This window comes from Lygodium microphyllum, chromosome 13 (genome assembly GCF_053477565.2).
Source record: "Lygodium microphyllum isolate KBCC chromosome 13, Lygodium_microphyllum_v1.1.10, whole genome shotgun sequence".
Taxonomy (NCBI): Eukaryota; Viridiplantae; Streptophyta; class Polypodiopsida; order Schizaeales; family Lygodiaceae; genus Lygodium; species Lygodium microphyllum.
This window is the reverse complement of record NC_141147.1, coordinates 16,407,771-16,479,859: the sequence shown is the minus strand read 5'-3', so window position 1 is coordinate 16,479,859 and position 72,089 is coordinate 16,407,771. Positions and strand designations below refer to the sequence as shown.

At 41.5% G+C, this 72,089-nt stretch overlaps 1 protein-coding gene across 1 annotated transcript; it reads left to right on the top strand.

Moving 5' to 3' along the window:
• Positions 1-30,593: 30,593 nt before the first annotated feature.
• On the top strand, positions 30,594-56,972 carry LOC148026376 (3-phosphoshikimate 1-carboxyvinyltransferase 2-like). Its single transcript, XM_087690817.1, has 7 exons — positions 30,594-31,230; positions 31,596-31,837; positions 31,923-32,076; positions 54,908-55,122; positions 55,510-55,838; positions 55,951-56,012; positions 56,120-56,972. Exons 1-7 carry the CDS (start codon positions 30,877-30,879, stop codon positions 56,339-56,341), a joined length of 1,578 nt encoding a protein of 525 aa, XP_087546943.1. The 5' UTR covers positions 30,594-30,876; the 3' UTR covers positions 56,342-56,972.
• Positions 56,973-72,089: the final 15,117 nt, after the last annotated feature.

The following is a 72,089-nucleotide window of genomic DNA, read 5'->3' as shown; positions in this document are numbered from 1 at the left end:
TTCCCAACCCCTTGAAAGTTTGAAAGCCTCAACATATTGCAATGGTTGTACTCAGGCAAGTCAAAAAAAAAAAAGGAGCAAAGAGAAGAGAAAGAAAGAAAGAAAGAAAGAAAAAATGCATAAGAAAAAGAAACAAAAAAGCAAACAGAACAGGAAAAAAGAAAAGAAAAGAACGAAAAGATAGGAAGCACCCACGATCACAGCATAGCACCTAGGGGTCCTCAAATTAGGTGCATCCAGTGACCTTGGTCGGCTAGCTCCGTCCCTAGTCCCCTAGCCCCTTAGCATCACCCACAATTGTTCAGGGCACATCAAGGGCAGGACATACCTAGGGAGCTTGTCTCGCCTATGGTTAGACCTGTCACCCTGACCCATTCACATGATTCCCTCTTGCACTCTGCCTTAATACCATTGCAATCAATTGTGGTAAGCACTGCACGAATGGCCATGAAAAGTACACTGTCCTCATCATGCAGGTCCAATAGCTACCAGCTAGTGTAGTGTCCTTGTGTTCAACTATGTTACATCGTGCAGTCACAATGCAAAGGATGTCACATACACCTTCATGTGTACTTCTTCTCAACATGGACAACTTTGCTTCATCCACACATTGCTGTGAAACCAACCCGCAGTCTCCTAACTACGTAATATCTACGTATGCACGAGCACTCACATAATATTTGCACCAAAATATATATACACAGTTTGGGTCCTCAAGTGCAAGACAATACTCTCAGCTTATTAGAGTTCGACCTGTCTCCCAAACTAATTAAACTATGTATTATGCACGATAGAGAAGACTAGCATTACCCCTAGGGAGAGACCACCTATGAGAGGTTTTCAAATTGCAGGTATTGAAGACTCCAATGAAATGTCATTTGCTCTTTATCGACACCCAACTCTAAATGCTTATCCCTTACCATCCTGCAAGCCCGCAAAGAATCGTCATGTTTAGAATCCCCAACAAACCAACACTTGTATTGGCCATCAATGCAATCCCCAACAAAGAACAACCCTACCACCAACTCCAACAACCCTTCCACTAGCCATCTTGGCCACCAACGTGCCCCCAAGGACCTTCTTTCCCACCACCACCAATACTTCTCCATGGAAACCACAGGTGTCCTTGCCACCCACGTCTTCGGTGCATACTAAAGCCTGCTACCTATGACGGTGAGTTCCATGGGATTGGCACTCGTCTAGGAGGGGGTAATGTTAACCCTCAAATGAACGAAGGTGGAAAATCCAGAAAAGCTAAAGCAGAAGACAAAGGCCAAGGCAAAGTGAAACATAAGACAAAGACGCACAAGGAGAAAAGTCCTAAATAAGGGAGAAAGGTGCACAAGGAAAAGCGCAAGTCAATGCTTTTGTAAAAGAGCGCAAGCGCATCATGGTTTAATTCAAGGAGCACTGGGCTCTCACCCATGCAATTTGTAAATGTAAACGGGCGATGGAAAGGAAGCTAGGAAGATAGAAGTACAATGGGAAAAAGGGCCTAGGCCACGACCGGCCATGTAAAAAAGGGGATAAGGGGATGACCGCCCAAAAGGGATTTAGGGTTTTGTATATAAAGTTGAAAAGTGAATGAGAAGCTCATTCTTGTGTGTGGCCAAAAGTGGGTCTCCTCCTCTTCTTCTTCTTCTTCTTCTTCTTCTTCTTCTTCTTCTTCTTCTTGCTTGCTTGAGCTTGTGCTTGAGAGAGGGAGTGTGAGAGTGTGAGGGAGTGAGTGTGTGAGGGTGAGGGACCGAGGAGGAGAAGCTCTCCCCATCTTCTCCTCTCTTCTTCTCTTCTCTTCTCTTCTCTTCTCTTGTTCGTGGCGATGGAGCTTGGAGCGTGGAGCTTGAGGATGGAGCTTGCTTCAAGCTTCCACTTGGATCGTGGAGCTACTGGAGTGTGCGAGAGAGGAGATAACTCGATCGGCATGGAGGTAAGCTCACTATACCCATAGATATGGATGGCGCGTCAGCTACGTGAGAGGTAGCCATTACTGCTCAGCTTGGAATGCTTGAATTAATAAGCGGTCCGTGGGTCTTGGCGGTTGAGCGAAAGCTCCCATAGCAGTGTAGGGATAGCATCAATACCAAGGTCAGCAACCAAATGACCCAACCAAATGGCCTCCTTGCAAGCCTCAATAGTTGCAACATACTCAGCCTCTGTAGTAGAAAGGGCCATGTATTTCTGCACCCTAGACATCCAAGAAATAGCACCTCCAGCATAGGTAAATACATAGTTGGAAGTGGACTTCCTACTATCTGCATGTCCTGCATAATCAAAGTCTGTGTACCCCATGACTCCTATATCCTGGCTGCCATAGCATATGCACATATCTGCAGTGCCCTTCAGGTATCTCATGATACCCTTCACAACATCCCAATGCTTCTTGCCAGGTGTAGCCATATAGTGTGCCACAACACCAACTGCAAAGGAAATATCTGGACGAGTGGTGATCATGGCATACATAAGACTTCCCACTGCGGATGCATAGGGAATCTTGGCCATCTTGGCCATCTTGGCCCTCTGCTCATCTGTCTGCAGACAATCAGCCTGTGATACCTTCACATAAGAAGGCAATGGACAACTAATAGGCTTTACGTCCTGCATGTGGAAGCGCTCAAGGACTTTATGAATGTACTCCCTCTGTGACAAATAGAGGAGTCCCTGATGCCTGTCGCGTCTAATGCGCATACCAAGTATGTGAGAGGCATGTCCCGGATCTTTCATCTCAAAGCTCTTTTTGAGCTGAGCCTTAAGAGCATCTAGCTCATCATGAGCTTTCCCTACTATCAGCATATCATCCACATAGAGTACCAAAATCAATAAAGAACCATCACGAGCTTTCTTCATGTAAAGACACGGATCCATAGCACTCCTGTTGTAGCCCTGTGACTGCATAAAGGCATCAAACTTATGATACCACTCCCTAGGTGCATGTTTCAAGCCATAAAGACTTTTCTTCAATTTGCACACTAGGTGCTCCCTGCTAGGTTCTGCAAAGCCCTTCCCATGTAAGAAAGCCATCTTGGCATCCATCCAAGTCAAGCTGAGCAACCAAAGCCAAGACTAAGCGCAGGGTGTTCATCTTAACCACAGGAGAAAAGACCTCATCAAAGTCCGCACCATGCTCCTGCTTAAAACCCTTTGCTACCAATCTAGCCTTGTATGCCAGCTTGGGGTGTCCAGGGGTACTTTTCAGCTTGTACACCCACTTGCATGGCAAAGCCTTCTTGCCCTTAGGCAAGGAAACCAAATCCCAAGTCTCATTCTTATGCAAGGAGTCTATCTCAGGCTGCATAGCCCTCTCCCAAGAGTGACTGTCACCCCTGCGCATAGCCTCATCATAAGTGAAAGGCTCTCTTACATCTGTAACCAAGACATAATGCATCGAGGGCTGAAATCTATCAGGTGGACGTCTGTCTCTAGTAGACCGTCTCACGGCAAGCTCTGCTACCTGCCCAGCTGCCTGTCCAATACCCTAACCATGAGCATATGCTGCAGCTGTAAGCTATCCAACTGGCTGTGCGGGAGCTCTCGGCTCCTCCTGAAATATGACCCTGCAGATCTCAATAACTCTCTCAGGCTGCCTATGCATCTTGTCTTTATGGAAGACTATATCATGACTGCGGATGACTTTCCGCCCCTGCGGATCCCAGAGACGGTAACCCATCTCGCCTGCATCCCCATAACCAAGGAAAATGCATTTGACACTCTTAGGATCCAGCTTACTTCTCTTGTTTCTGGGCACGTGGCAAAATGTCTCACATCCAAAGACACAAAGATGCGCATAAGAGGGAGGTTTTCCAGCCCATACCTCCTCGGCAACCTGGAAATCCAAACCACTAGAGGTGATATGTTTATGATATGCACAGCTGTACTAACTGCCTCAACCTAAAAGCTCTGTGGTAGGACTACATGGCTAAGCATACTATGTACACGCTCCTGGATGGTTCTATTCATCCGCTCAGCCAAACCATTCTTGGGGGGGGGGTGTAGGGGGCGGTCAACTGACGCTTAATACCCCTCTCATCACATAACTGCTCAAAAGCACGTGAGACATACTCACCCCCATTATCTATCCTTAGGCATTTTAGCCTATACCCAGACCGGTTCTCAACCAATGCAAGCCATCTCTGAAACACAGCCAAGACATCGGATTTCAGCTTAATGGGATAAGCCCAAACTTTCCGTGAAAAATCATCTATGAAAGTAACAAAATACTTGGCATGGGCCCACAGACATCCGAATGTACCAATGCTAAGGTCTCACTCATGCATGGCCTACCAGACTTCTTATGCGTAGACCTAGTCTGCCTGCCATAAAGACAATGCTCACATGAATCAAAACATGCATAATCAAGGGACGGTAAGTACTGCGAACCAGAAAGCATTTTCATTCCCTTCAAAGACATATGGCCCAAACGAGCATGCCAAAGTTGTACATGTGGGATAGAACCCACAGAAAAAACATGATTAAGGGAAGAAGCGGATACAGTCAAGGGATAGAAGCTGCTAGTCTTGGCACCTCTCGCAATCACCCATGAGTGATCTTCCATGCAGAGTCTCCAAAAGATACATGGTAACCTGCGTCATCAAGCTATCCAGCTGACATGAGACTGCGTGTCAAAGCATGTACATGACGTACATCCTGCATAACAAAACTGCTGCCAGAAGAAAAATGTAGCCTAACATCACCAATGCCCACAATATCAAGAGAGCTGTCATCACCCAGGCGCACAGAACCCGAAACAGTACGATATGAATGAAACCACTCTCGGCAAGGCGTCACATGAAAGGACGCACCTGAGTCCAAGAGCCAACACTATGCATACATAGAGTGTATCTCTGTCATCTGTGAAGCACTAGAAGAATGTGCAAGGATATAATCATCATCATCAACATCCTCAGGCTGCATAACATTGATCTCTTCAATTTTAACACTGGACTTTGCAGGCACCATACTGCAATCAGAAGACTTATCCTGCACTTTGTCTTTCCCCTTATCTTTGCACATTTCATCGCACAATTCATGGCATTGTGGCCTAATATGGCCCTTTTTCCCACAATGGTGACAAGTAACATCTGCGTTCCTGCCACAGGATTTGCTACATGACTTCCCACAAGACGAACCCAGATTTCTGAGAATCCCATCCACGACCACTGCCACTGCCATACTTTCCATATCCATCATTCCTGCCTCTAACTGTCATAGCATGCGACACATGAGAGGCATCCAAATTCTTACGGTTAACCTCTTCCTGTAGAAGAGCACTCTCAACATCACATAATTTCAAGGTAGCAGTAGAGGCACATAATGCAATGCGGAATACATCCCTGACTCATTAAGAGTACCAAGCAAGAAAAGAGGAGTGACATCCTGTGCAAAAGTGATGTCCTGCGAAGTCAAGTTCTTGAGTATAGCATGGAACTAGCTCAAGTGAGCAGACATAGTCACATTCTCCTTCATGCACAGATCCATAAGCTACTTTAGCCAATACATCTGACTCGCTAGACTTTTCTTGTCATAGAGGTTCTTGATTTTATCCCTGCCATGCACTCTATTCTTTCTCAAATACATTGTAATGAACCTGTTCTATGAGAGATAATACAATAGTGGACTTGCATAACTCATCAAGCTCAAGCCATTCCTCATCTGGCATAGTTGCAGGCGGATGCTCGCTCAACGTCAGAGGTTTGATCTGCGATTTGTGCACCAACACCTATCAAATCTAGCTCTTCCAATAAGAGTAATTTGTACGATCAAGCTTAGTGATGTTGAAAATAGCATGATTAGTGGACGAACTCGCCATAATGTAGGCTAGAAGACTACAGACAGTTCAAAACTACTTGCTGTTTACTATAGAAAATGACAAAAAAATCACCAAAATCGAGAGAAAATGGCGAGTAAAGTGTAACCAAAGCTGCTGCCCACCAAGTACTAGTGAAAGTATCTCATTTCAAAATATTTCAGCATGAAAAATCCATGTCAGTTCTGGAGTTATATGCTTGCTGTAATAAATGCCAGTAGGGTACTGTGAGAGTCAATTGCTAACCAAATCATTACACCAAATCAATAAATGATAGCCAAGACATGACCAGCCATAAACGGGCATAAATTAGCACCAAATAGTCATCAAGACCCTGAGTAAACACCCAAACATGTCACCAAAGCATCTGTCAGTGAGAGTAGGCATACCCCTTGGATAATGGGGCAAAGTATACATAACACTGGCAAGACCTGACACCAGTAGGTGTATGGTCACTAGAGTGCAAAGCCCAAGCTCAGGTCAAAAGAAATTCCAAGATATCAGTGCATGGACCATGCAACATGTAAGTGTAAGAGATCCCAAAGTCTCAAGTATCTGCAAAATGCTCAAATAGCATAAACCTCCTGCTCAATGTCGGTCAAGCATACAAGATGCTCCCACTAGCTCAAAAGGTGGATAAACAAGCTCAACAGCTCAAGCAAACCAAGTCAAAGTACCAATGACAAGTAACCAAGACAATGTGTCAATAGCATCCAAGGTCATAATGAAAAAAGCCAAGTCATAACGGAAAAATCCAAGTCAATGTCCAACTGCTCAAGGGAATACTCAAATGAATGTCGAGACAAGCTCAAACAACTGCCATCCACAGCCAAAGCATAAAGCATTCACCAAGACATCATAACCCATACTAGGTAGCCTAGGCATAAACCATGTCATAGATGAAATGCCAGCTGCAAAGAAGTGATAGTCAAACCCAAATCGAGCTCTAATCTCAGCTCAAAAGCATTTCGAAGCATAAACAAGACATGTGGCATAGTCCAAATACATCATGACATCATATCGAGTATCCGAGAGTACCTCGTGACCAATAGGCATAACCCAACTGTAGCATAAATAGCTTCAGCCCTGAAGTTTCCAGTAGCATATAACCTCTATAAACTAAGCAAATCAGTGCTCAATCCAAGCTCAAATCCATAGGCAAACCATTGGCATACATTCCCGTATGTATAGGCACTAATTGGGCATAATCGGGCATAAAATGCCAAGACCTGTAAGCATAAAATTGAAGTAACAGGTGGCTGCCCTATTTTGGACTTTTTTGGACAGATCTAAGATTGTTCAAAATAGTCAATGGCTGAGCTAAATCAGCTCTAAATGCATCTCACATAAGAGGCATAACATCCACAAGTGATCCGATATCAATAGACATCAATAGAAGCATCACATAAGCCATATGCATACAAATACATGTTGTCTCAGAACTGAAATCTGTTGCAGAATATTCTGTCATCAGAATTTGGAAAATCCAACATCACCATTGCATTCGAAGCGTGCCAAAACCCCAACTTTGACTCTTACCTTGCCCGAATCGGGTTTCGAATGCCTGAGATATGACAAAAAGAGTGATTTTTGGGCCAAATTTTGAAGCAAGCGCAAAAAAAAACATGAGCTAGCTAGGGGGGTATGCTGTCCCACGTGTCAACAATGGGGCCCAAAGGGGGCACAAATGGGTGTCAAGATTGTGGGAGAGAAGGAAGGAGTCTCACTTGTAGCTTTCTTGCTTGCACAATGGGGGAAGACACACAAGGGTGGAGGCTGAAAACAGTTTTCCTCTTCTTAGTTGTGTAAGCCAAAAGAACTCAAGTACAAAGAAAATAGAAGAACCCTAGATATGGGTCTCAAACCAAACTCAACTAACTAAGGTGGCATACTAACTGAGCCACGAACTAGAATAGATAAGGATAGCTATCATGTAGCTATTATTCATGGGCGGTGTACCAACCGCATCTGCAACTGACAAGTCGGTGACATAAATACACAACGGTTACCCTGGCGTATCACGAGTGGAGCTCGATATCTCAACACTCCCCCTCGAGCTCAATCCCAATTCCTGCACACCAAGCAGGTCTCTGAACTTGCACAACTTCTCTGCGCCCAATGCCTTCGTAAATATGTCAGCTACCTGATCCTCTGTGCTGACATAAACTAGATCAATAAGACCTAGTAAAACACTCTCCCGCACATAGTGATAATGCATCTCAATGTGCTTTGTTCTAGCATGATAGACTGGGTTATTTGCCAAGTGTATACTACTCATGTTGTCACAATAAATGACAACTGGTCCATCTGTAGACTGATGCATATCATAAAGTAGCTTATGCAACCAAGCTACCTCACATGCAGCCATTGCTGCACCCCTGTACTCAGCCTCTGTGCTCGACAAGGCAACTGTAGGCTGTTTCTTGCTGCTCCAAGTGACTGCAGCACTCCCAAAAGAGAACACATATCCACTGGTAGATCGTCTATCAGAAATACTATGACTTCACATACCTGAGTATGCGTCTAGCCGCATCCAAATGCGATTTCCTTGGAGCCTGCATAAACTGACTTACCAATCCAACAGCATAGCTCAAATCTGGCCTGGTAATAGTCATATAAATCAAGCTTCCTACTATGCGTCTGTACATAGTAGGGTCTTCCAGAAGCTCACCTGCATCTGCGCTCAGCTTCACATTCTGCTCCAAAGGAACTGAAATAGGCTTACAGCCTGTCATCCCATATTTGGACAGCATGTCAAATCCATACTGCCTCTGCAAGAGCTGTATCCCACTTGGTGATCTAATCACCTCAATGCCCAAGAAATATCACAGCTCTCCCAAATCCTTCATCTCAAACTTCTGCTTCAATAGCATTTTCACATGAAGGATATCTTCATCACTGTCACCTGTCATAATCAAATCATCAACATAAATGACAAGTAGCATAATACCTTTCTCTGTCTTTCTCACATAAAGTGAGAAATCTGCCTTGGAAATCTGAAAGCCAATAGTGACAAGATACTGTCCTATCTTGTCAGGCCATGCTCTAGGTGCTTGCTTCAAGCCATACAAGGCTTTCTTCAACCTGCAAACAAACTCAGGATGAACAGCATGCACATAACCTGGTGGCTGCTCCATATAGACCTCTTCTTGCAAATCACCATGCAAGAAGGCATTCTTTACATCCATCTGATGTAAAGACCATCCCTTTGATGCAGCCATAGCAATGACTACTCTTACGGTTGCCATCCTTGCAACCGGACTGAATGTTTCTTCATAGTCAATGCCATATGTTTGTGCATACCCCTTGACTACTAATCTTGCCTTGTATCTGTTCACAGAACCATCTGCATTGTGCTTCACCTTATAAACCCACTTACAGCCAATTGCATTTTTACCTTTAGGCAAAGGTACCAATTCTCATGTAGCATTTGCTTCCAAGGCATCCATTTCTTCATCCATGGCTTTCTCCCATTTTTCTTTTCCCATGGCTTCCTCAAAAGAAGTGGGTTCTGGTTCCTGTATCACTTTAACCATATATGCATAATGAATGGCTGTAAATCCATCATATTTCAGCCTATCCACAGGATACCTAGCTCTCGTAGACCTGCACAAAGTAGGTTCACTCCCAGGTGCTCTCAAAACATCCCTGGTCTTCCTTACTCCAGGTGTAACAATAGAAGGAATACCCAACTCATCATCAATGCTCTGTTCTGAGCCACTGGATTCACCATCCACATAAGAGTGACCTGCATTCACATCAAACATGGGTTGATCAACCTTCTCTTTTCCTTTTCGTGATACCTGCATACCACTATCTGCATTACTTTGAGAAGATTCTCCTGATCTCAATCTGCCTGTCCATGGCGAAGAATGTGAACCACTACTAGAGGACGCTCCAGGTCCACTAATATTTTGTGACTGCTGCTGTGAATTTTGTGCAGCATTACCATTTTGTGCATCTACATCATCAATCACATTTACTGGTTTATACCAGCTACTCATCTCATCAAAAACAACATCTCTGCTCACTGTAAACTTACGAGTAGAAGGGTTATAGCATCTATACCCTTTTTGCTGCAGAGAGTAACCAATAAAGATGCACTTCTCAGCTTTTGGATCCAACTTGGATCTCAGCTCATCTGGCACATGTACATAGGCAATGCAACCAAAAATTTTCAAATGAGAAATATCTGGTTTCCTACCAGTATACCTCTCCTCTGGAGTCATTCCATGTATTGCTGCAGTGGGAGTCCTGTTCATTATGTAGACTGCTGTAGCAACTGCTTCAGCCCAATAAAAATCTGGCAGGTCTTTTTCATTGAGCATGGCACGAGACACCTCTCCAATATGTCTATTTTTTCTTTCTGCAATTCCATTTTGCTGTGGGGTATGACTGCATGAATATTGCTGCTTTATGCCATGCTCCTGCAGGAACCTTGCAAACTCATTTGAGAGGTACTCTCCCCCTCCATCTGACCTTAGGCATTTTACTTGCAGACCTGTTTCTTTTTCAACCATAGCTTTAAGAGTTTTGAAATGCCCGAAAACTTCACTTTTCTTTTTCATAAAATACACCCAAACTTTTCTGCTATAGTCATCAATAAAAGTGACAAAATAATGACAGCCTCCAAGAGATGCAGCTTTAGTAGTCCACACATCAGAGTGGATTAATTCCAATGGCTTCTCACTCTCTTGAACACGTCTAGGAAATGGTTTCCTTGCCTGTTTTCCAAATTGACAGGCTTCACATACCTTATGCATTTCTGCAACCTTGAATTTACGCAATCCTGCAACAATATTTTGGGCCTGCATTGATTTAAATCGCTGTACATTAACATGACCAATGCGTTTATGCCAGATATCAATATCTGCAACTACACCGGTCCCATGTGCAAACATTGCTGCACTCAATTCAGACATGTCTGCATCCAACGTAAACATTCTGCCCTTCTTCTTTCCTTTTGCTATCAAGCGACCTTTATTTTTCATATCCTCAACAAAGCATCCATGAGGATTAAATCTGACCTGCAAGCCCTGTTCAACCATTTGACCAACAGAAACCACATTCTTGGTGATATTCGGGACATGAAATACATCGGACAGGTATTTCTTTTTCCCATCCTGCATAGACAAGGGAATTTTTCCAATCTGCACAATAGGATGTGCAGTATCATCACCAGTCTCCACAAATCCTGGTTTTTCCATTTTCCTTGCATCCTCCATCCATTCTGCATGACCTGTCATGTGGTTTGATGCACCTGAGTCAACATACCATACATCATTGCTTTCTTCTGCACTTGTCACAGAATTGTTCATGTGCTGCACCATGAACAAATGCTTATTTCTGTCATCACCCTGTCTGCTAGAAGATGCATAATTCCCTTGTTGCAGTTTTCCATTCATGATGTCATTCTGCTTTTTATAGCAGTCTTTAGCCATATGACCCATTTTACCACAGTAGTAGCATTCAACATTACTGTTTGCATTTTGACCTCTTTGCCATCCACCACGACCTCTTTGGCTCCCCCTGCCTCTAGAGTTACCACGTCCTCCTCCATAGGACTGGTTTTCTTGAGTTTGCTGCATATTCTGATTTCTACCACGGCCTCCAAATCGGCCTCCTCTACCTCTGCCTCTACCTCTTCCAGCATTTGAGTAGAAGACAGCTTCTTTTGAAGTTCCTCCTGAAGAAGATGCACCACCATTTCTCTGTTCCTCAGAAATTAGAAGAGCAATCAACTCCTCAAAATCAGGAAATCTTTCACGAACTGAAATGGATGTCCGAAACTGTGCATAATCTTTCCTAGACCATTCAAGGTCACAGAAACTAAATCATCATCTTCCACTAGCGACCCAATGGAAGTAAGTGCATCTGCAATCTTCTTCACCTTCATGTGGTAGTCATTGATGCTCATATTTTCTCTTTGCACATTGTGCAACTCTTGCTTGAGCTGCATTTTCCTGGCTTGCGTATTTGTGCTATACATCTTTGACAGAGTATCCCATGCCTCCTTTGGCGTACTTGCATCCTGAATATGCACAATCATAGAGTCTGAAATGCTGATAGACAGCCAGTACATAACTTTCCTGGCTCTCTCATGCCATGCTTTGAATGCCTGCATTTGCTGTTGATTGGGAACATCAGGAAGAACTAGTTCTTCTTCATTTCCTGCAACAAATTCCCAATATCCTTTTCCCATAAGGAAATTCGTCATTCTAAACTTCCATGCCTGGAAGTTGTTCTTGTCAAGCTTTTCAGTGACAATCTGTGAAAGAGAATCAGACGCCATTACAGAATACTGCAAGAAATTCTGTCACTGCAAAAAACACAGCTTCACCCTCACAAGGGCAAATCTACAAAACTGGCGAAAGTGGTATTTGACCACACAGTCACTTCCTAGTGACGATTTTGCATAAACAGAAACCAAGGATGATTCTGAAACTCCCAATGTCTCTGCGCACAAGCATACGATGCAATTTCTACAGTAACTTTTCACCGACCTGTAGAACAGTGGCTGCATAGCATAAAACTGAGCCTTTTCCTGAGTGCGTGCAGAAAACTTCCGCCTCCAAAATAGGCCCCGAAATGGCCTCAAATCAAAAAAACAGGGTCGCCAAGAGCTAAAGCTCTTACCCGCAGCATATAGTGCCCTCTTGCTTCACCGCGAAGGGCGTCTCAACCTGAGACAATGCACTCTTGCAATTTCCGGCTGTGCTACCTGCAGAGATCTGCTCCCAAAACAGAAAATGAAAGCAACACTGCTCCTCTTACCAGAACACCGCGAGCTTGGCTTGCTTTCTTGAGCTCCTTACCACGAACAAGGCTCTGATACCATGTCAAGATTGTGGGAGAGAAGGAAGGAGTCTCACTTGTAGCTTTCTTGCTTGCACAATGGGGGAAGACACACAAGGGTGGAGGCTGAAAACAGTTTTCCTCTTCTTAGTTGTGTAAGCCAAAAGAACTCAAGTACAAAGAAAATAGAAGAACCCTAGATATGGGTCTCAAACCAAACTCAACTAACTAAGGTGGCATACTAACTGAGCCACGAACTAGAATAGATAAGGATAGCTATCATGTAGCTATTATTCATGGGCGGTGTACCAACCGCGTTTGCAACTGACAAGTCGGTGACATAAATACACAACGGTCACCCTAGCGTATCACGAGTGGAGCTCGATATCTCAACAATGGGGGCCAAAGAAGGCCTACACCAAGCCTCAGCAAGCCTTGATAGGCTGAAAGCAAGATCCAGGTAAAGGAAGCTCTAAGAGGTGTGAGCTATGGCTGCCCACAACCTGTGAAAACCCTATTTACCTAGACCTGTGGACTGAGATAAATCTCTAAAATAATGAAGCAATACCTCAATGTCAATGCCCTGATGGTGTCTCAATAGGCCGGGAAGAAGCTCGGGAAGCCGGGGAGTGACAAGAGCTCAAGACAATGAGCTATGGCTGCCGGGAAGGAGGCCCAGTGCGAGTGGGGAGTCGATGGGAAGCTGAGAATGCCACAAGCCAAGCTCAAGAGTCGGAAGCCGTGCTCTGATACCAATTGAAAGGAGAGGAGGATCGAAGCTTGCACTCGAGAGCTATGGCGGGAGAGCAAGAGCAAGAAAGAGAGAGAAACAAGAAATGGGAACTCCAATAGTCACAATGTGTGACCGGGCCTTCCTTTATTCAAACTGTCACTAAAAGAATAAAGAATAAAGTGACGATGACGGGCCCCCACCACCTGCAGTGTGCAGTGGCGGTGACTATCAGTGTAGTAATACATGAGCAGCTAGGCGGAGGCGCCTTTACTCCCAACAGGGTCACGAAGGAGCTCCTCAAATTCTAGGAGTAATGCGGAAATTACAGCTAGAGCCCCCCCCTAGCATCCACATTTCCTACTGCTCGAGATTATCCCTACAGACATACATTTTCCCTACGAAGACGGTCTAAGCCTCTCCAAGTAATAATCATGACCCCCTTGGAGTAGGATCTCGCAGCTAGCTTGGGGGTAGTCTAGCGCAATCTTTCCTTTTATCATGTTTGTCAATGTTTTTAATCAGAGATCTAGATTTTAGCAAACACAAACAATCCTTTTAAACAATGACTCACAGCATTGTGCAATTCATAGCTTTACATAGCTAAGGTAGATCCTTAATCCAAGGTAACCTTACATTCTAAAGAGGATTCTTCTTCCTAGAAAGAAGTGTTGAGTACAAATCTTTCAATGTTGTTAAGCAAGACACGAATTTCCCGTTTAGGGCTAACTTACCCAACATAAGCAAATTTCCTTTAGTTGATACTTAGAAAAATATTGTGACGATAATTTAACGAGATGATTTACAAGATTCTTTAAATAGATTTTCACTTTTTAAGTGTTAATCAACTCCTAACCATTATTACATTTGGCAATAAATATATTGAGTTATTTTACTAATCTCGAGTGTGCATAACATCATTTACTCATTTCGTGCAATAACCTCTTGCAACTATTTCAATCATGATTCTACGACTTATAATCTCGATTAATCTATCTACAAATCATAGGTAGCAGTTAACCATTTGTGCATGTATTAATACGCTCTCTAGATGAAACTGACATCTCGTGTAAGTGTAAATCAAAAGCTAACATTTTATGTACTTAATTTTGGAAAAAAAAACCTTATTGTTTTATGTGGCAATATAAAAATAATAGCCTATTTCTGAGTTGTGAACAATCTGGTTTGACAAGGCATCATTGGAATTTTGTCTTTGCTTGTGCTTGCATTCGCCACACCCGATGTTCCGTTGGTAGTGGCAATTCCGACAACCTCAAGCATTCCCGTATCTCTGGCAATATCCGTTCTTTAAACGGTTACGGTGGATTTCCTAGTCTTTCCACTTTGTTGCTTTGGAGCCATCGTTCGTGAGCGGGCTCGAGAGATAGAGAATGTGGAATGAATTCGGGATGGGAGAGTATAAGAGCAGCTTGCCGAATTGAAGACCAAGATAGAGGGAGGTTGAGTTCATTCATTTTCTCTCTAATTCCCTCTCTCGCAACCTCTTGAGATCTTCTTCCCTCTCTCTCTCTTTCTAGTTATTCCCCTCTCTAGCTCCCTCTCGCAGGCTCTCGGGGGGGAGGAAGGGTATCCTTCTACCTCCCTCTCTTTTCCTCCCTCTTGCTATATACTCTTGAGAAGGGCCTCTCCCCTCTTGCTCAGACCTCTTTTAGCTGCTCCCCATGCCTCTTATTTATAGCTAAGTTAGAGAAGAAGGGTCATGGCTAAGAAGAAGAGTTCTTTATGGAGGGGATCTTAGCAAAATCAACAATTTGAAGCTTCCAAGATGCAATCTGATGCTAAATTGCAAATCTAATGGTTTCGTTGGCTATGAAAGGGGGGTAAAACCCCAAAACACATGATTAGAAATCTTCCAGATCACTCCTTCTTCTTCTCCCCATTCGGAGTGTTTTTTGCTTGTAAACTGCGATCGCGATGCATATGATTTCACCAATCCTTTGTATTAAATCTTCAAAACTGGCTAAAAAAGCCACTTGCTTTTTTTACATGACACTCTGCTCTAGAAGTTTCCATAGCTTTTTAGGATATTTATAATAAAAAATATCCAAAATATCAAAAATATTATAGTTTTGTCCAAAAATCTAATATTTTGGAACCATCCATACTATAGACACTGACACTAATGACTAATATGGCTCATAACTCTCGTTCACATGATAACTTCCGTGATGGGTGGCTACAGTCCTTGTTAATCCAGGAAAAATGTCAAGTTATGATCCTCAAGTTTTTTTTGTCAAGATCTTCTCTATTTAATGAATTTAGAGTTCTTCAATGTCCATTTTGCGAGAAGTCAGGAAGATTTTAAATCAAAGTTAGGATATCACATCTTCTCCCCCTTAGAGGAATCGAGATATCCTCATCTCGAATGAAACTAGGGATATTAGCTACATAGTGACTCATGGTCAATCCAAGTGGCATGCTCTTTTCAGGGTAGTCTTTCCATTGGATGAGAAATTCTCTAAGGGCTCTACTCCTCATTTTCTCTCCCTTACATCAATTACTCTGTCAGGTTGTAACTCAAGGACTCCTTGGTTAGGTATTACAACTCGTTGATCATCAAGGATATGGTTAGGGTTAACTACGTATACTTTCAATAAGCTAACATGAAATACATTATGGATTTTTATATTCTCAAGGAGTTGTATCTTGTAAGCGCTTGATCCTAAGCACTTGAGAACCTTATAGTGTCCACAATATCTTGGACTTAAATTCTCCTAAAGACAAATAACTCTTCTTTGCGGACAAAGACCATGTCTCCTTCTTTAAAGATTCGTTCTTGCCTTTTTAGATAATCATATGCCTTTTGTTGGTCCATGGCAGCTTGAATATCTTGTCTGATAATCTTGATTTGATCATCCATCTTGTCTAACATTTTTCTTGAAGCTTCTACCCTTAGAATAGGATCGGAAAAATTAAGTGGCATACAACAATCTTGACCATATAGTGCCTGAAATGGAGTGATCTGAACACTTCAATGATAGGAGATATTATAAGAAAATTCCACTAAGGGTAGATATTAAATCCACCTTTCAGGTTCCTTGCTGTAATATGCATGCAAAATATCCTCAATCACTTGATTAACTCATTCTATTTGCCCGTCACTTTGTAGATGATAACTGAAACAAAGTTGTGTTCCAATGGCTTCAAATAAACTCTTCTAGAAATGTGATGTAAAAAGAGAATCATGATCACTGATGATCCTTTTTGGTAACCCATGTAACCTTAAAATCTATTTTACAAAAATTATTGCAATATCTGAAGCTTTGTAATTGGTTTTTGTTGGAATAAGATGAGCGATCTTTGTTAGCATATCTACTATTACCATTATTGAGTTATATCCTCCATGCACAGAAGGTAAACCATCTATAAAGTCCATGCTAATAAACTCCCATTTCATCTAGGGAATGCCAAGTGACTAGAGTTTTCCTGGTAACTTGACATGTTCAGATTTTACCCTTTGGCAATTTAGACATTCAATGACGTACTTAAGTATATCACCCTTGAGTCTTTCCTAGTAATAGCTTTTCCTTATAACATTAAGAGTTTTGGCATACCTTGGGTATCCTGAAAAAGGAGAGTCATGTGCTTCCCAAAGTATCCTTCTCTTGAGAGTCTGACTTGAAGGAATGCATAGTATCATTGTGAAATAAACAAGTGTTTTGTCTTCATCTATAGAGAATTCTTAATACTTAGTCTTGAATTTTGGATCTTGTTCATTATTCTAAACTTCCCAAAAAAATTGTTAATAGTCTGGGTCCTTATTTGCTTCATCCTTAGTCAACTCGATGATATAATTAGTTGGCATTGATACCATTGTAGACATAGTTTCTGCCCTAGATGGTTCTTCAGCGAGATAAGAGCATCAAAGAAGGCTTTACAACTAAGGACATTTGCTACTACATTTTCTTTACCAGGTCTAAACTTAATTTCAAAGTCATACTCCTACAGAATTTTGATCCACCATCATTGCCTCATATTAAGATCAGGTTGAGGGAAAACTTATTTCCAAGCAAGTAATGTCTCTATAATTTGAGAGCATAAATCACAGCTAACAACTCCAAGTTGTGAGTAACATATCTATTTTCATGGGCTTTCAATTTTCTCGAAGAGTAAGCTATAGAATGACCTTCCTACATTAGTACACATCCCAATGCAAGAGAGCTAGCATTTATGACAACTTCAAATTCCTTGCTTAAGTCAGGTAGCCTTAAGATAGGAGCAGTTATCGTACTATTCTTTAGTTGCTCAAAGTTAGATTGCTCAATTGGCATCTAGATAATGGCAACTTGCTTTTTGAGTAAGTCTGTAAGAGGTGCTACAATTTGAGCATAGTTTTTAATGAATATCCTATACCATCCTATTAGACCTAGAAAACTTCTCACTTCCTTGATCGTGGTTGGGGATGGCCAATCTTGAACATCTTTGACCTTGGCAGGATCTACTAGCATACCTTCAACAAACACTATGAATTCCAAGTACTCGATCTTCCTTTTAAAGAAGGCACGTTTCTTCTTCTTGGCATACAATTTGTGTGTTCTCATCATCTCTAGGACAATGCAAAGATGTGGTTCATGTTCTTCTTCCTCCTTAGAATAAGTTAGGACGTCATCAAAGAATACAATAACAAAATCATTGAGATGAGGCCTGAAAATGTCATGCATTAACCTGTTGAAGGTAGCTGGGGCATTTGTCAACCCAAATGACATCACGATGAATTCAAAAATACCGTATCTTGTGTTGAAGGCAATTTTAGGAATATCTTCATCCTTGATTTTGATATGATAATATCCAGACCGAAGATCGATCTTAGAAAAGATCCTCACTCCTTGTAGACGATCAAGAAGCTCGTCCATCCTTAAGATCGAATACTTGTTCTTCATTGTTACCTAGCTTAGCCCTAGGTAGTCAAAACAAAGATGGAGAGTTCCATCTTTCTTCTTTTGGAATAATACTGGGCTCCCCATGGTAAACTACTTGGCCGAATATACCCTTGTTCTAGTAGTTATTTGAGTTGCTCTTTTAGTTTGATGGCTTCAGCAATAGACATTTTATAAGGTCTTTTTGCCACTGGAGCAGCTCTTGAAACAAGTTTAATCTCGTGATCGGCTTCTCTTTCCAGAGGTAACTCAATTAGGTCTTCAGGAAATACATCGGCATATTCTTTTAACCATGATGGTTCTTTTTCTATTTGACCATCTTGATTTACCTTATTAAGTTTGATCAAGTAAACTGATAATGCTTTCTTCAAGCCTTTCGCAATTCGAGAAGCTTTTGCTAATTGAACTTTAGGTTTCCTTGTTTCACCTTGTGTAGTTGTTATTTCATTGTTCAAATCCTGGAATGTGACCTGACCTTTTCCACAATGGATATGAGCATAATTAGGAATCAACCAATCCATTCCTAGTAAACATTCATAAGCTCCTAAGTTCATTACTCTCAATCTCATACTTGAAAGGTTTCCTCCTAGGTTAAACTCTACCTTTGTAGTTTGTTGTGTAGAAAGTACCTCCTTTCCATTTGCTAATTCCACAAGCAGTTTTGATGCATTTACTGTATCTATTCCTAACTTCTTAGCACACTTGGGAGAAATGCATGAGTGTGTACTTTCATAGTCAATCAAAACTTTAAATGATTTACCTCGGTGACTAGCTAGTGTCTATATTATCGAATATTGACGATTTGGACCCTTCTTATGGAATGCAGCATGAACAATTGCTTTTTCAATGTGTTCTTCCATAGTAGGGTCTTCCTCCTTATTAATCTCTTTAAGGCTAATATTTGATGTTCTTCCTCTTGCCATAGCTACTTGACCATGGCCGTGTGTAGCTCTTCCTTGACCTCGAAATTGGCCTTGGCGATGGTTTCCACCAAGATTTGGACAATCTCTCTTGAAATGTCCTGGCTCATTATAGTGAAAGCACTCAAGAGCATCCCTGTTTCCCTGGGTAAGAACACAATTTTCAACTACATCGGATTTTGTATTTTTCTTCTGACCTTGGTGAAATTGGCCTTGGGTTCTTTTTGCTTGACCTTTGAATCCTCCTTTTTTCTGGTTATTTAGCTCTAGAACTTATTATTTTTAGGCTTTGATTGTACTTCTCGCACAATAGGAGCAACTCGAATCAAAGCATCTTGGAGGTCTATTGGTCACATTGGTTCCAAATGAGTGTTCATAAGAGAATTTAGCCCTTTATAGAACTTGGACACTTATTGACAGTACCCTGAGGGTGCATATTTAAGAAGCGAAACAAACTTGGAGTAATACACCTCCAGGGTCTTGCCCATTTGCTTCAAATTAAAGAACTCATTCATCTTCTGGGTGTGATAAGCTGGAGGTAAATATCTTCCTCTTAAAACCTCTTTCAACAAATCCCAAGTAATGGTATTTTCAGGGACACCTTGATCTCAACACCACTGGTTCCACCAAAGTTGAGCTTCACCAATTAATTTTAGCTAAGCTATCATGACTCGGTTGGTTGGGACAATTCCTGCAGTAGTAAAATAATATTCCATGGATTCGATCGAAATTTCTACATTAGCTTTCACATTCTCTCCTTTCCCATCAAATTACGGAGATTTGAATTGCTTTAAAAGATTCCTTTTCTCTTCGACTTCGTTGAAAATTATTGTGGGTGTGAAGTTCTGGGAAAATTGTTAAGATATCGAGCTCCACTCGTGATATGCCAGGGTGACCATTGTGCATTTATGTCACCGACTTGTCAGTTGCAGATGCGGTTGGTACACCGCCCATGAATAATAGCTAGATGACAGCTATCCTTATCTACTCTAGTTCGTGGCTCAGTTAGTATGCCACCTTAGTTAGTTGAGTTTGGTTTGAGACCCATATATAGGGTTCTTCTATTTCTATGTACTAGAGTTCTTTTGGCTTACACAACTAAGAAGAGGAAAATTGTTTTCAGCCTCCACCTGCGTGTGTATTCCCCCATTGTGCGAGCAAGAAAGCTACAAGTGAGACTCCTTCCTTCTCTCCCACAATCTTGACATGGTATCAGAGCCTTGTTCGTGGTAAGGAGCTCAAGAAAGCAAACCAAGTTCGCGGTGTTCTGGTAAGAGGACCAGTGAGCAGGTAGCACAGCCGGAAAGTGCAAGAGTACTCTATCTCAAATTGAGATGCCCTTCACGGTGTAGCAAGAGGGCAGTATATACTACGGGAAAAGGGCTTTAGCCCTTGGTTGCTCTGTTTTTTTCATTTGAGCACTCAGGAAAAGGCCTAGTTTTATGCTGTGCGACCACTGTTCTACAGGTCGGTGAAAAGTTACTGTAGAAATTGCATCGTATGCCTGTGCACAGAGACATTGAGAGTTACAGAATCATCCTTGTTGCCTGTTGATGCAAAATCGTTACTAGGAAGTGACTGTGTGGTCAAATACCACTTTCGTCATTTTTGCAGATTTGCCCTTGTGAGGCTGAAGCTGTATTCTTTGCAATGACAGAATTTTTTGCAGTGTTCTCTAATGGCGTCTGATTCTCTTTCACACATTGTCACTGAAAAACTTGACAAGAACAACTTCCAAGCATGGAAGTTTAGAATAACAAATTTCCTTATGGAAAAAGGATATTGGGAATTTGTTGTAGGAAATGAAGAAGAACCAGTTCTTCCTGATGTTCCCAATCAACAGCAAATGCAGGCATTTAAAGCATGGCATGAGAGAGCCAGGAAAGTTATGTATTTTGAGGAGTTGATTGCTCTTCTAATTTCTGAGGAGCAGAGAAATGGTGGTGCATCTTCTTCAGGAGGAACTTCAAAAGAAGCTGTCTTCTACTCAAATACTGGAAGAGGTAGAGGCAGAGGTAGAGGAGGCCGATCTGGAGGCCGTGGTAGAAATCAGAATATGCAGCAAACTCAAGAAAACCAGTCCTGTGGAGGAGGACATGGTAACTCTAGAGGCAGGGGGAGCCAAAGAGGTCGTGGTGGATGGCAAAGAGGCCAAAATGTAAACAATAATGTTGAATGCTACTACTGTGGTAAAATGGGTCATATGGCTAAAGACTGCTATAAAAAGCAGAATGACATCATGAATGGAAAATTGCAACAAGGGAATTATGCATCTTCTAGTAGAGAGGGTGATGACAGAAATGAGCATTTGTTTATGGTGCAGCACATGAACAATTCTGTGACAAGTACAGAAGAAAGCAACGATGTATGGTATGTTGACTCAGGTGCATCAAACCACATGACAGGTCATGCAGAATGGATGGAGGATGCAAGGAAAATGGAAAAACCAGGATTTGTGGAGACTGGTGATGATACTGCACATTCTATTGTGCAGATTGGAAAAGTTCCTTTGTCTATGCAGGATGGGAAAAAGAAATACATGTCCGATATATTTCATGTCCCGAATATCACCAAGAATCTGGTTTTTGTTGGTCAAATGGTTGAGCAGGGCTTGCAGGTCAGATTTAATCCTCATGGATGCTTTATTGAGGATATGAAAAATAAAGGTCACTTGATAGCAAAAGGAAAGAAGAAGGGCAGAATGTTTACATTGGATGCAGACATGCCTGAATTGAGTGCAGCAATGTTTGCACATGGGACCGGTGTTGCAGATATTGATATCTGGCATAAACGCATTGGTCATGTTAATGTACAGCGACTTAAATCAATGCAGACCCAAAATATTATTGCAGGATTGCCTAAATTCAAGGTTGCAGAAATGCATAAGGTATGTGAAGCCTGTCAATTTGGAAAACAGGCAAGGAAACCATTTCCTAGACATGTTCAAGAGAGTAAGAAGCCATTGGAATTAATCCACTCTGATGTGTGGACTACTAAAGCTGCATCTCTTGGAGGCTGTCATTATTTTGTCACTTTTATTGATGACTATAGTAGAAAAGTTTGGATGTATTTCACGAAAAAGAAAAGTGAAGTTTTTGGGTATTTTAAAACTCTTAAAGCTATGGTTGAAAAAGAAACAGGCCTGCAAATAAAATGCCTAAGGTCAGATGGAGGGGGAGAGTACCTCTCAAATGAGTTTGCAAGGTTCCTGCAGGAGCATGGCATAAAGCAGTAATATTCATGCAGTCATACCCCACAACAAAATGGAATTATAGAAAGGAAAAACATTCATATTGGAGAGGTGTCTCGTGCCATGCTCAATGAAAAAGACTTGCCAGATTTTTACTGGGCTGAAGCAGTTGCTACAACAGTCTACATAATGAATAGGACTCCCACTGCAGCAATACATGGGATGACTCCAGAGGAGAGGTATACTGGTAGGAAACCAGATATTTCTCATTTGAAGATTGTTGGTTGCATTGCCTATATTCATGTGCCAGATGAGTTGAGATCCAAGTTGGATCCAAAAGCTGAGAAGTGCATCTTTATTGGTTACTCTCTGCAGCAGAAAGGGTATAGATGTTATAACCCTTCTACTCGTAAGTTTACAGTGAGCAGAGATGTTGTTTTTTATGAGATGAGTAGCTGGTATAAACAGTAAATGTGATTGATGATGTAGATGCACAAAATGAAATGTTGCACAGAATTCACAGCAACAGTCACAAAATATTAGTGGACCTAGAGTGTCCTCTAGCAGTGGTTCACATTCTTCGCCATGGACAGGCAGATTGAGATCAGGAGAATCTCCTCAAAACAATGCAGATAATGGTATGCAGGTTTCACGAAAAGGAAAAGAGAAGGTAGATTAGCCCATGTTTGATGTGAATGCAGGTTACTCTTATGTGGATGGTGAATCCAGTGGCTCAGAACAGAGCATTGATGATGAGTTGGGTATTCCTTCTATTGTTACACCTGGAGTAAGGAAGACCAAGGATGTTTTGAGAGCACCTGGGAGTGAACCTACTTTGTGCAGGTCTACCAGAGCTAGGTATCCTGTGGATAGGCTGAAATATGATGGATTTACAGCCACTCACTATGCCTATATGGTCAAAGTGATACAGAAACCAGAACCCACTTCTTTTGAGGAAGCCATGGGAAAAGAAAAATGGGAGAAAGCCATGGATGAAGAAATGGATGCCTTGGAAGCAAATGCTACATGGGAATTGGTACCTTTGCCTAAAGATAAGAATGCAATTGGTTATAAGTGGGTTTATAAGGTGAAGCACAATGCAGATGGTTCTGTGAATAGATACAAGGCAAGATTAGTAGTCAAGGGGTATGCACAAACATATGGCATTGATTTTGAAGAAACATTCAGTCCGGTTGCAAGGATGGCAACCGTAAGAGCAGTCATTGCTATGGCTGCATCAAAGGAATGGTCTTTACATCAGATGGATGTAAAGAATGCTTTCTTGCATGGTGATTTGCAAGAAAAGGTCTATATGGAGCAGCCACCAGGTTATGATGTGCATGCTGTTCATCCTGAGTTTGTTTGCAGGTTGAAGAAAGCCTTGTATGGCTTGAACCAAGCACCTAGAGCATGGTCTGACAAGATAGGATAGTATCTTGTTACTATTGGCTTTCAGATTTCCAAGGCAGATTTCTCACTTTATGTGAGAAAAACAGAGAAAGGTATTATGCTACTTGTCATTTATGTTGATGATTTGATTATGACAGGTGACAGTGATGAAGATATCCTTCATGTGAGAATGCTATTGAAGTAGAAGTTTGAGATGAAGGATTTGGGAGAGCTGCGTTATTTCTTGGGCATTGAGGTGATTAGATCACCAAGTGGGATACGGCTCTTGTAGAGGCAGTATGGATTGGACATGCTGTCCAAATATGGGATGACAGGCTGTAAGCCTATTTCAGTTCCTTTGGAGCAGAATGTGAAGGTGAGTGCAGATGCAGGTGAGCTTCTGGAAGACCCTACTATGTACAGACACATAGTGGAAAGTTTAATTTATATGACTATTACCAGGCCAGATTTGAGCTATGTTGTTGGATTGGTAAGTTAGTTTATGCAGGCTCCAAGGAAACCGCATTTGAATGCGGCTAGACGCATACTCAGGTATGTGAAGTCCACATTGCAGTATGGACTATTTTATGAGACTAGGGTTTAGATACAGTTGCATGGATACACTAATGCTGATTGGGCTGGTAGTATTTCTGATAGACGATCTACCAGTGGATATGTGTTCTCTTTTGGGAGTGCTGTAGTCACTTGGAGCAGCAAGAAACAACCTACAGTTGCCTTGTCGAGCACAGAGGCTGAGTATAGGGGTGCAGCAATGGCTGCATGTGAGGTAGCTTGGTTGCATAAGCTACTTTATGATATGCATCAGCCTACAGATGGGCCAATTGTCATTTATTGTGACAACATGAGTAGTATGCACTTGGCAAATAACCCAGTCTATCATGCTAGAACAAAGCACATTGAGGTGCATTATCACTATGTACGGGAGAGGGTTTTACTAGGTCTTATTGATCTAGTTTATGTTAGCACAAAGGATCAGGTAGCTGACATATTTACGAAGGCATTGGGCGCAGAGAAGCTGCGCAAGTTGAGAGACCTACTTGGTGTGCAGGAATTGGGATTGAGCTTGAGGGGGAGTGTTGAGATATCGAGCTCCACTCGTGATATGCCAGGGTGACCGTTGTGCATTTATGTCACCGACTTATCAGTTGCAGATGCGGTTGGTACACCGCCCATGAATAATAGCTAGATGACAGCTATCCTTATCTACTCTAGTTCGTGGCTCAGTTAGTATGCCACCTTAGTTAGTTGAGTTTGGTTTGAGACCCATATATAGGGTTCTTCTATTTCTATGTGCTAGAGTTCTTTTAGCTTACACAACTAAGAAGAGGAAAACTATTTTCAGCCTCCACCTATGTGTGTATTCCCCCATTGTGCAAGCAAGAAAGCTACAAGTGAGACTCCTTCCTTCTCTCCCACAATCTTGACAAAAATTTCAACAATTCCCAATTTAAATTTTATGAAATTAATATAGCGTTAATATTAGAGTTTGATACTCAAATTATTTCTTGCTTAATTTATTGAAATAATTTCAAATAAAACTCTTTTTCCATTGCTAAAGTTAAACTGCAATTTTAGAGGTTCTAAGGGAAAATAAGGTTCCATTATTTCTCTGATTGATAAAGTATCAATCAATCTTTATTACAATGGATGTACAAGGTAATCAAATGGAAAAAAAAACATTATTCAGATAGCTCATAGTTTCATCTTATTTTTTTCAGAAAAGGATTCCCTAATACAATCTAAGCATGACACTTTAATACATCCTTTATGAAGTAACTTGGATTCTGAGAGTAGATATCTATGAATCTATATTTTTGAGGGAGTTCAGGAAATCCATCTTTTTTGTAGTTGCAGTGGCTAAAGCAACCTACAACTTTTATTCTGTGAATCGGAAGGATCTTTGTAACTTCCTCATAGATATACAGGTTTAGTTTGATCTTCTTGCCCTTAGTATACATGGTTGAGTTTACACTGGCTTCACAAAATAGATAGATCTTGATAACTTTAAGATCTTCCATCCATTTTACCATTTTCAGATTATTCTAAAGATAAGCTAGACGGCTTGCATCGATATAGTAGTATCCTCCGCTTCTTGGTCACTTAAGTGTATGAGTATGAGTATGTTGAGTGTGTGAGAAATGTGACAACATGAACTTTTGTCCTTCTCTTCATTCGTCAAGATCATTATCACAAGCTTCTCTCTTGCATGGGTAAAGTCGATTTAGAAAAGCTCCTAGCAAATCGGGACCACCCTACCGTTGGATGGACCTGTTGGGGGTCATGTCCACTCGCTTTCCTTTGATGACGATATCATCATTAGTTTTTTTAATTACCTACAACATATTTATTGAAACATATACAACCAGCTTCCTTATTTAGTTCATTAAATGACATGTTCCTTCACGTAATTTATTTCACGAACATGCATACAATTCAAACAACCCTTGAATTAAAAACAAATTCGCGTATTACATTGAAAGTTTATTACAATTTCCATCTTCCTGATCTTGCAGAAGATATACAGAATTTCAAGATTCCTCCCTTGTAACTAGTATTAGGATTCCAGGATCCCATCCTCGATCGTCGCGAAGGGGCTCCTCAGATTCTAAGAGTAATGTGGAATTTATAACCAAAGCCCTCTTTGGCATCCACATTTCCCACTGCTTGAGACTATCCCTACGGACAGACATTTTCCCTATGGAGCCGGTCTAAGTCTCTCCAAGTGATAATCATGGCCCCCTTGGAGTAGGGTCTCGCAGCTAGCTTGGGGGTAGCTTAGCGCGATCTTTCCTATTATCATGTTTGTCAATGTTTTTAATCAAAGATCTAGATTCTAGCAAACATAAACAATCCTTTCAAACAATAACTCACACCATCGTGCAGTTTATAGCTTTATATAGCCAAGGTAGATCCTTAACCCAAGGTAACCTTACATTCTAATGAGGATTCTTCTTCCCATAAAGAAGTGTTGAGTATAAATCTTTCAACGTTGTTAAGCAAGACACGAATTTCCCGTTTAAGGCTAACTTACCCAACATAAGCAAATTTCCTTTAGTTGGTACTTAGAAAAATATTGCGACAATAATTTAACGAGATGATTTACAAGATTCTTTAAATAGACTTTCACTTTTTAAGCATTAATCAACTCTTAACCATTGTCGTGTTTGGCAATAAATATATCGAGTTATTTTACTAAACTCGAGTGTGCACAACGTCATTTACTCATTTTGTGCAATAACCTCCTGCAACTATTTTCATCATGATTCTACAAATTATAATCTCAATTAATATATCTACAAATCATAAGTAGTAGTTAACCACATATGCATGTATTAATATGCTCTCTAGATGAAATTGACATCTCGTGTAAGTGTAAATGCAAATGCAAACATTTTATATACTTAATTTTGGCAAAAACCTTATTACTTTATGTGTTGATATGAAAATAATAGCCTATTTTTGAGTTGTGAACAACTTGGTTTGGCACGACGTCATTGGGAATTTTGTATTTGCTTGTGCTTATGTTCGCCACACCCGATGTTTCGTTGGTAGTGGAAATTCTGGCAACCTTGGATATTCTCGTATCTGTGGCAATACTCATTCTTTAACCAGTTGCGGTGGATTTCATGGTCTTACTGCCTCATTACTTTGGAGCCATCGTTCGTGACCTGGTTTGAGAGATAGAGAAGGTTGAATGAATTCGAGATGGGAGAGCATGAGAGCAGCTTGCTGAGTTGAAGACTGAGACATGGGGAGTTGATTTAATTCGTTTTCTCTCTAACCCCCTCTCTAATTCCCTATCTCACAACCTCTTGGGATCTTCTTCCCTCTCTCTCTTTCTAATTCTCTCCCTCTCTAACTCCCTCTTGCAGCTTCTTGAGGGGGGTATCCTTCTACCTCCCTCTCTTTTCCTCCCTCTTGCTCTATACTCCTGAGAAGGGCCTCTCCCCTCTTGCTTGGACCTCTTTCAATTGCTCCCCATGCCTCTTACTTATAGCTAAATTAAAGAAGAAGGTTTGTGGCTAAGAAAAAGAGCTCTTTATGGAGGGGATCTTAGCAAAATCAGCAATCTGAAGCTTCCAAGATGCAATCTGATGCTCAAATCGCAAATCCAATGGTTTTGTTGGCTTTGAAAGGGGGGGTAAAACCCTAAGACACCTGCTAAAAAATCTTCCAGATCACTCATTCTTCTCCCCATTTGGAGTGCTGTCTTTTGCTTGTAAACTGCGATTGTGACGCATGTGATTTCGCCAATCCTTCTTTTTGCATTAAATCTCCAAAATTGGCTGAAAAAGCCACTTGCTTTTTTTACATGACACCTTGTTCTAGAAGTTTCCATAGCTTTTTAGGATATTTACAATAAATAATATCCAAAATAAAAAAATATGCTAGTTTTGTCCAAAAATCTAGTATTTTTGGACCATCTATACTATAGACACTAACATAATGACTAATATGGCTCATAACTCTCGTTCACATGGTAACTTCTGTGACAGGTGGCTACAATCCTTGTCAATCCGGAAAAAATGTAAGGTTATAATCCTTGGGTTTTTTTGCTCAAGATATTATCTATTTAATGAATTTAGAGTTCTTCAAGTCCATTTTGCGAGAAGTCGAAAAGATTTTAAATCAAAGTCGGGATATCACATAGAGAGAGAGAGAGAGAGAGAGAGAGAGAGAGAGAGAGAGAGAGAGAGAGAGAGAGAGAGAGAGAGAGAGAGAGAGAGAGAGAGAGAGAGAGAGAGAGAGAGAGAGAGAGAGAGAGAGAGAGAGAGAGAGAGAGCAATGCCACTTACTTGGAATATCAGAGAGAATAGCTTGTTGTAAGGAGAGGGCATTTAGAGCATATCATATGTTGGAGACCATAGAAGAGCTCATTTTTCACCCAAGCATTGAGAGAGAGAGAGAGAGAGAGAGACAGAGAGAGAGAGAGAGAAGTGCATGCTACATGAATATTTTGTAGTGAGTCTTTTTTATGATTGTATCATAGAATTTCTTTGTAGAATTGAGAAGCTAGAGGTTTGGAATCATTTTATGAGTGCCATTTTTTAGGTTTGGGTATAGGTATGGTAGTTTTTAGCCTTTTCTTTTATATAAATAATATCACATGATTGTACCTAATTATGAAAGAAAGTCTAAAAGGGGCCAAGAGGAAACATAAATGACATATTTGTATTCACTCAAGAGGATAATATGTCCTTAGGTTATGTTTTCTTTGAGTATATGTATACATGGTTATTGGTATAAGAATACATGTTATCTACTAATCAAGACCATTTGATGCAACAATTAAGCATCTTAAATAGTACCAAATACTCATACCTACTTTTCCATTCAGTGTTTTTGCTTTAACATTCTCCTTTAAACGATTTCAAGTTTTATCTACACTTCTTTCACAAAGATACATAATGAATCCCTTGGAATGTGTGGTCTTTTAACATTGAAAGAATCCTTTAAAATAGAATCAATTGGCCATTTGTAAAAGTATAACTTATTGCCTCTTAGGCTTTTACATAACTTTACATATGGAGAGCATTGTTTGTTGTGTGTGAAGCACGACATTCTTTTATTTTTTTTGCAAGCAAAGAGCACAAAAAATAGAAAATGAACGATGTGCAACATCATGAGCCTCACAAGTTTGTAAACAAGGCAGTGCATGGTTAATAAGCATGATTGACAATGTTGGCGATTTAAGACAATCCACCTTATCAAAGCTCCATATTGTGTCAATGAAATTAACATCAATTAGTGGCATCTAAAAATTATTGATAGTTATAAGATGTCAATTCAATTAGTATCTATTAAAGCAAGGATTTGATCAAATGACTTTTTAAATAGTTCAAAGTATTGGGTGTTATCTCAGTATGTGCAAGGTCATCTTTGAATAACTTGAAAACATATTTCAAATCTCTTTAATAACACATGTCCAAGAACTTTTATATAAAGTCAAATTCTAAGGTTTTGTAGGTTCAAGTATCTTATATAAACGCTATCTTGGCCACTTTTTGGCATCAAAAGCATGGAAATAAAGCTTAAAAAATAACTCAACTGAAGTTGGCACAAATTATAGATTGCATTGAAAATGCTCTTTCGATTGCTTTTTGTTTACCAATCCTATGATTTGAAGGTGGCTAATGCACAAATAATGAACCATTTGGGAAGGGGGGTAAATAGAGTGGAAATGTATCCTACTGATATGGGAACAACTAGTAAATGTTAACTAACATAACCATAAATAGTACACAAAAAACTTTGTTGGTTAAAAAACCCATTTATAAGCATATGCTCTAGTTGGCATAAATCACAAGTACACAAAAGCTTCAAAGAAGGAAACCTTAATTAGTATGCTCAAAACATGTTTATAAGTGCTTGACGTCCTTTGTGACTAAGACTTCAGGCAAGATGCATATGATCATCTATTGACCTTAATATTGCTTGTGAGTGGTACTTTTAATGTTTCATAAGAGTTGCTTTGGAACATGCCATGGGATCCCCCGCTTATGCTCCCCTATATGTGTTAACAAGTGCATGCCATCCTTTATCACTAAGAACATTGGCCAACATGATATGATGATTTTGTTGATTCTAGCATTGCGCACTGATGATGCAATGAGTAGGTAGGAAGAAGAAGAGACCAACACCTTAAGTTCTCACTACTGTGCTTTATGGGTATGTGCTAACACCGATATGGGCCTAGGGAGTGAGTGATTAAGTTTTGTAAGTTCTTTGAAGGTGAAAAGAGACCAATTGTGACTAGTCCAAGAAACCTTTCTTTGTAAGTTCTTTGAAGGTGAAAAGAGACCAACCATGACTAGTCTAACCAGCCTTTCTTTGACTGGCCAACTACCCACACGTTTTGAAAGGGTCGTCCTTCTCGTCCTCCTGCAGCTTCGGTTGTGATACTAAGCGTGAAGTTGCACATGTTTTGCACGCCTGCTGCACTCATCATCTTCATTGCCTCCATGAGTCATAAGGAAGTAGCCCACAAGCAAAACGCCTACGTTTCGTGCTGGATGATTAGCTCTGAACCTGGTGTCTGATTGGATTAGAGGAAATTGTCCAGTCCGATTGCAGCCCATTGAAGCTCACCCCAATCATTAATTTGGGTTCGTCTTCTTCCTCAGGCAGCTCCCATGGCCTCCTTAAGGCTGGCTCTCCACCCCTGCATGCTCTGCAACACCAACGGAGACCTGACCTCTGCACAGGCACCCGCCCAATTGTCTTCTTCCAGGGCCTCCTCCCTCGTCTGGGGGAACCAGGCTGCAGCCTTGAGCCTTGCCCCTCAGCCAAACCCCCTCTGCTACCGCACGTCCCTGTCGCGCTGGCATCCTGCATTGGTGTGCGCTACCGCCGCCCCTGCGGCTCCGAAAACCTCTGGCTCGATGGAGCTGGTGCTTCAACCCATCAAAGAGATCAACGGGAAATTGAAGCTCCCAGGGTCGAAATCGCTCTCCAACCGGATACTGCTTCTTGCAGCCCTCTCAGAGGTTAGATTTTTTCACAGCTCGCATTTGATTTATGTCAGCTACTTTTCTAAGAAAATTTGAGTGCACCTACGGATATCCATATTTGTAGAAAACTCACATTTTTTTATACTATCACTTAGAAAATCTCAGCTTGCTGAGTGGATGATACTTCCATGGAATTGGCATAGCCTTCACAATGTTTTATTTGCTTCAATCTACTAAAAGTTCTAGCAGGGTACGGTCCTGTCAGTTGCGTTTCTCTGTGACATTACTTGGCAACATTGCAATTTGTTTAGTGAATGATACCCTGGAATTTGGCATAGGGTTTTACCTTGTTTTGTTTGTTTTGACCAAGTAAAAGTTCAAGCAGTCTGTGTTCTTGTCAGGGTACGACTGTTGTGGAAAACTTGCTCGATAGTGAGGATGTGAGGTACATGCTAGGAGCACTCAAGACACTTGGTTTGAGTGTGGAGGAGGATCAAGCCAATAATGAGGCTACAGTCACAGGATGCAGCGGTTATTTTCCAGTTGGGAGAACAGCAGGGACTGTTGATCTGTTTCTTGGGAATGCGGGTACAGCAATGAGACCTTTAACAGCTGTTGTCACTGCTGCAGGTGGCAGGGCCAGGTGTGAGTTTCATTTTGTTTCTATAGCTGAGCAAGGACATACCATGCATCTCTATTTGTTCATGTAAAAACAATGCTTTGAACAGTTATGTACTTGACGGTGTACCACGTATGCGGGAGAGACCAATTGGAGATCTTGTAGATGGATTGAAGCAACTTGGAGCAGACGTAGGTTGTGTTTTGGATACGAACTGTCCACCAGTCCGCATTAATGCAGCTGGAGGTTTACCTGGAGGAAAGGTGTGCCACTAACTAACCATCTTCACACAGATTCTAAGTAGAAGCAAGAATGTTCTATGGTTCACAACTTTTTCTTTTGTAGCTCTATCAGAACGGCTGCAATTAGAGTTTGAACCTGTGTGATATTGAGATCCTTATAGTAAAAGATCCATACTTTGTCAAGTTGAGCTCTTGCTTGATAACATTAAGGCACTGTGATTTGCAGCGAGACATTTTAGGGACAAATGGGAGGCTAATGAGACCTATGAAGAAATATAACACTTGAATGCAACCATTGATACACTACAAAACCCCTCCTCCCTGCTTTTCAATATAATGCATTGCCTCAATCCTCACTGGAATCATGAATGTGTTCTTATTTCACATTATATTTAGAAATGTGCACTCCTAGGAGTGGATACTTTCTTCCTTTTATTTTTGGAAGGAGGTATTCTTTTTGAAATCGGGTACTGGGTCATTATTCTTCCTAGCAAGGTGTACTATTTGTTTCTACACAATCTTTTTGGAATGTGTATTCGTCTAAATTTTACTCTCTTTCCTTTTCGTAGTGTGTACTTTTATTCTTCATGAATCATCCCCTATGACAAGGATCTGGACCCAATTGAGATAGTTCATGACAATTTGTGCTTATTTCCATATCCCCAAATCTCTTTCACAATTCCATATTTAATTCAGGGACAACATCTTATATCCAATTGAACTACTCTTTCCTCCATCCTTGTAAACATCTTCATGTTTTAGGGATTATAAGTTGTCAATGATGATTGTTTTGTTAGAGGATCAGGTCCCCTATGGATGGTGGGCAGGTGGACAGCCCCAGCAGGCAGGCAGTCTGGTAGGCCTCGGCAGTGCAGTCAATGGGCAGGAGGTGGACAGGCAGCAGGGAGTTGGATGGGCAGCAGGGCAGCCGTTAAACAGGCAGGCAATGGGCAGTTGGACCAGGTTGGGCAGGTCAAGCAGATTTATGGGCAGCAGGTTGGCCATTTTCTGCAGGCCGACCTGGCTGTGATCATTGTCTATTCATAGGTTGCCCACATTTGTGGTTATGTACATTCTGTCTGTGAGTGAGATTGAGGTCTTCTGAGAGTGATATTTCTGACACACACTCTTGTACATATGCTGCTTCAGATTTCAGTAAGCACTTTAGCATCTGGAAGGTAATGCCGGAGGCCATTTTGGAGTTATACGATCTTTTGGAGTTGGTGTTAGGTGATCGAAAAGATCGATCTTCCATTGGTCAAGGATTCCAAATCTCTCTTCTTTTGAGGAAGCTGATTTGGAGAAGGCCCAAGTGCACTGGGACAAGTTAAATGCTCTTTTCTCTCTCTCATGCACACCGGCAGTCATTGCGCATGTGGAGCACATGATAGGTGTGAGGCATATATGGCTGCATTTGTAGTAGCTTTACAATTGCACAACACCCATGAAATGGGTGTCTATGAACTATGGATTCAACTAGTTTGTCTCCATGAAAGATCACATCAGTAAGCTGCACTTGTTGCAGTGGGGGCAGATTGTCAATGTGGGGAGGGTGATGTTCTCTAAATGTATGGGTGTCTTTACTTGCATAGCTACCTGCTTGGTACAATGGGTTTTATTCTTCTTTAATCACTTCTGGACAAGATGATACCATCACATGGGAAGAGTGGCTGTCCATGGTGTTGGATCCGTTCAAGCTATACTCTCCACAGAAGGGCAATTCAGAGGCTTTAATGGTCTAAAATTCAAACACAAAGAAGAAGGATAAGGAGAAAGATGATAAATTCGAGAAGGATACCATAACATAACATAAAAGGAATTTGTATTGTTTTTATTATTTTGTGTATTTAGTTGTTTATTACATTTGTTTCCTTTGCACTCACTAGATATAAAGAAAAGTGCATTAGAGCTGGCCCATTGATGAGTGGTCATAGATTATGGTGAACCCATGCAATGGGTTAAAGAAATGATAGTACACACTTGCATCTTAACGGCCCAATTGGATGCTTGTGATGAGGAATCAAGTATATTGGGGTCTTGCACATAGAAAGGATTAATGCCTTCAAGTGTGGGCTAGATCCATTGGAATAAATAGTTACAATCAACAAGATGGCATGATTATCGAATGTTTGCACACTGTGCAAATGTAGGCTAAAAGCTTAAAACACACATATCTTTGCATTGAAAACTCATATGAAGATTATAATGCTTTTGTAATGTACTTATAAAGAGCTTTCACATGACACCCATATTGGGGGTTCCCTACATTTTAGGGAATCTCTAAATTTTAGGAGGTTTCTAAATTTTAGGAGCCTTGGATTGGCCTAAAAATGCTAGTTCTAAAAAACAGAGATGACATTCTAAAAATAGTAGGTTTTCTATTCTAGCAATACTCAGTAAGTTTGATTGTTTCTATTCTTAACAATACTTAGTCTAAAAAGAAAGATCATAGCGAAAAGATGAGCGTTAGGATACTTGTCACACAAGCTTTCGAGTGTTTTACCATTGTTACACTTCATGGCATGTGGCTAGATACTTGTCTTGTGCTACTTCACTTTTTCTTTTTGCACTAGCTTTTCCATTTCTCCTATAAAGAGAGCTTGTTTTTCCTTATTCTACATCAACTTTCTTGGCTGTAAACTCTTGTATAGTAGAAGAAGATAGCTGAAAGTTGGCCTCATCCATCTACATCATCATCCTCCATTATATCAAATAACCCTATATTCCCTTTTCTTTTGTTGATGTTTTATAACAACTGCTTAAGTTTTTCTTCAATTTCAAGAACAATAAGCAAGCTATATTGATGTGATGTTGATTCAATGAAGAAAGACTAGTTTTTTCTCTTTCTACTTACATCTCGTAAAGAAATCTCTTGTTTTTATTATATAGTAAATGATGTATATGTGTATTTACATCTTTACATGATCTTGTGAGAGTGAGAACTCCTCACTCTGAGGTTGATTGTAACTGGGCTCTTTCCTAAGAGACTTGGGGTTGAGTAGAAATACATCTTGGGGAGGGAGGGGAGGGGATGCTCCCCTAGGATCCAATATGCACACAATACTAAACTCATTATAATTAAGATTGGATATCAAACTCATCTCCTAGTTGTAGAGCCAAATGGGCTTACCCTTGAGCGTAGGAGTTAGCAGTATTGTGGGTTATGACCACACCCCAAGGGTTGGTGTTCCATACAGTGCTAGTCCACACCTTCCTTATGTATGGATGTGTTGTCCAATGGGCCAAGAGTCCAGGAGGGGTAATCATGCAATGAATGCGCACAATAGGTCTTGAGTTTTATAAAAAGGACTTAGTTGCTCTAACCTTGAAGTGTCCTTAGTGCATTCGTACTAGAATGTATTAAGTCTCTTCATGACTACTATGACCAATGCTACTAGCACCCATTTGAATGCGTAGGGATATGATACTTCTCCATGTATGAATGAATGCTGTCCTCAATAATATCCTTAGGAATGAAATGAAGAAAATGACTCTTCAATGAACATACCGACTTCCAAGTAGCCTCCATCATCAAAGCGGTTTTTCGTCTTGACTAAATAATTAGGATAAATAGTTCAATGGGATCGTTTAGTCCTAAGGTTAAGAACCAATTTAAGTTTAAGTAAAAAATAATGAAGAATAAGCGAGACTTGCTCAATTGCTTCAATTTGCTCACCTTGTCCTAGTCATTTTTTTAAATGACTCACATGGAACAGAGTAAACTTGTATTTTAATCTATAGCACTTATCGGTAGTCATTAAATCGAAGTCTCTCACTCACTCACTCTCTCCATTTTGATTCACTTATATATGCTGTGTATGGGTATGTATGCATATATATATATATTACATATATATACATATATATATGTATATATGTGTGTGCGTATATATATGTATTTGTATATGTGTGTATATTGCTTATGTGTTTTTATAGTCTATATGCATTTGTGTGTGATTTTAGAGTATAGATACATTGCACGAACTTGTTGAACAATTAAAATTATTATCCCATCCCATATGTTCAATTAAAAAAACTTTCAACTCTTGTATATTATTTTTTGTGATCTCTGAGGGTAAATAGTCCTTGATCACATGAAAACGATCATTAAGCTCAAAAGAAAGTACATGATTTGTATAATCAATATATAAGAAGTATTTTTTAAAGAATCATGGCATACCAAGAATGATATCCACATGGTCAAGGTGTCAGAAGTAGTGCAGCAATGGAAGCATAAACAACATGTTGAAATAAACTGCTGAAACACAAGACAAGTGAGAATGAATAAATGAACACAAATACAGATGAGAACTCAGATGTACGTTCGGGAAATAGAATCCATATTGAACATGAGACAGTAGCATACAATAGTGAATCATTGGCTGTGTGGGCAACTTGGCACCGATTTCTCTCTCCCTTGAAGAATCCACAAGTAATGGTTGAAGTACTCAAAGAGGAGGAGGAGCCTAGTAATATATAGGCATAAAATGGGGGAAGCAATAAATGCAGCCGGCCAACATTTAATGCTGGTCGGGGCTAGCATTAAATGCTTCCCAATCCTAAAAAGGACACAAAAAAATACCAAAAGATACTACATGAAATGCCACAGTCTCTACAGCATAGACTCACACCTGAGCTGACTAATCTGCTTACACCCTCTATCAAATCAGGGGTGATCTGATACAATACAATAGTACTATGATGGGGAATCATAAACTATACAACATAGAACCACCAGAAGAACCATGGATATCCAAGCAATGAGTGGCCAGTCCACCACCAAGATGCCTCGGAGAGTATCTGACGTCGATGTCGATCATAACAACACCACCTGAAAATAGAGAAGAACCATAGCAGATCTCTGTGTTATGTCACCAATGTCACTCAGGACATACAAGACCAATGTGCCAAACATGTCGCTAAACATGTGATCATGGAATCCCCGCCTTCGGCCAAAACTGCCAAAGGGTCCCCTCATGTGAGCTCCAGACGAAAGACTCCCGCTCTTTGTCAAGTAACCAGCCCATCATGAACCTGGATGTCAATCCCAGCTCTCCAGGATTTGTCCCTGCTAGACTTCGGTCGATGCATTAGGGATGTCCCTCTCTGGATTGTGTGCATTTGTATAGACATATAGATGAGGCGCAGTTGGCCCATCTCACCACCCTCTTCACACTTCCTCTCTGGCACTGGAGAGTCGTGAGGGATGTCCTCATCACCACCACTAGAAAGCAGCCGAGGAAGGGGCCACCAAGCCCTTCCCACGATTTGAAGAAGAGGATCCCTTCCGTGCCTTGGACTTCGCCTTGGCCAGAGGATCAGAATCGGAATCTAAGGTAGAGAATGACTCGTCGGAGGAGTCCACATTCCGCTTCGTCTTCTGCTCCTTTTTCTTCCTGGAAGCCACTAACTCTTTGTAGTCCTTTCTTAAATGACCCTTCTTGCCACAGTGGTAACATTGGGCCTTCGACTTCTTCATCGTCGATCCCCTCTCTGAAGCTGCAAGTGTCTCACCTGAACCTCCATAATGTGACGGAAGCCTCCCCTGTAGTCGCAAAGTAGCCTAATGCTCAAGTAGCATGGAGGACATGTGAAGAAAACTGACAGGAGTCGTAGATGTTTGCGCTCGTAAAGCATTCGCTACTCCATCAAACTCCCGAGGAAGCTTGTAGAGTACCGCACCAACAAGATGTGTCTTTGATAGGGGAGACTGCATAGTGCAAAGCTGGTCCTGGAGTTGGGTAACATGAAGTAGGAAGGATTGAATCATATCTTTTGATTCAAACTTCAGTTTTGCTGGAGCTAGCCATAGAGAGTAATGGCCCTCATGGTGGAAGGAGCCTCGTATATCAACTGTAACTTCGACCATACGTCTAAAGCTGTCGTACAAGAGGTGACCGCCCGTAGGACTTCTTTGGAAATACACCGAAGTAATGCCGAATAAGCACGGGCATCATCCGAATCCCATGTAAGCACTGCCTCCTCATGGTTGTCGTCATCAAAATCAGATGGAACAGGAGAAGGTGGTCAAGGACGGGCCACAACTCCGCCAACCACATACCATAACGGCTTCTGAATAAACCAAGCCTTCATCACTGCACTCCACGTGTAATAATCAGGTCCATGGAGCTTGTCATCAGTGGATGTGCATGGAGGAGCCATCTGGAGGGGATTTAGAAAAGAAGTAGAGAAAAGAAGGGATTGGGAGAGGGAACATAGCCAAACCACGAGCATAGATTGCAAAAAGCAAGAGTTCACATGCAGTATAACCCAAAATCTGATCAAAATAAGACAAAAGCTGCTGTAAAAAGTCAAGAAAGCAGTCAAAAACTGTCAAAAACAGCAAAAAATGACCTGATGATGTAAGTGTCCAGCTAGGAGGAGATGAGGAGCCCAGTAATATATAGGCATAAAATGGGGGGAGCAATAAATGCGGTCGGCCAACATTAAATGCTCTCTAGCCCTAAAAAGGGCACCAGAAAATGCCAGAAAAATACTACATGAAATGCCACAGCCTCTGCATCATAGACTCATACTTGAGCTGACTAATCTGCTAACACAAGGCTCATAAGTCGGAAATGCATGATCTTATGGTATTGTTGGATCGAAAGATCCAAGTCTGGTACCATTTGATCCCAATGATCTTATAAGGCTCTCCATATATCAGACACGATAAGTTTGGTTAGTGGGTATTGTGTGGGGTCACAATTTTTGCATCAAGCAAAAAGAAATAAAATTATCAGTAGAAACATTATAAAATAAAACTATAATGTCTTGGTTATTTATGTGCCCAGTGACCTTTAAAAGATCATTCAAGCCAAAAATTGTTTTACGAATGGGACTAGTGTTGATATCGCTAGCATTAACAAAACATTCTTCGAATAAAATATCTAAGGAAATACTTAGAGTCTCAAAGGTATTTATTGAAGCCTTGAAAATAGACTTTGTCTTTTTGTTTTGAAGTCATTTGCGATATTGTAAAAATGATCTGTCTGATGGCAGTTGAAACAAAGGCCCTTCGGCCAATCCTTGTTGTGAGTGACCTTAAGTTTGCCATGGTTTTTTTTAATGTAACTCCAAAGTTGGCTAACGAGTTGCTATTGGGATAGATGACTTCATTGACTTAAAGATTGAGGTAGCTCGATGGGAATCCCCAATCGATTGGCTGTCCCTACTTGCAACCAAAGTGTTAAATTTTTTTGCATACTTATAGACGTCCTCAAGCGAGTGAAGAGGATCACTGAGCTCCTCATTCTAGTAGTTTGGTGCGAATCCAAAAAGGTATCGCTTGTAGAGTAGTGCTTGAAGATCACCCAAGGCCTTCATTTTATGCAATAAATCCTTGAATTCTTGAGAGTATATATCCAAGCTCTTCTTTCGCATATCTAGCTTAAATAATTTTCTAAAATCTTCAATTTGATCATCAGTCTCAAAATGTTTTCGAAAAATGGATTAAAAATCAACCCATGTTATTGTTTTGCTTGTAGACTCCACACGAGGAACGAATCTCCGTTCGAGTTTAAAGGAAGACGAAGCTTTAAGATGGTGCTCGTGTGCGTGTTTAAGCTTAGAAGAAGCCAGACGTGCATTGTCCATGTAAAGTGATGATCTGAAGCTCAAGGAGTATAAGAGAGAAGAACTAAAGAAGGAGAAACAACATGCATTTAATGCGAAATTGGATTAACTTTTTTTTTTTTGGGTTGGAAGCAAGGGTTAAAGTAAGGGGCTTGCTTTTGGTTAACAAAGAAAAATCGACATGAGGCTAAATATGGTTTAAATAATAAGGTATGTGAGAGAGAGTGACGAAGAAATAGACTAGTAGAGAGTGTAGCAAATATGGGAAGTATGTGGAGAGAAAAAAAAAGACAAGCAAAGTAAGCAAGCTAGCAGAGGGAACTGCCTTTGGAGATTGCCATGGGACTGTCGCGAATATGGTGGATCTAGAATTGACCACTCCAAGGTGACCGAAAAGGGATAAATGCGCATAAATGCTTTTACATGAACAGAATGTCAATACATTAGAGTTATGCAAAAGGGAGATGCAAGATGTTATGTTCACACAAATTGTTATGCAATGATGCCACTTGTACAATGCCCTTGTAGGGGAATCGTTCACCTGCCCAAGCATCCTTTTATAATCATATCATCCTGATAGTGTGGATGAAGATATAATGTTTAAAAATATATTATAAATACAAGGTTTGAATCAAAATCTGTAGGCATCATCATTGTCTCTATCAAGAGAAGAAAGTGGAAGGAAAAGCTGTAGACCGCCCCCTCTCATCATCAGATAGTGGAAGGAGAAGTAAGTATCCCCTCTATCCCCACGATGTTGATGTTGATGGGGGAAAGGAGTAACACCCAAAGAACAAGAGGGAGATACATGTTTGGCTGAAAACATGTGAAATGAAAAACCTCCAAGGTGGCCTCGAAAGAGACAATGATGAATCCTGGGAATGAAGCGCCACCCAAAGATGCAACCATGAGGAGTGCCAAACGATTAAAGTCTTTGCTTCGAGCTAGGCAATAGATTTTGTAGAAGCAAATGTCAACCTGCTTCTCTCAGTGTTTTTGTTTCTCTTGCATTGCGCACTCACATGGTATCATTGCCTAAGTGAGGACACAGTCTGGAGATTTATTGCAGAAGTGTAGGTTGTCATCGTGAAGGAGCAATCCAGATTTCCAAAACATAGATTTTTCAGCCTGCGTTTATAGCTCAAAAAGGTGGTCCACTATCCATTTTCATCCCCAGGTAGCTAGGCGACAATCTCTAGGGACTAGGCAGCAGCTTTTCTACATTAGGTGACATCAACTTTTGTGTTTTGACTAAAACACAAATTTGTGTTTTTGCTAGTGTTGACTCCCTGCTGCAGGCGTTAGCATATTTTTGCAAGCAACAACTTTCTTCATCTTGGCGACAACATTCTATTGTGGACAACAATTTTTTGTGTAGGTGATAGTCTCTTGGTGGCAAGTGATAGTTGTTTCTCTATCACATGTAGTTTTTGTGGGTGTTTGTCTTGCAAGATATCGAATATGTCTTATCATTAGCTCTTTGTTGACTCAGAGGATGAGGTCTCTGTCCTTTCCTCTGAGAGACGGAGAGATTTTCGTACTAGTTCACACGACGAACGAAGGTCAACTAGCCTGTTTGTTCGGGAACCCTCTCCTCCCCGGTCTCTCCATGTTTCACAGAAGGTCCGTTTTGCTGGCTTTCATATGCCTTCCATGGCCCCTCTATACAGGTGCTCGTACTTCTTCTTTACCTAAAGAAGATTGACTTGATGGTTCCAACTACTTGCTTTGGTCGTGTAAAGTGGAGTGTATTCTTGATACCTTTGATCTTTGGGAGTTTGTTACCCATCCTATTCCTTGTCCCATGGAGGATTCCATTGTTGGATCACGTCCAGCTTTATGGGATTGGCTCAATTCTAGAGCCCGATCTTTTCTCTTTATGAGCTTATAGGATTTTCTCCTAGTGCATGTGCGTAGGTTGTGGAAAGCAACAGAAGTGTGGACAAAGCTTGCTTCTTTGTACCATCAGAAGATATTTGCCCATCGGATTACTCTCGAGAAGAAATTACAGATGCTTGTTGTTGATGATTCTCCTTCAATGAAGGATCATATCAATAGGTTGGAGGACACGAGGAATGAGCTTGCGTCCCTTTGCAGGATGATCTCTTCAAAGGATATGGCTATGATTCTTTTGGCTCACCTACGATCTCCCGAGTTTGATGTCTTCTACACGAGCCTTCTTACATTGAGGACCTATGGCTATGGAAGGAGCATGCTTTGCTTGTTTTGGAGCATGATGAGCGCGCCAAAGAGTTAGCCTATGGATCCATCTCCACCAAAGCTTTTGTTGCAAGTTCGGGAGGGGGAAAGAAGAAGAAAGGGAAGTCAAAGGTTAAAAGATCGGAGAGTTCTTCAAGCTTTGACTTTGATGACTCGAAGAAGCCTGAATGCCCATACTGGGGGAAGGGGATATATCCAGAAGTAACCAGCCTTCCTTCTTAGTTGGGGTGGCAAATAATGTGATTAAGCACTATTTACAACAATTAACAAATTCACAAAACTGAAATGCACACTTTACCATATAATCTTGGACATTGGACACCCTATTAGCCCCAAAATTGACACTCCTTTTGGTATTTATTTAACTTAATTGAATAAGAAGTTGATGTACAATGGGATTCTCCCAATCCCTTTTAGTATTCCGACTCCCCTTGCTATCCAAAATGACCAGCAAGTCTTCAATCTGATTTGCCCTTTGATTTGGGCAATCAATTAGTCTTCACCCACTTTGATGGAGATGGAAAATGCCCCAAATTCAATGATTTGCTGGTCCCTCCACTTGAATAGGTTAAAATAGTTTTAGCCCTGTTGAATTCAAGTTTTGGAGCTTTCATTTTTTGGCACGCTTCTTGAGGTTGTTGCTAAACCCTTTTTCTCTGAAATTTTTTAGCCTTTGGTGATCTCAATGCTGTAATCTTTGGAACAAGGTTGTAGAAAGGTTGGGAGATAAGAGAGAATGCTAAGGAGAGAGAAAATTCAGACTTTCTTGGCGAAGAATTGAAGAAAATAAGTCATTTACTGTTGCTGCCTTGTCTCAACAGCTTGTAGATGCAAAGAACTGAAGAAAATCAGTCATTTACTGTTGTTGCGTGTCTCAACAGCTTGTAGATGCCGTCACTTGTTGTTGATTGGTTTTCTCTAGCCCTTGGCTACCTCAAAAGGTCCTCCAATGGCTGTAAATCAGACTAGCAGTATCTCCTCCTTCTCTTTTGTAGGCTGAATACACTAAAAATGCCTCTCTCTAGTCTCTAAAGACGTTTTTTAGTCTTGCACAGCATTTTTGACAAGTGGCAGTCTTCCCAAATGGTTTTTCTAGCATTATCCATAATTAAATATTAATTTTCAGTCTTTAAATATTAAAAATTATTCTAATAATTATTTCGGTGATTTGAAAAATAATCTGACTAGCCAATAATTAAATTGGCTAGGCAACTTTCATTTCCGAGTATCTCTGTGTCGTCTTTGACCATCAGATTGGCATTAGGTACCATTAAATGCCACCTCCCTAGTGTATAAGTTATGTCCCACAGGTACTTGGTGGTATCTGGTATCTGGCCTAGGTATCTTTGGATCATAAAACATGCAGCCCTTAACTTCAATAGAAAGTGCAAGTGGGTGCTATAGACAAATGTGAAAAGACTCCTACTATCAAATAGGAGGCATACTAAGAATGTAAGAAAGTAAAAGGAGAAATGTGTAGCGAAAAGAGAAGACAAACTAGAGCGTGCTCTATATGGATCAAGTGATGTGTAGGTGGGAAGTAGAAGGGGATCACAGCTAGTGTCATGGAGATTTGAACCGGAGGAAGACTCTAAAATGTGCTAGGTTGAAGGGTCTCTAGAGAAAGTGGAGACTCAAGTGCTTCTAGTTGCGTACTTAAAGGAGAGGGCAACTCTAAGCAGGAAAGGTGTCACAAGACTGTGACAACTATTACCTTTTTGTTGATTTCTTTATTACATATTTTATTTGGTTTTTCTTTTTGGAAGGATCCCTCTTGAAATCTAAATGCGTGAGTTGCATGGCCAGTATGTGAAACGGACAGGAATGTCTAGTGAGTCAAGACTGGACAGTTAAGGTCCAGTATGAGTCTGGAAGAGACTGATGGCACTGTAGATTTACAAGCCTGGAAGAGACTTGTGAAAGTGTATATGGACAAGTGTGTTGAAAAACTAGCCTGGAAGAGACTAGTTCAAAGTGAAGATGGACTACACTTTCAGTTGAGCTACATTGCAAATTTGAATGTAGCCATAGTCAGCAAAGATGGTCAGAAGACTAGTGGGGATGCAATGGAAGCAACTCCTAAAATTTAGGGAGTTACTATTTTCGGACCCCAGAATCTGTTTGCGTCATTATCTTCGTTTTTGCACGAGGATCAATCCTTTGGTCTGTACCGAGGTCAAATTTTGCACCGAGCATGGAGAATTTTAGACCGGAAGGCTGGAATGGGAAATATCTTCCAGTGCTGCCACTTGGCACAAATTTGTGCACTTACCTCTTTAGAGAGGGGCTGGCGTGCAGTTTTTTGAGGATTGGGGGACTCATTTGTGAGAGGGGAGATGCACAGCTGCAGATGGAGAGCTCTTGAGAGCTGGTCTACCTTGTCTATGATTTACAGATGGCTGAGCTTGCTTCCTACACACTCTCTCTCTCCCTGACAGTTTGGTTATGCTTCTGAATCAAGGGCCTTTCTTTTGATTTAGGTACAGTTGTGTGGAATATGCTGTTTTTGCATGAGGCAAGAGCCTTTTTTCTCTAGGAACAGGAGCAGTTGTTTGCTGCCTACCAGGAACAGGTGAGGGTGGTAACCTCACCAAGCAAGTGTCTAAAACAGCACTAAATCAGTATAGATTTTGGACTGTTCAGAGGTTATTTCAGAGCCCAATTGATGTCAAAATCAAGGGGCACTTGGCCCAGATGATGCAGGACAGTGCAGGGAACAATATGAGCTGAAAACAGGTGTCAGAACAGGTCTGAACCAGTAATTACAGTGGGCTGAACAGTACAGGGAATAGTATGAGTTGTAAACAGGTTTCAGAACAGGTCTGAACCAGTAATTACAGCAGGCTGAAATGATCAATTCTGCACTCCAACCAGAAGTTTTAGACTTGGGCAGAGTTTCCCCTCCTGGTCAACTTGTTTTGGGTCAGTAATTGTACTGTTATGTTGCCAAATTTCACCCAGAATAGGTGAAAGACAGCCCATTGTATTTTCTCCCTTTTTAAAAATAAAGAAATACCGCAAGGGGCGCCTAACTTAGGGGCCAACAGGGTGTCTGTGTGGCAACAGGAGCATTCTAGCTTCCTGTATTACTTCTTGCTTCTGTGTCTTTAAGTTCAGGTAAAGTGGGCGACTGTTAATTGGGTGAAAGCATTTATATGTTTTGGTTGTACACTACCGCCCTTCCTAGTGAACAGGCCGGTTACAAAAGGGCCTTGTCAAGTTTGTCCTCAATAGAGACAGCATGTGCTCAAGGATAACTGAAGTCCACAATAGTAGGATGGGTAGACATTTCTGACAATTTCCTAGGTGAAAAGGGAGTAGAAGAACCAGTTGTCATGTGAGCAATGGGTTTACCCTGTTGTCTCGGCTATGGAGGGGGGGGGGGGGGGTTTTGGGAGTGCCCTCACCAAATTTGATCGAGATAGGAGTCTTGGGTGGACTACCCTTAGCCTTTCAACGACATTAGTCGTCAAAGTGACCAGCCTTTTGATAGTTTTGACAATACCTATTTTTCTTTGGTACATTTTGCCACTCGGATTTGAGTTTTAACGGGGAAGTTCCTTGTGACTCACTAGCTTGGATTTGATTTGAATTTTGATTGGAAGTTTGAGTTTGCTTGTTGCCCTTTTTGAGAAGATGAAACAAAGGCCCCCTTGTGGAGGATGTCCCATGAAATTGATTGAACAACTGAGCGTAACACAGTAGCTGAGACTCAAATTCATAGAATGTGGGCATTTGAGACAATGAGATCACTTGCTGCACAAAATGTTTTCTTGGCAACTTACTAAGGAACAATGTAACCTGATCGTCAGGGGCCTTACGGGCTCTAGTGGTTGAGAACTCAGTGAGGAGACACTAATACTCAGTCAACTTGACTTTCAAGTCATCCTTCTCAGTGATTGTGAAGTTTTGTAGTTCATGGTCTAAGTTGATATGATGAGTTCGATCTTGCGCCGCATAGTGGTCAATGAGATGGGCCCAACGCTCAAAGGCAAGGTTAAAGTGTTGGAGTTGAGAATGGAATTCAAGAAGGAGACCTTGCATCAACTCAACTATAAGCATTTCGACTCTTCCAAGAGCGACAAACCTCATATGAAAACCAACATGGGTCAATTTAGGGTTCTTGTCTGAGGAGAAGTTTCCACAAACCTTGGGAATCCAAAATATGCCTCATCAAATTGGAGCAGGTGGTAAAATTTGATATGTTAAAACGAGTCTTTTCTGAAAATGCATGCGTGGTGAGGATGAATGGGATGTTGGTAGTGGATAGGTAGGTGGTGTAGGATATGGAGGTGGATAAGTTGGATTTGGTAGTGGTGTATAAGAGAGTGATGGATTAGGTGGGTGGGCAGAAATAGGCTGAGTGCCCAAGGAGTGCCGATTGATGTAGAGGCATTGGAGCATAAACATTTCCATAAGGTGTCAATGGTGAAGGTGGAGGCATTGGGACACATGAACCCTATCCAAATGTTGGTTGGGGAATAGAAGAATGACTAGTTAGTCCACTAGGTAATGCCATGGAGGCAAACTGTGGTATCAACTGGGGCAGACTTCGGTATGTTTGGGATGCACTCCCAAAGGGATAGCCAAAAAGTGCGTGTGGGGAAGGCTGAGCCTCCATCATGGGTATGTTTTTGGATAGGTGGAAGGTGTCCTAAAGGTTGTGTTGAAGTGTGTGGAACCCCTCAATGTGGTATGTGGTGGAACATGTAGTGCACTTAATGGAGGCTGAAAGGAAGGTGCAGTGGAATATGGGGGCAGGATGGGTGGGAGCCCAAAAGGATTTGTGATTGGTGTGGAAGTGGGAAATGATGTGGTTTTCTTGTGAAAATTGAGACCAAATGGATTTATGATACATAGAGAATATTGGAATGTCTACTGAAAATACAGTGCTCATGCAGCAAAAACACTATGCAATGATGAATAAATACTGAGCCTTGAACTCTTGTGTCTCAAGGCGTGAGATAGAGGTAATGAGCTGGAGAGTGTGTCATACTTTAAATGGATTTGGAAATGCAATTTGGCAGCCTATGAGGATCAAACATGAGTAAACGCAGTTGTGGAAGTTGAGTCTGATGCTGACAGGGTAGTGAGGAGAGAGGAAGATTGAAAAACGTAGGTATGATGATGTGGCAAGTTGACAATTGTAAAACTGCAGGTAGGATGATGTGGCAATGTGAACAACAGCCATAGATCACAAATGCAACAACTCAGTAGGTCGCTAGTTGTAGACAATGTGGTTGATCAGCAAATGTAGTAGAAATAGATGTAGACTATGCGATAGAGGTTGGAAACATGCCCCTAATGGATGTAGACAGCAATAGAAAGCTTAAAGTGAGATGTTCTCCATGAATGGGGTGTGGGGAACGAAGCTAGAGGGCTTGAAACTTGCAAAAACTAGATTGGACTAAATGGAGGGTGATATAGAGGGTATGCATACAGTAATCTATCCGAGATTGGTGGTCATTGGACATGGTGTTTGATAACTTGGGTTCACCTCTTAGCATCAATGGCCATTGGACCTTGCGTTTGACAACTTGGGTTCACATCTCTTCATTCCCGTGTTGCAAATTCAGAGGCTTCTCTTCGATGGCAATCTCCTTGCACCAGGTGACACCCCATCATCCTTGCGTTTGCAAGGCACCCTTGTATCAGATTCACTTCATTATTTCATTCATTCAATTGAGTTTCTCTTCTCTTCTCTTCTCTTCTCAATGTTTACCTTATACACTCTGTGTTTTTCCCTGCAAATCCTACTGTCTTTGTGGTTGCTTAGTCATTTCTCAACATGGTATTAGAGCTAGTGGTGCTCAGTGAGCCACAAAGATCCTTTGTATCAGAGAAGGTAAAGATAGGTTGCAGGTTCAGCATCCACATCCGATTATCACTACTTCCGTTGCATCACTAGGAGATATCATTCTTTTGCCTCCTACCCTCCCGTTTTATAGCTTGCCACTTTGATACCATGGCATTTCCATTGATAGATTGCAAGTCTCTTGGGTGCTTCTATTGTGGCAAGAACGGTCACATCCTTGAAGATTGTTGTCATTGACCTTTGCCCATACCCCATCGGAGTATACATGTCTTTCACTAGGCACTCCTTGTGCTACCTCTTCTTTTTGGGTTATAGAGATTGTTCTGCATCGGCTCTCAGCTTACTATGCTCAAGGCAATAAGATGCATCTGATACGCACTAAGTCCTTGCGAGCAATTGGAGGCTCTATGACCTAAGAGGCGATATTTCCTAGAGAGCAGTACACAACATTGAGGTTTCCCCCACCCATTTTTGGGTCAGTGGCTACCGCGGCCCATATCTTCTCCACAATCCACTTCATTGCAAGCTTCCGCTCACCTTGAGCCTCGTGCTATCCTGCCCTCTTCTACTCAGGTTCATGAAGACACCTTTGGGCACTCTTCAGCTTCTACTCCTTCCAAGCCCTCGATACCTTCTTTGGCAAAGATTGACGATGCTTCCTTTGTCATCAAACACCTCGGAGTTTGTGATTCATGAATTGGAGTCTCTCTCTCTCTCTAAGAGGGATACAGGGGAGGATCCTTTTCCTTCGCCCTTAGAGGGGCATCTCCATCTCTAGCTTCCTAGGGGGCTCCTAGTCCTCTAGTTTCAAAGGGGGGCCCTACTAGTCTTGATGTTCTTCACCCATCTTCTTTTTCTTCCAATGTTAGTTCTCTTTCGAGCAGTTTTACATCCACTGAAACCCACCATCTAAAGGATCTTGGTCCTTGGATTTTCAGCAGCAACTTTGTGACTAGACCTTCGTATTCCTTCCAGGATGGTGTAACAGAGCTAGTGGCTTCTCACTCAAGGTTGTGTTTTAGGTTCTACTACTCATCCGATCTCTTAACTATCTTCACAGGTCTCCTTTTAGGTGGCATTCTTAGCTTATAGGATGGGTCTTCTTCTCTTTACCTCACTCCTCTTTTGTGCTCCTTTTGGGCCTAAGAGGGGGTTTGTTTAGAAACCACACTTCACATGTACTCACTACACTCTCTCACTTCTTTTGAGACTTTCTTCTCTTCTCTCTCCTTCCTCCATCTCCATCTCCATCTTTGCTCATTAGGCACCAATCACCTTCCTCTAAGAGGTTTGCGTTTATGGTGGAAATGGCTTCATCTCTAGCTAACGACTATACCATCATCATGGTGATGACGTCCTGAGGGTGACACTCCTTGCATTTGTCATCTTTTGCTCCGTTCCTCACTTGGCGATCTTCCACAATGGGCCTTAACTTCTCCTCCTCCAGATGGCTTCATCAGCCTATGTTTGTCGTCTTGGCCGCTTCTCCACCCGATGTTACATCCTGAGCTGATGTCATAATCTTCAGAGGTTGGTGGACCTTGTGTTTGTCAGTTTCTACCTGTTCCATCATTAGGCGATAACGCACCTACTCCAAGCATCATCTAGCTAATTGCATTTGGACGTTAGGGAGGTCATCATAATCCATTGTTATCATCTTTAAGGCCTGCATCTTGCATTTGGCAGCCTATTGGCTCCTTTAGGATTTGGCAACCTTCACCTCTAGTTGGTGTTAGCATTATTGGTCGTTGGGCCTTGCGTTTGATAGCCTAGGCTCACATCTCTTTATTCCCGCGTTGCAAATTCAAAGGCCCTTCTTTGACGGTAGTATCCTTGCTCAAGGCGACACCTCATTATCCTCGTGTTTGCAGACTTTAGAGGCGTCTTTGGCAATCTCCCTACTCTAGGGCATCTTTCGTGCTATGGCACACTTGTATCAGATTCACTTTATTATTTCATTCATTCATTTGAGTTTCTCTTCTCTTCTTTTCTCAATGTTTGTTGTACACACTCCATGTTTCTCCCTGCAAGCCCTACTGTCTCTCTAGTTGCTCAATCATTTCTTGATAGGGTTGCCCATCTTTAGCCCTCAATATTTATCTTGATTACTTTCACATCTCCATGGATGCAATTTTCTAATTGTCGTATTCAGCTTTAAGTATTTGTTTTCTTCAATTTCTTGAAATAATAAGTCTTGGAAATAAAGGAATATTATAATTATTGAGCACACTACATTGTTTTGGGTGTTTGCGAGGGAGAAGGCCTCCATTTGTTAGGAGTCTAGAAACACAAGCCATTTGAAAAAGAATGGCTTGGATAAGGACAAGAAGGACAAGGAGAGTTTCAAGAAGGATTCTGAGCCTTTAGGAATTGTGATTGCTCCAACTAATCAATGTTTCTTCTCTTGGAGAAGGTGTTGGAGACATCTTCATCATAGGATGTGGCATATGCTCGAAAATGGATCATAACAGTGGTGCTTTTGTCACATGACTCCATGCAAAGAAGGCATTGAGCACTTATGGTACAATGCAAGGCAATGTCAATATTTGGAGAGAGTCCTTCACTTCTTGTTCATTATATTGGCAAGATTTAGGTCATTCTCAATGGGCATGGTGGTGCTTTTGCATTGGAAGCTTTTTATGTGCCCAATCTTGGCGTTCACATCTTGTTGGTGAGCAAAATTTGTGGTCTATGGTTGATTTTGGAGTTCAACATGGATTTCTTTTTCATTCGTCATGGTCAAATAAAACAAGTGGTGTGCCTAGGTTGCGAGGAGCATAGTATCTACAAGTTGAAGAGCATTGCCACTCCTTGTCCTTATTTCCTTTCTTCTCAGCCCCCCTAGATTGAGCTGTGGCATATGCTTGGTTCATAGCAGCAAAGAAGCACGTTTCTTTTAGTTTTAAACTTACGAAATGTTTCTTAAAGTAAGAAACGTTTTTGAGAGTAAAAAACGTTTTGGGGGGGATGTGTGTGTATGTGTATATGTTTTTTTTTTTTTTTTGAGTTGGAACCCAAGAACATAGTTTTTTTGACAAAAACTGTTGGGCAATGTTAAATATGATGATGATGATGAGTAATGACTTTTCTAGGTTTTTGTTTAGTTATTAGACTCTATTAATCTAGTATCTATTCTTGTCTTGAGAGCTGATTAATATACAACTTTAGTCTCATTTATGAGTTATTAATGATATATTATGATTCATTCTTGATTCTGACATTTTGTTAGTTTGTTTTGATATGAGAATCATGGTGTTGCAACTTGACTTTGTCCATATTGTAGATATACTATTTACATGTTTTTTTCAATTTTCTTTCCGTGATATATATGAATCATAATGGTTGAGTTCTAAACCATAGTATAGCTCGTCCAAAGACTAACTTTGACATAAGTGACAAGTCGATAATGGATCATGGATATGTAACTTATTATTCTCAATTGACTCTCATGTATTGTTCAAGCCACCACCAAAGTGACTTGGAAAGACACTGATGTTGATATCAGTTGTGCCATGCCTCGAGCACAGAAAATAGAGTAGCCCACTCTTGATGCTCGTCACCAATGCCTTGCAAAAGAACATTATGACCATAGACCACCAAAGTGTCCCCTCATGTGGGAACATATTAGGAGCAAAGACCATCCTCTATCAAACATTCCATCATGAATGTGAAAGGCAAACCAGCTTCAGGATTTGAATTTGCTGGACTTTGTTAATGCTATGGGAAGCCATGTTCAAGACCACAGCTGCGTTTGCTGCTCGAGTAGAGTCAAGAGTCCGAGTCCAAGAAGGATAATGACTTGTTGGAGGAGTCCTTACCCTTCTCCTCCTCTACTTCCCTGATGTTGCTAGTTCCTTGCGATTCTTTCAGTGGTGCCCCTTCTTACCAAAATGGTAGCATTGGCTTTTCTTCTTCTTCTTTTGCTTGTTACCTCTCTTTGACTCAACATAAGCATCTGCTTGTTGCTAGACTGAGGTGATAACCTCTCCTGTAAACGCAACATGCTCAAGCAACATAGAGGTCATATGATCAAAATGGAAAGGTGTTATTGATGTTTGAGTTTGCAAGACATTAGCCACACCATCAAAGTTTTGAAATTGACTGCCAAAAACCAGTAAAATGCCAGCACCAAGAGCCAAAACAGCAGCTGTCCATTCAAAATGCAGGCAGATCAGTTGAAACGTAGGGTTGGCAGTAACAAATGCAGGCTGGAACAAGCTGCCTGGTGGCTGAGAACTGCCACCCAGCTGTAGAAATTCTTGCTGAGGCCTGCTTTGATTAGGGCCTGCAGTGGGGACAACTTTTTGGAGCAGTCTCCATGCAAGCAAACCTGAAAATAGTAGTCAAACACAGCAGCCAGCATCAGAACCAAGAGAGACAACCATGTTAAAATAGTGTGGAATAAACACAATGAACAGAAAAGAACAGCAAGAACACAAAAGAACCCATAGAGAATATGACTTGGGAAATGGAATCTATATACCAAGGCTGATGAGTAGTACAATGGTATGGGCTGAGAATAACCTGTAGATTGCTACAAGCTCCCTCTCTCCAACGGAAGTAGTGTCCGAGTATTTGATGAATATCTAATGGAGGAGGGGGTGGCCTATAAATAAGCAATAATAGTACAACAAAAATGACCAGCCGGCTAGCATTTAATGTGGCAAAAAATACCAGTTGGTCACATGTAATGTGTCAATGAGAAATGAAATGCTCTCTGACAAAAGGTCATGCACCCAGAAAAATGCACTTTGGCACCTAGGTTATGTACTCTGCCAACAACACTCCATCTAAAAATGGGGTGTCAGAAGTTGGAATGCAAGAACATGATAGTAGTGCAGATGGCGACGACCATGCTGGAGCATTATAAGGTGCCTTAGGCTCTATGCACAGATGCTATAGTGAGCTATACACATCCTTAACAAATCCTCGGTGTTAGTAGTTTCGAGTAAGATGCTGTTTGAGGTGTATTTTGGCACTAAACCTGATTGTTTCTTATTTCAAGATCTTTGGGTGTGCCACATATGTCCATATCTATAGGAGTGAGGGTAGATGGATTCGAAGGTCTCACTACACTTGGTTTGTGGGCTACAACACCCAGTCAATGGGTTATTAGTTGTATGATTTAGAAACTCAAGATGTCTACACTAGCAAGGATGTGCACTTCGTGGAGATTTTGGCTTCAAAGGTGGGTGAGCTGTGGAGATATGCAAGGGTTTGTAGAAGAAAACATAGAGTGTACGGCATAGTAACATGGGTTGGCCATCTTATTATAGTAGGGGATGGCAATTCTTTCCCTTGTCCCCGTTCCCCATCCTCATTCCTGTCCTCATCCCAAAAATCTTTCCCATCTCATGGTATCAGGCAATGGCAAATCTTGCCCCGTCCTCATTCCCCCATCCTCATTTCTGTCCCCATCCCAAAAACCTTTTCCATCTTACTAAGGTGTATGACCACAACTGAAACATAGTGAACTGAAACACTAACACAAAAAGATAAAATGCAAGAATGAAAATAATTGAATGAATGGAAAGTATTGAAAAATCAAGGAAGAAAGAAATGAATGTATACAAAATGCTCAAGAGCAGAGTTTCCCAACAGCCAATGGCTCTCAGGGGAGTGGGCTGAGAGAGATTTCAAAGTGTGTTGTCCACTAGAGATGGATCCTGAGCCTAGAGATCACTAGTTGGAGCTGAATCTGATGTAGGCAGCAAACCACACCTTGTAGTGGTGTAGTCTGAGAAGAATGGTCCGCTAGGAGCAAGGGGACAACCAAGGAGCTTGATCTGGTGCAAAAACACAACTGTCCTTGGAGTTTCGATCAGCAGGCGGAAGCTAGAGAAGACTGAACAGGTGCTGAAGATGTTGAAGAGGCTGTCTGATAGATGCAGTGTGTGACTAGTAACCAGGTGCCTGCTGTAGACAGCAAAATGCAGGCTGATCAGGTTGTGCTGATGCAGATGATGATGACGTTAGCAAGCTTGACAGCAGGAGCCTCCTGTAGGGCTGCTGATAGTTGAGGATGACCACAGTAGAAGGCTGGAAACTGGCGACAGCTGGCTTCTTAAGTTTAGCCTTGCTATTGGATAATGCTTCTCATTTTGTGTTTTTTATTGTCCCTATAGTCCGAAGTGTGGATGAGACCTGTTTTGGTTTGAAAGGGCTGTATCTACTTGGAGAGATGTGCTTGTAATGAATGGTGGGGAGTTCAGATTTGCCAAGTACATCATTGTGTACCCTGCAATTTGTGACCAGTCCCCACACTCCCATTTTGTAGTCATATACATCAAGCACGTGTACAGGCAAGAACAATCATATCTGCAGTGTGCATCGGTGGTCAACAGACATATGAAAACCAACCAAAGCAATGTTAAGCTTGGACTCTTGGAGAGTGAATTCGTTTCATTGATAGACAAAAGGACATTTTTGAGTGCGTCACATCCTCCCTATCAAGTCCATAATGTCAATGTCCTTCATTATCTGGGATGCATTGTGAAACCCTTGACATAAAGTACTAGCAAGAGGAAATCAAGTCCATAATGTCAATGTCCTTCATTATTGGGATGCATTGTGAAACCCTTGACATAAAGTACTAGCAAGAGGAAATCATGTCCTACAGTGTGCATTGATGGTCAACAAATTCATATGAAAGCTAATCAAAGCAATGTTAGACTTGGAGAGAATTCATTTATTGGCAGGTACTTTCTTTTTGAGACTCCCTATTCACCACAGTAAAGTGCACAATGATAGTATGCTTGATTGTCTGTGATGCATTGCTGTATGTAATGCAGCAACCCTAGCCATGTCTTCCAGTACAATGTGCAAGTGCCTCCAGGGATCACCCTTGTCAAAGCAGCAAGTATTTTTATAATGAGCTGAGAGGGAAGCATCATACAAAAGGATTTACTTGCACTTAATGATGAATCCTTTTTCACAATGAGTAATGTTAGCTGCCCCTTTATATTTCACCTGTGATTGAATTTTCACCAATTGGCATACCTGGCCTGTTTCTTATGTGCTTCAGCTGCAACACTTATTCTGCATTGAGAAATGTCATACCTGGATTTTTGCATTAATCGCTGCATTCCTCTTCCCTTTTTATCGACTGTAGAGCAAATGAGTTCCCTTGTTAGTTATCCTATTGATGCCATTTGTAGGATTTATTGAGTTAGAACTGGTGATAGTGTTGTTTTCTGTAGATATGTACATTAATAACAATCTTGATTTTGACATTTAATGTAGGTTAAACTTTCTGGAGCTATTAGTAGTCAGTATTTGACTGCTTTGCTCATGGCTGCTCCCTTAGCTCTTGGGGATGTTGAAATTGAGATTGTTGACAAACTGGTTTCAATACCCTATGTTGACATGACCTTGAAACTTATGGAACGTTTTGGAGTCACAGTGGAACATAGTGGAGACTGGCAAAGCTTCAAGGTCAAAAGTGGTCAAAAGTACAAGTAGGTTTACTGAGCTCATGCATATGCTGAGAAATGGGTTATCTGAATGTACTTGGATAATGTGGCTGTGTTTGCGTGGTTTTTCAGAGTCAAACATTTGTATGTTATCAAGCACACTTTTAAATGCCTTATTGTCTGACAACAATTAAAAAACATTCGGTTGTTCAGCTCCTGTGCTTAATTATTTGTACTTGAGGTTTTGCTTGTTCTCTAACTCATACACTAACTGGCAATCAGGCAGTATCGTCCAATGCCTGATTATATAATTGTACATTATTGTATTTTAGTCTCTTCATTCATGGATGCTGATAGTTGAAACTTACAATAGTTCATTGTTTCTGCCTAATCAGGTTATCTTGTTAGCTAAAGAGTGGCTTATGGATGCAGATCACCCGGTCATGCATATGTGGAGGGGGATGCTTCAAGTGCCAGCTATTTTCTTGCGGGTGCTGCAATTACTGGTGGCACTGTCACTGTTGAGGGCTGTGGGACTGCTAGTTTACAAGGAGATGTCAAGTTTGCTGAAGTTTTGGAGAAAATGGGAGCAAAAGTTGACTGGAGCGACCATAGCGTAACAGTGACGGGTGCACCTGTGGATCCTTCTACTGGGAAGCGATTACGAGGGATTGATGTTAATATGAACTTTATGCCTGATGTTGCAATGACTTTGGCAGTTGTTGCCCTGTTTGCAGATGGTCCTACGGTGATACGAGATGGTAGGTTTTTGATACATTTGTATTTTTGCATTTATGACCAGAATGCTAAACAGTGGTTGATTGACTTGCTATTCATCGGAACCTAAATAGTTGAGTTTAATGTCTCTGGCAGTTGGTAATTGGAGAGTTAAAGAAACAGAGAGGATGGTTGCTATTTGCACAGAGCTACAGAAAGTAAGTGTTTTCCTATATCATTGCTTTTCAAAACTCCAATTAGATCATTATTAAAGCCCAGTAAAACATCTCATTAAAACCTCTATTTTTCTGAAAATGTTATGCAGCTTGGTGCCTCTGTAGTTGAGGGACCAGACTACTGCATTATCACTCCACCTGAAAAGTTGAGAACAACATCTATTGACACCTACGATGATCACAGAATGGCCATGGCATTCTCGCTTGCCGCTTGCAGTGATGTGCCAGTCACTATTAACGACCCTGGTTGCACAAGGAAAACCTTCCCAGACTACTTCGATGTCTTGCTGAGACTCTCTAAGCTGGCATGATCAATGCAATTGATACGTCGAGTTAGGCTCACACTCTTGCCGAGCATTTCTTTATGGCTCACTACAACTGGAACTTCTTATGTTTATTGGATGCTTCAGGCTTCAGATCCAAAGATGGGTGTTTTTGGGCAGGATCAGTCCCATTTGCAAAAATAGCTTGCTGTCCTGGTTGATGCGGCCCTTCACGACTGCATGAGGTGAGGGCGCATGTGTCATCCCTACGGTATGGGCAGATCATAGAAGGCCACATAGCTAGTCTTGTCCCTATACTCTGGGTTGTCAATGAGCAAGCTGTGCATGGTTTGATGAGCCTGCTGCTTTCTTGCCTTCATATGTTATCAATAAGCTTATCAATCTTTTCTTTTTCTCTGGACGAACTCGGGAATGTCTCCATGGACTTGGAAAGAGGATCATGTTTGAGAGTATTATGAATATTGTGTTTGCAGTCTTACAAAAGATGAACACTTTAGCTTGCAAATCTACCTTGAATGGCTACTACAAATCTCTCTGACAGTGAGTAGAACCATCTTTTCACACAATTGTATCATTATAGAAAGCAATCAATAGAGGGGCATCTACAGAGTGGGACATTGCGTGTTTTTCCATAATGACTGGTCTATGAAAGCATGTAAAAAGCACTAATTTCAATTGCATCCCAAGCGGATCGTGTTAGCTTATTATGTAGGGAATTGGTTGAGTCAAGATGCATGCTTGTGTGTGTGTGCCCTTGTTCACTGACAGAAGTTTCCTGATGATCTTTTGAGTTTGTGAACACACGTAATTGGCGGTTATTGGTACATATATGTTGGGAGTTGTTCAGTTGCTTGATTATACTCAATGTATGGCTGCTTGCCTTCCGCAAACCTCTCGTCACCTCTTTTTTAAAGTGAAATGCTAATTTTCAATTTATTGTTTTTGGATACATCTCATTGTATTGTCTTCTTGTCATTCATGATGCCCATGGTGCCCTTAGCATGGAGGTCCTTTGAGTTAGGGGACATGATGCTTGTGGTGCCTTTATCATTGAGGTCCTCTGAGCGAGTAAGGGGGACATTGTAAGTGCAATGTAACATCTCTAGGGTGTATGATGAGATTGTTGTCTTTCTTGCGAGTAAGGGGGACATTGCAAGTGCAATGTAACATCTCTAGGGTGTATGATGAGATTGTTGTCTTTCTTGTGAAGAGATGCTTTGCGTTCTCAAGTGTCATTTCATCCTTGTTTATATCAATTGGAAATTGCATCTTGTTAAGTAATTCTCTTTGGAATTTGTATGTTTCTTGTGTGTTTGATTTTTTAGTTGGTTGGTTGTGCTTGCAATGCTACTCGTTAGCTTCCTACTTTCTTGCCTTTTTGTGATATTTTCTAAACATTTGTTGACTTCTATGTTTACTTCTTGGGGGTTTTAAAGTTCGTCAACATACATCCGTGGCAATTGGCTTGTGAAATTCAAATACTTCTTTTGGTCCAATATCCTTGCTTTTAGCATATCAAATAGTCTCAGTCGTATTGTTGAAGTGATATGGTATTGATACAAATTGTGTTGTAGCACATGCATATAACTGCACTTATCATGCAATACTTGCTATTGTCTATTGTTGGCATAATTGATCTGGGTTGCTATTGGTATGTTGTTGCATGTAACTCTTTAAAAAAGAAAAATGATATAAGATGGCAGCTTCTCTTATCAAGCATATTCTTTTATGATCGCAAAGACATTTGCAGTAAAAATGGTAACATTGTGTAGTCAATTAATGATGGACAAGATAATAATGATGGTAACATTGTGTAGTCAATTAATGATGATGGATAAGATAATAATGAAGTCTTTGTGTTGATCACAATAAAGTAATGAAGCTAATATATTCTAGTGTATCTACTTAGTACAGGGAAGGAGATAGTTCTATTTAGAGGTCTTCTTCTAGTGGGGTGGTTGTATGGATGATTGCTAGGATATGCGAGTTAAGTCGGATGTTTGAACGTGAGATGGATGCCTTGGTGAGTTATTGAATATTCATGTGTGGACCCCACAATAGCAAAATGGTCATGTCATATGCCATGATGGTAATCTTGCTTGTGGAGGATAAATTCTCATAGCTTGTTGGTATGCTTGTTGCTAATGTTTGTAGCATGTATGTGGGGAGATGGTTTGCTCAATGTCATCCTAGTTTAAGCAAGACGTAACATGGGTGCATGAATAGATCCTTTGCTTTTAAGGATCTCGTAGCAGATGAGGTGGTGTGTTTGGTGCAACTAATTTCTCCCTTTTGTTTTGCTTTCTTGCCCATTGCTTGTTCAAGTGATGAGTGGATTTGTAAAGCACAGACCTCCATTTAAGTACACACAAGAAATAACATCTGCTAGCTTGCCAACACTAATAGATATGACACTGATGCTAAAACATGGGTTTATGGAGCTAGTTTGAGGACAATACGCTTTGAAAATGCTCAAGCCTAAGAATTATGATGTTGTGCATGCATGTTTCTTGATGTGTGAATGGCACGTGCTTCATATTGTATGAACATTGGATTGATTTGTAGCATCAAGCCACAACACAAAAGTGAAAGCTCCATGAGATTAGTGTTCATTGTGTGAGTGTCCTAAGCATTCTTTGTAAGAAAGAGCACCTACATTGGACAAATTTGAATATTATGGAGATGTTATTAGCACTAGATTTTCTAGCTTTCAAATAGCTTGCCAATGTTAAACCAAGACCTACCATATGGTGATTAACATTATTTTAGGGTATTGTAAATTCTTCTTTGACTTCTCTCGTAATTAAGCTTTTCTACTTTATTGGTCTCATCTTAACCTATAAATGCGTGACTACTTAATGTTTCAAAGTGTAAGGTGTCTGCGCATCGGCTGTCCAGGCATGCTTTTAGCGGTCTATCGAGAAATGAATCTAAGCGTCACTGCCTGGCACTCCTATGGAATGTTCCGAGTTTTTTCGCCTAGGGTTTCCCGAATCCGCCTCACAATGGAATGTTCACGGCCTAATCCACTAGGATCGACTTGAAATTTGGGCTCCTAGTGGCCAAGGTCTCCTAACAACATTCTAGTGTCGGATCCTAGACATCCTACTTTATGTTGGGGGTAAAGGTGCCTCCGCCTAGCTGCCCGTGTATTACTACACTGACAGTCACCATCACTGCACACTACAGGTGGTAGGCGCTCGTCATCGTTACTTTATTCTTTATTCTTTTAGTGACAATTTGAATAAAGAAAGGCCCCGGTCACACATTGTGACTGTTGGAGTTTCCATTTCTCGTCTCTCTCTTTTTTGCTCTTGCTCTCCCCCATAGCTTTCACGTGCAAGCTTTGATCCTTCTCACCTTTCAATTGGTATCAGAGCTTAGCTTCCCGACTCTTGAGCTTGGCTCATGGCATTCTTAGCTTCCCATCGACTCCCCACTCGCATTGGGTCTCCTTCGCGGCAGCCATAGCTCATTCTCTTGAGCTCCGTCACTCCTCGACTTCCCGAGCTTCTTCCCGGCCTATTGAGACACCATCAAGGCATTGCTTTATTATTTCAGAGATTTATTTCAGTCCATAGGTCTAGGTAAATAGGGCAGTCACCATTGAAGCTTTCAATCTTCATATCTCTTTGCCACTGGTTGTGGGTTGCTAGAGGCTTGTTCCAAGGCCTCTTTGGCTCATGTTTGAGCTCTCCAACCTCTCCAGGCCTGCCACGTGGACTAGCAAGAGCAACAACATCATCACGAAAATCTGCGCCTGATTCTGGACATATCTCATTCAGTCACTTTAGCTCCAGCTCCAGCTTGGCATTAAGCACTTGTTCAGGCTCCATTTCAGGCTTTTTGCACATGTACTGATACTTGGCATTGATCCTTGGAGATTAGGCATTGGTTTGGTGGCTGAAAACAATGTTTCAGGACTGTTATAAATAGTCTACATACATTTGATGCTAGTGCTACATTCATAGTTTATGCCTATGCTTGTTTGGGCATGACTACATAACCTGTTTGATGCCTATTGCATCCCGATTGATTGGGAGATTGAAGCTACATATCATGCTATGATTTTGGCCTGATTGTGGGGCTGGAAGTACATAGTTCATAACAGTAAATGCATGCTGAATACTCTTGGATTGAAGCTATCTTTCATGCTTTGACATATGCCTATTGGTTCCAGATGTATATCTTGGGCTATGATGTATTGATCATCGAGGGACGACTTCGAGCTTGTCATTGGATCCGGATGCATTTGGAAGCTTGAGCTTATTTCAGCCCGCACTTATTGACATCGGTCTATGCTTGACAGTGGTCAGTGCTTTGACAGTTATATGCTCTTTTGGTACATGCTTACCCGATGCCTACATCTTGATGCATTTGTCTTGGCATAGTGTACCATGTACTTGTTGAGCTTTAGTGCTCTCTAAAGACTTGGCTTGGATTCTTATTTGCTATTTCGGAATTTTGTATTGGATGTCATTTTGGTTGTCAGAGATCTTTATTGGGATGTATGTCTTGCTCATGGATGCTACCTACAGTTGCTTTGTAGCCATCATGCTCTTGGGATGCTATTGAGACATTGTCTTGGTTACCTGTCTTTGGTACTTTGACTTGGTTTGATTGAGTTGTTGAGCTCGTTTATCCGCCTTTTGTGCTAGTGGGAGCATCTTGTATGCTTGACCGACATTGAGTAGGAGGTTTATGCTATTTGAGCATTTTACAGATACTTGAGACTTTGGGATCTCTTACACTTAAATGTTGCATGGTTCATGCACTGATATCTTGGAGTTGCTTTTGACTTGAGCTTCGGCATACACCTACTGGTGTTAGGTCTTGCCAGTGTTATGTATACTTTGCCCTACTGTCTAGGGGGTATGCCTACTCACTGACGGATGCTTTGGTGACATGTTTGGGTGTTTGCTCAGGTTCTTGATGACTGTTTGGTGCTGATTTATGCTCGTTTATTATGGCTGGTCATGTCTTGGCTGTCATTTATTGATGGTGTAGTGATTTGGTCAGTGATTGACTCTCACAGTACCCTGCTGTCATTTATTACAAGCATATAACTCCGGACTGACATGGAATTTTCATGCTGAAATATTCTAAAATGATGTACTTTCACTAGTACTTGGTGGGCAGTAGCTTTGGTTACACTTTTCTCGCCATTTTTTCTCGATTTTGGTGATTTTTTGGTCATTTTCGATAGTAAACAGCAAGCAGTTTTGAACTGTCTACAGTCTTCCAACCTGCATTATGGGAGTTCGTCCACTGATCATGCTATTTTCAACATCACTAAGCTTGATGGTATGAATTACTCTTATTGGAAGAGCCAGATTTGGCAGGTGTTGGTGCAAAAATCGCAGATCAAACCATTGAGGTTGAGCGGGCATCCGCCTGCAACTATGCCAGATGAGGAATGGCTTGAGCTTGATGAGTTATGCAAGTCCACTATTGTATTATCTCTCACAGAATAGGTTCATTACAATGTATTCAAGGAAGAACAAAGTGCATGGCAGTTGTGGGATAAAATCAAGAATCTCTATGACAAGAAAAGTCCAGCGAGTCAGATGTATTGGTTGAAGCAACTTATGGATCTGCGCATGAAGGAGAAAGTAACTCTATCTGATCACTTGAGCTAGTTCCATGCTATACTCAAGAACTTGACTCCGCATGACATCACTTTTGTAGAGGATGTCACTCCTCTTTTCTTGCTTGGTACTCTTAATGAGTCATGGGATGTATTCCGCACTGCATTATTTGCCTCTATTGCTACCTTGAAATGATCTGATGTTGAAAGTGCTCTTTTGCAGGAAGAGGTTAACCGTCATAATTTGGATACCTCTTGTGTGTCGCATGCTATGATAGTTAGAGGCAGGAATGATGGATATGGAAGCATGGCAGTGGCAGTGGCCATGGATGGGATTCTCAAAAATCTCGGTTCAAGTTTCCTGGGAAGTCACGTAGCAAATCCCGTGGTAGAAATGCAGATGTTACTTGTCACCATTGTGGAAAAAAGGGCCATATTAGGCCACAATGCCATGAACTGTGCAATGAAAGGCGCAAAGATAAGGGGAAAGACAAAGTGCAGGATAAGTCTTCTGATCGCAGCATAGTGCCTACAAAGTCCAGTGTTAAAATTAAAGAGATCAATGTTATGCAGCCTGAGGATGTTGATGATGATTATATCCTTGCAGCTTCTTCTAGTGCTTCGCAAATGATAGAGATACACTCTATGTATGCACAGTGTTGGCTCTTGGACTCAAGTGCGTCCTTTCATGTGTGTAGTGGGAGCTCACACTCAACCACCAAGATCCACGGACCGCTTATTGCTTCAAGTGTTTCAAGCGAGCTCTAATGGCTATCTCTCACCTAGCCGACGCGCCGTCGATCCTATGAGTGTAGTGAGCTTACCTTCATGCTGATCGAGTTGCCTCCTCTCCCGCACACTTCGGTAGCTCCATGATCCAAGTGCAAGCTTTAAGCAAGCTCGATCCTCCCGCTCCAAGCTCCAAGCTCCATTGCCGCGAGCGAGATAAGATAAGAGAAGAGAAGAGAAGAAGAGAGGAGAAGATGGAGAGCTTCTCCACCCCACGGTCCCTCACCCTCACACACTCACTCCCTCACACTCTCACACTCCCTCTCTCAAGCACAAGCTCAAGCAAGCAAGTAAGAAGAAGAAGAAGAAGAAGAAGAAGAAGAAGAAGAAGAGAGCTACTTTTGGCTACACACAAGAATGAGCTTCTCATTCACTTTTCAACTTTATATACAAAACCCTAAATCCCTTTTGGGCGGGCATCCCCTTTTCCCCTTTTTTACATGGCCGGCCGTAGCCTAGGCCCTTTTTCCCATTGTCCTTCTATCTTCCTAGCTTCCTTTCCACCGCCCATCTACATTTACAAATTGCACGGGTGAGAGCCCGGCGCTCCTTGAATTAAACCATGATGCGCTTGCGCTCTTTTACAAAAGTTTTGACTTGTGCTTTTCCTTGTGCGCCTTTCTCCCTTATTTAGGACTCTTCTCCTTGTGCGCCTTTGTCTTCCGCTTCTCTTTGCCTTGGCCTTTGTCTTTGTCTTCTGCTTTAGCTTTTCCGGATTTTCCACCTTCATTCATTTGAGGGTTAACATTACCCCTCTCCTAGATGAGTGCCAGTCCCATGGCACTCACCGTCGTAGGTAGCAGGTGTTAGCATGCATCGAAGATGTGGTTGGCAAGGACGTCTGTGGTTGCCATGGCGGAGTGTTGGTAGTGGTGGGGAGGAAGGTCGTTGGGGGCACATTGGTGGGTTAAGTGGTAGGTGGTAGGGAATGGGAGTTGGTGGTAGGGCTGTTCTTTGGGGGGGTTGCACGGATGGAGTACAAGTGGCGTTTGTTGGGGATTCTGTACATGATGATTCTTGGCAGGCTTACAGGGTGATAAGGATAGGAATTCAGAGTTGAGTGTTGAGGAAGAGCGAACGACACCTTCGTTGGAGTCTTCAATACCTGCAATTGAAAACCTCTCATAGGTGGTTTCTCCCTAGGGGTAGTGCTAGTCTTCTTTATCGTGCACAAGACATAGTTTAATTAGTTTGGGAGACAGGTCGAACTCTAAGTAAGCTGAGAGTATTGTCCTGCACTTGAGGACCCAAACTGTGTGTATACTTCGGTGCAGGTATTATGTGAGTGCTCGTGCATACTTAGATATCACGTACGTAGAAGATCGCGGGCGGGTTTCTCATAACGACGTGTAGATGAAGCAAAGTCGTCCATGGTGGGAAGAAGTACACGTGAAGGTGTATGCGACATCCTGTGCATTGTGATTGCACGACGTAACATAATAGAACACAGGGATACTATACTATCGGTAGCTAGTAGACATTGGGCCCGTGCGATGAGGATAGTGTACTTTTCATGGCCATTCGTGCAGTGCTTACCACAATTGATTGCAATGATATTAAGGCAGAGTGCAAGAGGGAATTGAGTGAATGGGTTAGGGTGACATGTCTAACTATAGGCGAGACAAGCTCCCTAGGTTAGTCCTGCCCTTAATGTACCCTGAACTATTGTGGGTGATGCTAGGGGGCTAGGGATGGAGCCAACTGACCAATGTTGAGTGTTGAAATGACCTATTTTTTGGCTGATTTTTGTTGTTTTTGAGAGCTGAATGGTTGATTTTATGAGATGATTGATTGGTTTGGAAAGTATTTTGGATAGGTTGGAATGGTTTTATTAAGCTCATTATGTTTATTAGTAGAGATGTGAAGTTTTGTTGATGTTCTGATATGTTATGTTTGGTCCTGATAGCTTCTGTTTTCTCTCTGTATGGAAGGATGGAGTATTGATTGATAGGGTTTGAGATTGTTTGAAAGCTTATTGAGTGATTTTTGATGGTTTGGAATGGTTTTGGTATGAGTTATTGGTTCTGATGCTTTCTGTTGACCTTCTGTAACTCTCCGTTGAGCTTCTGTGAGCCTCTATAGACCTTCTGTATGCCTCTGTATGTGTTCTGTTGGACGAGAGTGTAGCTTGGGAAAGTTTTCTAGCCTTGGAAAGAGGTGAATACAAGTGCAAAAGAGCTAAAAGAAGTCAAAGAAGTAGCTGCTGAAGACTCAAGTAAAGACTGGAGTGAAGTGACAGTGGTGAGCTATGAAAAGACACTATAGTGGCTCTGGTGCCTCTTCATATCAGACATACCTCTTGGGAGGTGCATCCATGACCTAATAAGGATTATTGAGGGTTATTATGAGAGCATTGTAGTAAGGATATGATGTATTATTGATGGAGAGAGAGAGAGAGAGTCAGAGATAGTCAATTCTATCAAAACGGTGTAACTGTATATGAGAGATTGAGAAAGAGAGCTATAAAGACAATGAAGATGAATACTATGTGATTGATTTTCATTCAAAGATGGTGTATTCCCTTGTGTTCTTTGTTCTATTGAAGAATTCTATGAAGATGTTGGAGAATATGGTTGATTCTATCAAATCCGTGGGAGATATCTACTATGATGCTGCGTGAAGAATTGCTGTTTTCTTTATTTTAATGATCAAAAGAATGAAGTAAAAGCTTGTTGATGTTACAAGATAGATTTTCTTACAAGAGAATTCCCTTTTCCTTGGTGTTCTTCTTGGGGCTCCATGTTTTTGGTGCGCAGCCGAGGAAACTTGCCATCAACAAGTACCAGAAGAGGCTGAAAATGAAGGAAATGGCATTGCCAAGAAGAGAAGAATTCAATGGATGTTTGTAAAGTTCCTTCTTCCACTGAAGAGTTGGAATTTCTCATAATCAAAGCCAATTTTCACAAGAAGTTCATCCCACAATGGCGGAAACACATCACCATCATGATGCATGCTCTATGTGGTGGACCGTTTCCTCTTCCTGTTGAAGCAACAGAAACTTGCATCTTGGTGGGAAACTGTTTGGGAACAAACTGAAGAGAAAAAACAGAGAGAATGACCATCCATGGAAGATTTGACATTCATTGAGAAGTTTCCAGACATCATCAAGTGGGAGATTGTGAAGAAGCTTTAGGAGTCTTGGTCTGTAGAGGTTCACGAAGACAAGAAGGAAAAGAGTTGGAATTTGTTCATAGATGCTCAACAGCAAGATACGTGGGATGCTTGGTGCACTGATAATCTTCTATTTGTTCAATTAGTAACCCACTGGAAGTTGGTAGACAGAGTGTTCTTTACAACATACACTATTGAAACCATCAGAAGCTGGCATTACTATGATGATGGTGTTGAGATATCGAGCTCCACTCGTGATACGCCAGGGTGACCGTTGTGTATTTATGTCACCGACTTGTCAGTTGCAGACGCGGTTGGTACACCGCCCATGAATAATAGCTACATGATAGCTATCCTTATCTACTCTAGTTCGTGGCTCAGTTAGTATGCCACCTTAGTTAGTTGAGTTTGGTTTGAGACCCATATATAGGGTTCTTCTATTTCTTTGTACTTGAGTTCTTTTGGCTTACACAACTAAGAAGAGGAAAACTGTTTTCAGCCTCCACCCTTGTGTGTCTTCCCCCATTGTGCAAGCAAGAAAGCTTCAAGCGAGACTCCTTCCTTCTCTCCCACAATCTTGACATGGTATCAGAGCCTTGTTCGTGGTAAGGAGCTCAAGAAAGCAAGCCAAGCTCGCGGTGTTCTGGTAAGAGGAGCAGTGTTGCTTTCATTTTCTGTTTTGGGAGCAGATCTCTGCAGGTAGCACAGTCGGAAAGTGCAGGAGTGCATTGTCTCAGGTTGAGACGCTCTTCGCGGTGAAGCAAGAGGGCAGTATATGCTGCGGGAGAGACCTTTAGCCCTTGGCGACCTTGTTTTTTTGATTTGAGGCCATTTCGGGGCCTGTTTTGGAGGCGGAAGTTTTCTGCACGCACTCAGAAAAAGGCCCAGTTTTATGCTCTGCAGCCACTATTCTACAGGTTGGTGAAAAGTTATTGTAGAAATTGCATCGTATGCTTGTGCGCAGAGACATTGGGAGTTACAGAATCATCCCTGTTGCCTGTTGATGCAAAATCGTCACTAGGAAGTGACTGTGTGGTCAAATACCACTTTCGCCAGTTTTGCAGATTTTCCCTTGTGAGGGTGAAGCTGTGTTTTTTGCAGTGACAGAATTTTTTGCAGTGTTCTGTAATGGCATCTGATTCTCTTTCACAGATTGTCACTGAAAAGCTTGACAAGAACAACTTCCAAGCATGGAAGTTTAGAATGACGAATTTCCTTATGGGAAAAGGATATTGGGAATTTGTTGCAGGAAATGAAGAAGAACCAGTTCTTCCTGATGTTCCCAATCAACAGCAAATGCACGCATTTAAAACATGGCGTGAGAGAGCCAGGAAAGTTATGTACTGGCTGTCTATCAGCATTTCAGACTCTATGATTGTGCATATTCAGGATGGAAGTACGCCAAAGGAGGCATGGGATACTTTGTCAAAAATGTATAGCACAAATACGCAAGCCAGGAAAATGCAGCTCAAGCAAGAGTTGCATAATGTGCAAAGAGAAAATATGAGCATCAATGACTACCACATGAAAGTGAAGAAGATTGCAGATGCACTTGCTTCCATCGGGTCGCCAGTGGAAGATGATGATTTAGTTTCTGTGACCTTGAATGGTCTAGGAAAGGATTATGCACAGTTTCGGACATCCATTTCAGTTCGTGAAAGATTTCCGGATTTTGAGGAGCTGATTGCTCTTCTAATTTCTGAGGAGCAAAGAAATGGTGGTGCATCTTCTTCAGGAGGAACTTCAAAAGAAGCTGTCTTCTACTCAAATGCTGGAAGAGGTAGAGGCAGAGGTAGAGGAGGCCGATTTGGAGGCCGTGGCAGAAATCAGAATATGCAGCAAACTCAAGAAAACCAGTCCTATGGAGGAGGACGTGGTAACTCTAGAGGCAGGGGGAGCCAAAGAGGTCGTGGTGGATGGCAAAGAGGTCAAAATGCAAACAGTAATGTTGAATGCTACTACTGTGGTAAAATGGGTCATATGGCTAAAGACTGCTATAAAAAGCAGAATGACATCATGAATGGAAAACTGCAACAAGGGAATTATGCATCTTCTAGCATACAGGGTGATGACAGAAATGAGCATTTGTTCATGGTGCAGCACATGAACAATTCTGTGACAAGTGCAGAAGAAAGCAATGATGTATGGTATGTTGACTTAGGTGCATCAAACCACATGACATGTCATGCAGAATGGATGGAGGATGCAAGGAAAATAGAAAAACCAGGATTTGTGGAGACTGGTGATGATACTGCACATCCTATTGTGCAGATTGGAAAAATTCCCTTGTCTATGCAGGATGGGAAAAAGAAATACCTGTCCGATGTATTTCATGTCCCGAATATCACCAAGAATCTGGTTTCTGTCGGTCAAATGGTTGAGCAGGGCTTGCAGGTCAGATTTAATCCTCATGGATGCTTTGTTGAGGATATGAAAAATAAAGGTCGCTTGATAGCAAAAGGAAAGAAGAAGGGCAGAATGTTTACGTTGGATGCAGACATGTCTGAATTGAGTGTAGCAATGTTTGCACATGGGACCGGTGTAGTTGCAGATATTGATATCTGGCATAAACGCATTGGTCATGTTAATGTACATCGACTTAAATCAATGTAGGCCCAAAATATTGTTGCAGGATTGCCAAAATTCAAGGTTGCAGAAATGCATAAGATATGTGAAGCCTGTTAGTTTGGAAAACAGGCAAGTAAACCATTTCCTAGACATGTTCAAGAGAGTGAGAAGCCATTGGAATTAATCCACTCTGATGTGTGGACTACTAAAGCTGCATCTCTTGGAGGCTGTCATTATTTTGTCACTTTTATTGATGACTATAGCAGAAAAGTTTGGTGTATTTTATGAAAAAGAAAAGTGAAGTTTTTGGGCATTTCAAAACCCTTAAAGCTATGGCTGAAAAAGAAACAGGTCTGTAAATAAAATGCCTAAGGTCAGATGGAGGGGGAGAGTACCTCTCAAATGAGTTTGCAAATTTTTTACAGGAGCATAGCATAAAGCAGCAATATTCATGCAGTTATACCCCACAACAAAATGGAATTGCAGAAAGAAAAAACAGGCATATTGGAGAGATATCTCGTGCCATGCTCAATGAAAAAGACTTGCCAGATTTTTATTGGGCTGAAGTAGTTGCTACAGCAGTCTATATAATGAATAGGACTCCCACTGCAGCAATACATTGGATGACTCCAGAGGAGAGGTATACTGGTAGGAAACCAGATATTTCTCATTTGAAAATTTTTGGTTGCATTGCCTATGTACATGTGCCAGATGAGTTGAGATCCAAGTTGGATCCAAAAGCTGAGAAGTGCATCTTTATTGGTTACTCTCTACAACAAAAAGGGTATAGATGCTATAACCCTTCTACTCGTAAGTTTACAGTGAGCAGAGATGTTGTTTTTGATGAGATGAGTAGCTGGTATAAACCAGTAAATGTGATTGATGATGTAGATGCACAAAATGGTAATGCTGCACAGAATTCACAACAGCAGTCACAAAATATTAGTGGACCTGGAGCGTCCTCTAGCAGTGATTCACATTCTTCGCCGTGGACAGGCAGATTGAGATCAGGAGAATCTTCTCAAAGTAATGCAGATAGTGGTATACAGGTATCACGAAAAGGAAAAGAGAAGGTTGATCAGCCCATGTTTGATGTGAATGCAGGTCACTCTTATGTGGATGCTGAATCCAGTGGCTTAGAACAGAGCATTGATGATGAGTTGGGTATTCCTTCTATTGTTACACCTGGAGTAAGGAAGACCAGGGATGTTTTGAGAGCACCTGGGAGTGAACCTACTTTGCGCAGGTCTACGAGAGCTAGGTATCCTGTGGATAGGCTGAAATATGATGGATTTACAGCCATTCACTATGCATATATGGTCAAAGTGATACAGGAACCAGAACCCACATCTTTTGAGCAAGCCATGGGAAAAGAAAAATGGAAGAAAGCCATGGATGAAGAAATGGATGCCTTGGAAGCAAATGCTACATGGGAGTTAGTACCTTTGCCTAAAGGTAAGAATGCAATTGGCTGTAAGTGGGTTTATAAGGTGAAGCACAATGCAGATGGTTCTGTGAACAGATACAAGGCAAGATTAGTAGTCAAGGGGTATGCACAAACATATGGCATTGACTATGAAGAAACATTCAGTCCAGTTGCAAGGATGGCAACTGTAAGAGCAGTCATTGCTATGGCTGCATCAAAGGGATGGTCTTTACATCAGATGGATGTAAAGAATGCCTTCTTGCATGGTGATTTGCAAGAAGAGGTCTATATGGAGCAGCCACCAGGTTATGTGCATGCTGTTCATCCTGAGTTTGTTTGCAGGTTGAAGAAAGCCTTGTATGGCTTGAAGCAAGCACCTAGAGCATGGTCTGACAAGATAGGACAGTATCTTGTCACTATTGGCTTTCATATTTCCAAGGCAGATTTCTCACTTGATGTGAGAAAAACAGAGAAAGGTATTATGCTACTTGTCATTTATGTTGATGATTTGATTATGACAGTTGACAGTGATGAAGATATCCTTCATGTGAAAATGCTACTGAAGCAGAAGTTTGAGATGAAGGATTTGGGAGAGCTGCGTTATTTCTTGGGCATTGAGGTGATTAGATCACCAAGTGGGATACAGCTCTTGGAGAGGCAGTATGGATTGGACATGCTGTCCAAATATGGGATGACAGGCTGTAAGCCTATTTAAGTTCCTTTGGAGCAAAATGTGAAGCTGAGCACAGATGTAGGTGAGCTTCTAGAAGACCCTACTATGTACAGACGCATAGTAGGAAGTTTGATTTATATGACTATTACCAGGCCAGATTTGAGCTATGCTGTTGGATTGGTAAGTCAGTTTATGCAGGCTCCAAGGAAACCACATTTGGATGCGGCTAGACGCATACTCAGGTATGTGAAGTCCACATTGCAGTATGGACTATTTTATGAGACTGGGGTTCAGATACAGTTGCATGGATACACTGATGCTGATTGGGCTGGTAGTATTTTTGATAGACGATCTACCAGTGGATATGTGTTCTCTTTTGGGAGTGCTGCAGTCACTTGGAGCAGCAAGAAACAACCTACAGTTGCCTTGTCGAGCACAGAGGCTGAGTACAGGGGTGCAGCAATGGCTGCATGTGAGGTAGCTTGGTTGCATAAGCTACTTTATGATATGCATCAGTCTACAGATGGACCAGTTGTCATTTATTGTGACAACATGAGTAGTATACACTTGGCAAGTAACCCAGTCTATCATGCTAGAACAAAGCACATTGAGGTGCATTATCACTATGTGGGAGAGAGGGTTTTACTAGGTCTTATTGATCTAGTTTATGTCAGCACAGAGGATCAGGTAGCTGACATATTCACGAAGGCATTAGGCGCAGAGAAGCTGCGCAAGTTCAGAGACCTGCTTGGTGTGCAGGAATTGGGATTGAGCTCGAGGGGGAGTGTTGAGATATCGAGCTCTACTCGTGATACGCCAGGGTGACCGTTGTGTATTTATGTCACCGACTTGTCAGTTGCAGACGCGGTTGGTACACCACCCATGAATAATAGCTACATGATAGCTATCCTTATCTACTCTAGTTCGTGGCTCAGTTAGTATGCCACCTTAGTTAGTTGAGTTTGGTTTGAGACCCATATATAGTGTTCTTCTATTTCTTTGTACTTGAGTTCTTTTGGCTTACACAACTAAGAAGAGGAAAACTGTTTTCAGCCTCCACCCTTGTGTGTCTTCCCCCATTGTGCAAGCAAGAAAGCTTCAAGCGAGACTCCTTCCTTCTCTCCCACAATCTTGACAGATGGCACCACCACAATGCTTAGACGTATGCATTTTGACACCTTCAGAATCGAATACCTTCCTCAGTGCAGTGGCATGAAAGTAGAATTCAGAGATGTTGAAAAGGAAGAAGTAGAAGAAATGTTGGCAAGAGAGTCCTCCAGAGATTGAAGCCTTCTATTATCCCTCTGTGGAGCACTAACAACATAGTGGAGCCAACCCCCTAATGAATGACGCAATAAAGAGGCAAGCGTTAGAACGAGTCCAGAGGTACGTGAGAAGAGAGAAAGCAAAAATCAAAGCTGAGAACGAGCTCGCAGTAGGAGCCGCCTTTGATGCCCTTGCGGAACTCTTTACAGAAGTCCCAATGGCACATCAAGTTCTTCCTCCTCCTGCTGGAGGTCCACTTCCAAGCCAGATCTGTCTTGGAAATATTGATGAGAGGCCAACGAATGTAGTCCCGTTGCCAATTTTTAAGGGAGAGTACAATGAAAACCCTGATCTT

Coding starts and splice junctions, on each gene's coding strand:
- LOC148026376 (XM_087690817.1), top strand. CDS start 30,877: ATGGCCTCCTTAAGGCTGGCTCTCCACCCCTGCATGCTCTGCAACACC. Junction 55,123..55,509: donor AAAAGTGGTCAAAAGTACAA/GTAGGTTTACTG, acceptor TTATGGATGCAG/ATCACCCGGTCATGCATATG. Junction 56,013..56,119: donor TTTGCACAGAGCTACAGAAA/GTAAGTGTTTTC, acceptor AATGTTATGCAG/CTTGGTGCCTCTGTAGTTGA.